Genomic DNA, 72,089 nt, shown 5'->3' with positions numbered 1-72,089 from the left:
ATTTCCTTAGGGGATAGAAAGTATCAATGCGCTGCACCCCTGATTGGTCAGTATGTGGCCAAATAGTACAGGGGAGAGGCATTGATTCGTGAAAAAAAGTTCCATTTGTTTCTGCTACATAACTGCCTGCTTAGGCTGAAAGCCGACAGAGAAAAAAGTAGCATCACAAATAGTGAAAAATAAACATGTAATTTTTTTGTATTTATTTTTACGAGAAAGAAAAAAAATGTTCTTAGTTTTCTGTGAACAGTTGGCGAATATTTGCACCTTATATTTGTAATAGAACATTCCTTCTTTTTTTTTCTTTTTTTTGGGGGGGGAAGAAGAGAAAACAAGGAAAAAATATTTTCTTAACAGAAATACAAAGTTTTACACAGTCTCTTCAGCCAATGTACCCGTCGACCACTACGTGATGTGGTGACATGATTGTCTTCATTTGGAGCATTTACTCTAGGTGTATGCATATTTTGATGCTGTGTGAAAGTAGGGGGGATGTGTGGCTCGTGTGTTTTTGTGTCAAGAAAGGCGTTTTTTTTTACTCTATGAATAGAGACAGTTTCTCTTTTACCACTGATATCTAAGGTAAAAAGTTTATCAGTACGTGAAAGTACGCAATAAGGGCCAGTATAAGGTGAAGTTAGAGGGGCTTTCATGGCGTCCTTTCTAAGAAAAATAAGAGTCCAAGACGAAATGTTCTTTGGGACCGAAGATCTAATGGTCTGTTCCCTAGTGTGCATTGGTGGGGCCTTACTAAAATACGCTCGCAGTCTGTTAACATACAGAGCTGAATCAGTTGTTGTTAACTCTATCGGGCTCAGCATTTGGCCTGGCAATAATAGAGGTACTCCATAGAACATTTTGGCTGAAGATTATCTCCGGTCCTCTTTGATAGCAGCACGACAGCTAAGAAGGACAATCAGTACATATTTGCTCCATCGCTGTTGGTCAGGGTAAGCACATAATGCTGCTTTCAATTGGCGATGGAAGCGTTCAATCATCCCGTTAGAAGCAGGGTGATAGCTTGTAGTGCGAATACGTTGGATCCCTAGAATCCTGGAGAGTTCATGGAAGAAGTGGGATTCAAACTGTACACCACAATCAGTGGTGATGGTGGTGGGAACTCTGTAATATATATATGATATAAGGGCTCGCACTACGGACTCAGCCGAAATGTTTGTGAGAGGAATGGTTTCAAGCCACCGTGTGAAACGGTCTATACAGGTCAGGAGATAAGTAAATCCCTGACTGACTGGCCAAGGTCCAACCAGGTCGATGTCCACATGGCTAAACCGAGCGTCTGGGGTGCTGAATGTTCCAAGGGGTGCACAGATATGCTTGTGCACCTTTGACTTTTGCAGGCAGTGATATCACGCCTCATATTTGGCCAGAAAAATCTAGCTGTAATCAGCTTCACTGTGGCTTTGCATCGGGGGTGTGTCAGATTGGGTAGGGTGTCAAAAACAACTCTACGATTAGTCAATGGAATGAATGGTCGAAGTGAATCCGTTGAAGTGTCACAATGATCTGCGTGTCCGAGATAGACATGGACAGGTATGCAAATTTGCAAGTTGCAAATTCAGGTGCCGACGGATCCAACATGTCCAGACTTGGCTGGTCTAAGCAATCTGCTGCAAGTCGATATCCAATGATGAGGACAGAGAATCAATGGGGAGGCGGGACAAAGCGTCTGCCGCAGCATTATGCTCATCTGAGATATGTCGGATATCACTGGTAAATTGCGAAACAATATCCAAGTGGGACGTTTTGCAGGGAGAATATTTGTCCGGCTTAGAACGCAGTGCGTATTTTTTTTTTACACAGTGGTCACCACTTATCAAGGCCCGGAAGCCACTCAGGGATAAGGGTTATTGCAAGTACATTACGTTAGTGTGGAGATTTGATGAAGTGTTTACTTAAGGGGGCGGTTCATTTGGAATTTGTTAACGTTGGACTTGAAGACATCCAAGTGGTAGTCAGGTGGGAAGCAGTCAGACGGAACAGAGTTTGTAAGTAAGCGGATGGTGATCAGTGTAGATCACAAATTGACGGCCCTCGAGCGAATGTTGGAACTGTTTCACTGCGAGGTATATTGCCAGGAGTTCACGGCCAAACATGCTGTAACGTTGTTCTACCAGTTTCAGCTGTCTCGAAAAGTATGTGAGGTTGTAACTGTTGTTGGTGCTGCTGTTGTAACTGGGCATCAGGTACAGGATGTGAAAATAGAGATGTTGTCGCCAGTTTTGTTTTCACTTCATTAAAAGCTGTAAGCTGGATCTCATTAAGTGAGATTTGCTCATTTTTCTTCTTATTATTACGTAACAGGGCAGGAAGAGGAGCTAGGAGATCTGCACAGTGTGGGATAAAGCGTCTGTAATAGTTTAACAAACCAAGGAAGTGCCTTAGTTGGCGAAGTGAAGTGGGTGATTGAAGGTTTTGTAGAGCCTTCACCTTTTCCGGTAATGGAGATATACCATCTGGGCTGATTATGTGGCCCAGGAAAACTAGTGACGACACACCGAAAACACATTTACCAGGGTTAATCCTCACCTGGTATCTCTGAAACCATTCGAATAGTAGGCGGAGGTGAGTGAGATGTTCCACTTGCCATGAGAATGTCGTCTATATAATTATAGACAAAATTCAAGTCACGCACTAATTCGTCCATGAAGCGCTGAAATGTGCTAGCCACGTTTCGTAAACCAAAGAGCATAATTAAGAATTCAAACACTCCGAATGGAGTCATTACCGCAGTCTTGGGTATGTCGGCCGGATTCACTGGAATCTGATGGTAAGCCTTAACTAGGTCTAGTTTGGAGAAGGTCTTACAACCATGTAGAGAGGAAGCAAAGTCTTGTATATGTGGGATTGGGTAATGATCAGGTACCGTCATGGCATTAAGTTATCGGTAGTCCCCAGTTGCACGCCAATCTCCGTCTCGTTTCAAAACCATAAGCAATGTTGGCTAGCAAGGAGAAAAAGAGGAGGAAGAGTTGGCGATGTTTGTGTTTTGTTTTTTGTTTTTCTTTTGTTGTGCAGCTTTCTCTGTTGAAGTGAGGTGCGAGTTATTCTAATGATATGTGTATGTAAAGAAATGGGATTTGAAGTTGTCGTGTGTATTTATTGTGTTCATTTGTGTTGCATCGATGAACGGATTTTTCTTATTGTCGCCATTCTTGTTGCCGTCGCAGCTGCTGCTTTTCTGGTTTATTCATGTGAATATAGAGGGATATGCAAATATAACATTATCTTGCATCGGCAAGATGGAGGACGTTTGGAGTTTATCAAGAGCTATACAAAAGAAATCCGATACAGCATGCCTAAAAGAAGGTCTACTGCCTTTGTCAGTGACAGTTTTATGTCTGACGAGAAGTTCGAAGCGCTTGTGTAGCGTTTGGGAGAGACCAGTGTAATGCTGCCACTTGAGCAGACCCCTATGCCTCATCGATGTGGCTGACCCTGAGAGATTCATCTCCAAGGCCAAGCTAATTGCTATAGTACCTACGGGCCCTGCTTTTCATTAGCAATACCAGGGCTAGTATTGTTGTAGTAATGCACTAACCCAATTACCCCCCCCTTTGTATAGGCCCGGGTGTAACCTTACCGGCCTAGCTTTCATGCTAAATAAACGTCAATTTAATCGCTCCTCTGTTCGGCTCTATTTCCTATAAATAGCACTCCAATAAGTAACACTTCAAGTATATGACCGTATTTGGCTGAATAATAGATAACGTGAAATGACAAATAAATAATTCTTTAAGTTACTGATTATTTCTGTGCAAAAAGGGAAAATATTAATTCGTTTTGAAATTTCGATTGATGGGTATGTGTGTGGTTACATAATAGACTGGACGCGCTGACTGGCGAGAGTGAGCTCATTCATTGTTTTCAATTTATTTATTAAAGTTTATTTCTGCACAAAACAGGGAAATAAATTCGTTTGGAGATTTCGATTGACCAGATTTGCATAAAATATTCGGAGTTCTATGAAATAGCAATTCAGTAACTCAGAACGAGAGCTGTGTATCATCTCAAAAAAGCAAACATAAAAAGTTAATAAAAAAGAAAGTAGAAGTGTACATTGTACAAGTGTATGAGTCGGACCTACCTGCGGTGAAAAGCGAACCCAGAACTTGTTGATTACAAATCAAGTCTAACAATGAACTACACCCATCTTACTCCAAAGTGATGAGTTAGTTTCAGCCAACAGCTATGAAAAAAAAAAGCCCGCGTCAAAATACACTGCTCTGATAACGTGTCTAGTGTTATTGCATATCGTAGCGTAGTGTGTCGATTCGGCGAGATTGTTCGGTGTTGCTTGAGAACGTGTGTGTTGATTCGACGATATTGTTCATGGTGTGGCGTGTCGATTCGGCGGTAGTGTTCGGAATTGCATGAACTAATTTGTTAAGGACTTGTCAAAACTGTAGAGGACTAGAACATATGAATCCTAATCCCGTTACAAAAGAAAATAATGAAACGAATGGAATTGAAGGAAACAAAAACTCAATTGATGGATAAGATAAACGTGTCGTGTATTTACTGTTGAAACAATGAATGTTTTATATATAACACGTGTTTATGTCCACGCGGGTGTAACCATCGTTTGTTGCTGGACTGGTGGTGTAGAAAGAAAAAGGAAATGTGTGTTCATCTCACGTTCGGGTCACTATCATTTGTTCGCGCGTGGGAAGAGAAGTGAGTAATGTAATGGAACGAGAAATGGCAGTCCGTCATGTAGACAAAGAAAAGGATTGATGATTGACGTCAGTTAGCAGTCAGCTACGCGAAGGTGTTCTCAGGGACAAGTTCTATATGTAGAGAGAGAAAGAGTGTAAAGGCGTACATACGGTCTGTTAGCTTTTTGTCCCACATAGTAGCAAGTGGTGTGAGGTACATGCGTGCACACGCCTGCCAAAACGGCGGCGGCTAATGCGCCGACCATTCACCTTGGGAGGCTGGTCTGAAAAGGGTTGGAAACAGCTCGTCTGTTCCTTTTATAGGTGTTTCCGGTGTGTTTTTTGCGCACGTATGGATTTCTTTTGAAAGGGGAAGTGACGTTGTCCTTGTGTGCGTATGTATGCGCGTGTGTGAGTACATGTGTGTGCGTTAGCGTGTGTGTGTATACACGTGAATGTGAGTGCATGTACGCGAACGTGAATATATGTACATCTGTGGACGTGGGTGCATATGTTTGTGTGCGCGTATGTATATGACAAGTAATATAGCTTGAGATGTGAACATGTGTTTTTGTGTGTGCTAGAAAGGCTCGCGCAATACTCCCCTTCCTAGGAAAAAAAAATATATGCAGTATATATATATTTATATATATATATATATATATATATATATATATATTTATATATATATATATATATATATATATATATTTTTGTAAGTAATGTTTTCGGCAATTGATTTTTCGTCCTGGTTTTTTTTTTTGCTGTTGGTGTGGTTGTTTGAAAAAAAAAAAAAACGTCAAAAACGGAATGTCAAAAATGGAGTGTGTTCATAAAAAAAGTATTTACTTATGCTTGGAAAAGGCGTTTACTCTTTTTTTTAGGCTGACATTTGTTTGTTTGGCTTTTTTGTTGTGTGCTGACATGTGCAACGAGTTGCTTGGACTGTGAAGTGAACTGTTTGTTTGGAAGGAAAATTTTTGTTTCGTGTTGACGGTGTCTTCGCAAGTGATTCTGCGGGAGAGTGTGTATACATTGTTTGGACGAGCGCTAGTTGCACATTCGTTCATGGTTGAACGGTAGTGTCCGGTTGCCGGCTGTCAACGAAACTTCCAAGTTGTGAGTTTATCAGCATGCGTGGTGCATCTCAACTCGTATTGTTGATTCAACTTCTTCCTATGTGTTGATAGGGATATCCTGTAATTGTTTCTTTGTTGTTGCGTCTGCTGTGCGGGATAGGCCTGTGTGATTTTGCTCCTGGTGTTTGTTGCAGGGTAATGTCAGGAGACTGTGAAAAATGTTTGTCGAGCTTGAATTTTTCTTTAAATTCGGTATGAATGTTATTTTTTTTTTTTAATATCTTAAAGAAATACCTGAATTTTTTTTTATTATACTATAAATCTGCATTATCCGATTTCGTCTTTTTTTTTATATCGAAAAAAAGGAAACCAGGAATTAAATATAAAAATATAAACTGATCGACCATTAATTACTGGAACATTCTAAACAAAAATTAAGCTTCCACGTAAAAAAAAAAAAAAAAAAAAAAAAAAAAAAAACACGTGGTTATCGAAAAAAGAAGGATTTAAATTTTGGACTTTACCGGTAAATTTACAGATAAGTAATATTTTTTGTTGTTTTAAATTTGAGTATTTTATTTATTCATGTTTTATCTTCAATTTGTGATATATAAAAACGTGCCGAACAAAATTAATTATTAAAATTCTCATAGACATTCCAAAATGGGGGGGTGAATTTATAAAACAACGTTTATCTAAAATATTATATTTAGTTTATCGGAAAGAGCATAAAATTTTACATTCACCCTGAAAAAAACGTAACAATTGAACGAATAGGAAAATTTTGATAGATTTTTAAAGTTTAAAAATTGAAAAATATTCATCTCATAAAAATCAATTGATTTCACTACGTAACAAAATGGCTTCCCAGAGCGCACGCACGCACTTTGTAAACAATGTTTTTTAAACAATGAAAAATAATATTTCTATTATTTTTTAAACAACTTAAATAGTTTATTTTGGAAGCATATTCTATAAAGAAAATAAATAACCCACTTTAGAAAGAGAAATTACGAGTTTTCTATATTTTAATCGCAGTTTTCTGTTAGGGGTGTCAAAAATTCCCCCAAAATTCTGATACTGCTAGTTGTAGTGTAAGGTAATATTTAACCGTATATGAAAATATAAACGAATCAAAATTTAAAAATGAAAACACGATTTAAACGTGAAATTATTTAAAAAAAAAAAAAAACTACTGAACAAACAACAATGAACTTAGGTCATCATAAGATGGTGTAATCATTATTTCGTTCCTTTTATAAAAATGTGTTGTAAGTAAAACACCCTTTAAATAAGGTTTTTTATTAGCACAAAAGAATGATACGTCTGTTGAGTGATGCTGGTGCATTTTAAGTGAAACATAGACAAAAATGGACAGGAATTCAAAGGAGGAAAATAGATACACGTGTTGACTGATGAGGAGAACTCTTTATTGTAAAAAGGGGAAGAACAAAAAGGGATTATGGGATATGTACAGGGAAAAGGGAGGTAATAGGGATACAAGAGTTATCGGACTTTCAACAACGTCGGCTCCGACGTCACCACTATAAAGTAACATGGCCGACACTATTGTAGTAGTATACAGAGCTAGCGCTTCGTCAGGGAGAGTGCTATTGGGAAGTTTCGTATCCATATGAAACACAAACAAAATGTCCGTTAATTAAGCCTACCGAATTGTTTCGTATCAAGTTTAGGTTAAAATTAAGGCAAATGTGTATTTCAGCGGCATAAATTATTTGACAGACGAACATTTATAAAAATTATTTATTTTTATATAAAACACATTATTGGACCCCAATGCTGAAATAAAACCCGAAAAAAATAAATTTTTATTATTTTTTAAACATTTTTGCCAGATTTGCCCTTGAGTTGTACAAATAGCTTTGAAGCCTATTATCACACAAAGGGACACGTTGGGTCAACACCGGTAGCGCTTAATGAAACCACGTTCTTTAACAAATAATTAAAAAAAAAATAGTGAAAGATAAAGTTTTACAATGATTAAATGTATTTTATTTTATAATTTAAAAATTTATTTTATCATTTTAAACATTGAAAAATACAAATAATGCGTTGGTTAACAAAAAAAAAAAAAAAATAAAAAAAAAAAAAATAAAAAAAAAAAAATAATAATAATAATAATAATAATAATAATAATAATAATAATAATAATAATGTAGCAGAAGCAGCAATAACTAAAATGAGGGGAAAAAGAGCTTACCTCGGGTATGTCTGTTGTGTCACCAGTTGGGGGGAAAAAGAGAATTCCAAGATGGCGTCCGGGGTTTTTTATTAGCATTTACCCCATGCAACTCTCGGAAAATCACGTTTCTGTCTCATGTGATTATGCAAATGGATAATTCCCGGCCACTATAAAAGCAGGAGGCTCGAGACGAGTCGGCAGTGTCCTGCAAACTGTGTGTGTGGGTGTTTCTGGCGATTGGAGTGTGTCTTCTTTTACCACGGTTATCACGGACAGGAATTCCCTCTCTTCTGGAGGTGGGCGATATTGACTATTTTGAAGTTGTACTGTTGCTGACAGAACATTTATTTATTTTTTTTTTTTTGCCTACTACATTTTTGTTTCAAGCTATTTCGGCCCGAATATGGCGAAGGTGCGGATAAGCAGTGATATTATCAAGCCGTTCTCTGGCGAGGGAGACGTTGTAGCGTGGCTGAAAAAAGTGAGACTTGTCGCACAACTTCAGCAGGTGGATGACGTAGCGAGTCTGCTACCTTTATACCTGGAAGGCGATGCGCTGGCCCTCTACATGGAAATGGAGGAGGATGATCAAAAGAAAATAGACCAGATTGAGGCTCGATTAAAGGAGGCATTTACTGATGACACGTTTGCAGCATATAGAAAAATAACTATGGTTAGATGGGCTGGTGAACGTGTGGATGTGTACGCCAACAAAATCAGGCAGTTGGTTGGATTGGCCGGATTCACAGGAGAAAGCTCAGAGAGACTCACGAAATTAATTTTTGTCACTGGATTCCCTGACACCATCTCAATTGCTCTTCAACAGGTGCCGAACATCAAAGCCCTGACCATGGGGGAGCTAATGTCGAGAGCGAGAATTTTGACGACGACTGGCGAACAAAATCAGGATGTGGTTGCGGCCACACGCTCACCCAACAACAGGGCCCAGAATAATCCTGTTAACGTGACCTGTTTCAAATGCAATGTTAAAGGCCACCTTGCAAGGGACTGTTGAAAACGTGGAACACGGTGTTACCGTTGCGGTGAGAGTGGACACTGGGCTCGGAACTGCTCGGGAAACGAGCAAGGGGAGGACGCATAAGCGCCAGTCTCCTTCCCAACCAAGATGTGAACACGACGCTCCCGGTGATAAGCATCCATGTTGACGGGACGCGATGTTTGGCGCTTATTGATACAGGATGCTCCAGGACAATTTTACATGCAGACCGGTGCCGGTCTTGGAGAAAAGCAAACGTAAATGTCAACACAATTGGTGGAATGTCCCATGCGTGCTGCGGTGTTGGAACGGTCTCTGTATCCACTGATGAAGGTGTGTCTGCCAGAGTCGATGTGTTGGTGGTGCATGGCAAGCCACTGGGATTTGACTTGCTTCTAGGGATCGACGCCATAAAAGCTCTAGGAGGTGTCGTTGTCAAGCCTACAGGATCAGTGCGGCTGGGCGCCAGGAAAAGTATTAAATGCGCAGCCATTTCTATCGATGAACCAGATTTCACTGCTACCTTTGACCATCAAAACCGAACGTGGACCGCATCGTGGAAATGGTCTGTGGACCACCCCCCTGAAAGGCTGCATAATCGAGTGTCAGAGTACCCAGTGCCAGCAGAAATTTGTGAAGAATACACGCAGGAGCTCCACACCTGGATAGATAATGGTTGGCTCGTGCCATACCCAGAGGATAAATTGGGACCCCCCAAAGGTCTAATTCCCCTGATGGCTGTGATACAGCAGAACAAAGCCAAAGTGCGCCCGGTAATGGACTACCGGGAGCTAAATCATTACGTAGACGCATTTACGGCCAACGCAGATGTTTGTGCGGCTAAGCTGCGTGAGTGGAGACAAAAAGGTGCTAACGTGTATCTACTGGACCTCAGAAGAGCATACCTACAAGTCCGGGTCCATGAGACACTGTGGCCATACCAGACTGTGGAAATCGATGGGAAAAAATACTGTCTGACCCGTCTGGGGTTTGGTTTGAATGTGGCTCCCTTGATAATGAGAGCAATTGTCAGCGAAGTACTATCTCAGGAAGAAGTTATAAGCCGCGCAGCATCTGCTTACATTGATGACATTTTTGTCAATGAAGACGTGATGCCCGCGACCCGTGTGAGAGAACACCTCGCGCAGTTCGGGTTGGAGTGCAAGAACCCGGAGCAGTTGAAGGACGGTGCACGGGTGCTGGGATTGGCAGTCAGGATGGAATGCAATGAACTGCGGTGGAAGCGAGGAAATGCAATTCCGGAGGCTCCCAGTATTGTTACGCGACGAACAATCTTTTCCCTGTGTGGTCGACTTGTCGGGCACTTTCCGGTGTGCGGTTGGCTTCGTGTGGCTTGCGGAATACTCAGAAGGAGAGTAAGTTCGGTAACGAAGGGCTGGGATGATGAAGCAAGGGACGCTGTACTACATCGTATGATGTTCGAAACCTTAAAATCTGCACAGCAGAACGATCCGGCACAGGGAAATTGGTGTGTGGACGGCGAAGAGCTGAATGTATGGGTCGATGCTAGCTCCCTAGCAATTGGGGCAGCCTTGGAGATGTGTGAAACTGTGCTGGAAGATACATGTTGGCTGCGACCTGAAGATGACTCTCAACATATCAACTTGGCTGAACTGGATGCCGTATTGAAAGGCATCAATTTGGCTCTCCAGTGGCAGAGTAAGGTGCTACACATAAAGACAGATTCTGTTTGCGTATACCATTGGGTCTCGGACACGCTAACTGGAAAGGCGCGAGTACGCACCAAAGCAGCAAGCGAGATGCTTATTAGGAGGCGATTAAGCACTCTTAAGGAGCTCGTGAAAGAGTACGGGCTGACAGTGGATGTGACGCTGGTTCCATCAGCACGAAACATTGCTGACCGACTGACACGAGTGCCACAGCGGTGGTTTGAGGCAATGAAAAAGAAAAACGGTCTTGACCCAGTGATAGGCGCGGTCCACACAGACGAGCTGGATGAGAGTCAAATCATGGCTCTTCACAAAGATAGTGGACATCCGGGGGTGCGACGCACTACCTACTTTGTCAGGAGAAGATGTCCAACCACGACAAAAGCAACTGTCAGAACGGTCATACAGAAATGCGAGGAATGTCAGTCCATTGACCCAGCGCCAGTCAGGTGGGAAAAGGGAAAGCTGGAAGTTAACGAGAATTGGCAGAGAATTGGAATGGATATCACGCATTATGGCACCTTCCATTTTTTAACTTTAACAGACTGTGGTCCATCGCGTTTCTGCATTTGGAGGAAATTGGCAAGGCAGGACTCGGCAAGCATGATTCATCAGTTGGAGGCAGTGTTCCTCGAGCGTGGCGCGCCGCATGAACTCCTTTTAGACAATGACACAGCTTTCTGCAGCAATATGTTCCAAGCATTTGCATGTAAATGGGGAGTTCACTTGCGATTCCATTGTGCATACGCTCCAACCGGGAATGGCATAGCGGAGCGATGTCATCGTACAGTGAAACGAATAGCGGCTAGAATGTGTTGTCCCATACAGGAGGCTGTCTACTGGTATAACATCACACCAAGAGACGACACATCTCCCTCCACTGCGCCTGCCAACAGGATTTATCAATACGAAGGTCCCACTCACCCCCAACCGCTTCGGCGGCACGGGGGTGCAAAGATCAAAGTGTAGTATCTGTTCCGGCAGATAATTTGTACCAGTCAATGGAGGGGAAACCCTCTATACTGGGACAATTATTATTTTTGGTAACCAGAGTGACCCCTTTTAGGGGAGCTGGTTTTTACCTCACATTAAAAACGGCCTTGTGCCTAATTTGCTCAGTGGGGGAGCAAATAAATACCATCTGTTCCGGCAGATACTGCAAGCTATGACTAGCTATGACTAGCAAAGACCAGATGTGGGGGCAACCCCACATGCCTGACCTTTAACCAGCTCCCATTTCCCACCTCTCGGGAGCTGGTCCCCCTTTTCCCTTCCCCCTCCCTTCACTCCTCACATTAAAAATTGGCCTTGTGCCTAATTTGCTCGGTGGGGGAGCAAATAAATACCATCTGTTCCGGCAGATACTGCACTTAAGATAATTTGTACCAGTCAATGGAGGGGAAACCCTCTATACTGGGACAATTATTATTTTTGGTAACCAGAGTGACCCCTTTTAGGGGAGCTGGTTTTTACCTCACATTAAAAACGGCCTTGTGCCTAATTTGCTCAGTGGGGGAGCAAATAAATACCATCTGTTCCGGCAGATGCTGCACTTAAGATAATTTGTACCAGTCAATGGAGGGGAAACCCTCTATACTGGGACAATTATTATTTTTGGTAACCAGAGTGACCCCTTTTAGGGGAGCTGGTTTTTACCTCACATTAAAAACGGCCTTGTGCCTAATTTGCTCAGTGGGGGAGCAAATAAATACCATCTGTTCCGGCAGATGCTGCACTTAAGATAATTTGTACCAGTCAATGGAGGGGAAACCCTCTATACTGGGACAATTATTATTTTTGGTAACCAGAGTGACCCCTTTTAGGGGAGCTGGTTTTTACCTCACATTAAAAACGGCCTTGTGCCTAATTTGCTCAGTGGGGGAGCAAATAAACACCATCTGTTCCGGCAGATGCTGCACTTAAGATAATTTGTACCAGTCAATGGAGGGGAAACCCTCTATACTGGGACAATTATTATTTTTGGTAACCAGAGTGCCCCCTTTTGCCTACTTTTAGGGGAGCTGGTTTTTACCTCACATTAAAAACGGCCTTGTGCCTAATTTGCTCAGTGGGGGAGCAAATAAATACCATCTGTTCCGACAGATGCTGCAAAGCTAAGACTAGCAAAGACCAACTATGACTAGCAAAGACCATATGTGGGGGTAACCCCACATATCTGAACTTGGTCAAGGTAGGGATCACCCTACGACCACAGTTACCATCCAGCTCCCATTTCCCACCTCTCGGGAGCAGGATCCCCCTTTCCCTCCCCCCTCCCTCTATCTCCACATTAAAAAACGGCCTTGTGCCTAATTTGCTCAGTGGGGAAGCAAATAGATAAACCCAGGTCCCACTCACCCCTTTTGCCGCTTCGGCGGCACGGGGGTGAAAAGATCAAAGTGAGCTTGACAAGAACTGGTTGGAGGTACGGTCAAAGGTGGAGGCTGCAGTCAATTCGTGGCTTCCTAGGAAACTTTCCTTAAAGGGTAGAGCTGAGGCGTGCGCCACTTACGTCTTTCCTCTCATCCTTTACCGACTGGCCGTACTTCCCCTGCCTGCACAACACCTAAAAGCTCTTGTCGAACTCTTGTCCTCGCTCCTTTGGGACAGAGGAAGACACTGGGTGAGCAGACAGGTCTGTATTCAACGTCCGTGTGAGGGAGGCTTGGGAATGCCGGACTTGAAGTGTTATCGAGATGCTGAGAGGCTGGCCTTCCTGAGCCACTATATGCAGGATGACCAACCGTGGCACCCCGTGGTTACTGCCGCCTTCCCCGACCTCGTTCTCGACCCTTCCATCGAGAGCCGTCGCAGGCCGCGGGGAGAATCTGACTACATGAAAGAGTGCCGAGCCACGCTAAAACGACTACCAAGGTCCAGTGACCTTGTGACTGCTACCCGTAGGGAACTCCACAGGGATCTAGTGAAGGGGGCCGCTGACGACCCGCTATGCGCGCGTTTGGGGTGGCAGCAGAGTGAGATCCGCTCCGCGTGGAGCTGGGCGCCAGGTTCGAGTCATCTGAACAATTCAGAGTTCTCTCTGACCTGGCGATTGGCCCGAAATGCACTTCCACTCAACAACATACAATGCAGTTCTGGGTTTCTGGAGTCGCCTGATTGTCCCCGTTGTGGGACAACGGCCGTGGAAACTACGGATCACGCTTTCTTCGATTGCCGCGAACTCCGCCAGTACTGGTCGTATGTCAGTGGGGTGACGGCTCGCATCGATCCTGAGCATCCTCGCCCAATTACTGTATCCAATGTTGTGGACAACATGAGGCCGCCGTGGGACCGGGAAAGACAAATGGTCTACGTTACGATCCTGGCCGTGGCGAGAATGGTGATTTGGACGTCTCGTCTGCAAGGTTGCCGGGGGGTGTTGTCTTTTTCTGATCAAGATCTGATCGCGTTCTTTAAACACCAACTACGGGTGAAGATCAGATGTGATAGAAGAAGGCTGCATCGCGCGGCATTTGACAGAAGATGGATACATGTGGCAAGTCTGTGCGTACGAAAAGGAGCCAAATTTGAATACGTGTTCCCCGCCTAGGTGTGGAACGCGCAGTTCTGTAAAGTTAAATTAAACAAGTAGTCTCTCAGCTAGCTGAGTGTGTGTTCCATCCCTCCCCGATTAGGAAGCCTCCAAGATCCCCATCCCCTCTTACCTGCAATTTTTGTTTTCACCCCTTCCTCTAAATTTTACCCATCTTGGAGAAAAAGAAATACAAACTAACCTCCATCCCTTACCTACAAAAATTTTCTTTTCTCCATTCACCCCCATCTAGAGGGCATCCCCACCTAGAGACTGACCCGCAGAAGCGAGGTTCCTTTTACAAACCTAGTGGAACGGGCAGTCTATCAACTAGACGGGGTTGGGAGGGTCCTACTAATCACCTTTTTATTTTTTCTTCCCCCGCCCTCGACACAAATGAATTATTGTACCATTTTATTGTTATCTTTTTTGTTTTTACTCGTCAATAAAAAATGTTTTAAAAATTGGGAGTTACTAGGACGTCCCACAATATGAAAGGGTGAATGCGGTATTATGGTGAAAGAAGATACTAGCTGGGAGAAACTTTTGACTTTGTTTAGTTCTGGAGTGACAAGGATGACCAACGACCCCCAAAATCCCCCCCCCCCTTTTGAGTTGGCCATGTGCCTAAGTTTTTTGTTCACCGTTAATTTTACTGTATTTTTTTAACATGAATAAAAGATTTAATATCTCAAAGTGTAGTATCTGTTCTCTGATACATACACAGCGATAGGCAGTGTTGTTCTGGCGACACATTCTCGTGCCCGGCGAGCTTGTTGGGTAGCGTTCTGTCCGCACCCCCACTTGGTCTGTCTTTCTCTGCTCTCCCCCCTCACGGGGGGATCCGAGCTGATAATTTACGACCTTCCCGCGAGGGAGGGTCGGAAACACTTTCTCTCTTCCCTCCACTAACTTCCCACTCCCTCTCTCAGTTCTATCTCCCCTCTTGCCGCCTTTGGCGCCACTTCTTTTTGGCGCCAAAGTCGGCTCCCACTTTGGACGCCGACTCCACGTCACTCATTTTGGTGAATTATACAGGGAAGAGAGAGCTTTTTTCAAAAATGGACAACCCCAGCCCGGGGACCACCAATATCGATACCCCCAGCCAGGGGGCTACCACAAGAAAAACTGCTCCCCAAGAGGACGACTCCCCAACAGGGGAAGCAAAAAGCAACGGGGCATACCGCCCGGACACTAAACCAAAGGACGCCCCTCAGAAAGGAGAAAACTCACCAGCAGCTCCCCAAGAGGGCGACTCCCCACAAAGGGGAGAAAAAACAATGTTGGACGGGGCATCCCGTTCCGACAACAAAAATCAAGAGGCAGTAGCCCCAAAGGACGATAAGGGAGACAGTGCTCCCCAAGAGGGCGACTCCCCACAAAGGGGAGAAAAAACAATGTTGGACAGGGCATCCCGCTCTGACAACAAAAATCAAGAGGCAGTAGCCCCAAAGGACGATAAGAGAGACAGTGCTCCCCAGGAGGGCTACTGCCCCAAAAGGGGAGCAAATCAAGAAAACGAAGGGGCATACAGCCTAGACCTCCCCAAAACAAAAGGGGCAAAAGCTCCCAAGGACAATAAAGAGGACAATGCTCCCCAGGAGGCCGACTCCCCAAAAAGGGAAGTATTTCCTGGAAGAAGTATAGAGCAGGGAGAGTCGGTCCCAAAGGAAAGCGGAAAGGGAAATGCCCCTCAAAATAGCAACCCTTCCGCCAAGGAACAGCAAAAACAGTCCAACCTCACCAAAGATCCAACACCAACAAGAGGGTCGGCATGGGGGAAGACTGTAGAGAAGCAACTGTCCCCTCAAGAGTATAGAGACTTGTACTTGACCAAGTACAGACAATACATAGAGGGGGCAGAAATTAAACCAGTGCCAGGCGCTTGGGAGGCAATCGAAGACAGAGTGCTCTCCCTCATCATCTCGGATATGCCGGAAAACCGCCTCCTAGGGATGAAAAAGGAAGACATGGCAGGGCTCCTACACAAGCTAAACATCCCGGTATTATACCTGTACCAGAGGAGCTACGCCATGTGGGACATCCTCCTACCCACCAAGGAAGATGCGGAGAGACTCTCCCTACAGGAAATTAAGTATGGGAGAATAAAACTAAAGCCCGAATACCAGGGCAGGACAAGGACCCGGGTGCAGGTATTCAATGTACCTATGCAAATATCAGCAGAAATCCTGGGATCCTTCTTCACACAGTTCGGCGAGGTGGAAAAAATAACCCCAGTGCGGTCGAAAACCGGCATGCACTTGGGCAGCTACACTGTGGCCATGAGGCTAAAGAAAGAAGGCTTCCAGGCGATACCAGCACAGCTGACATTTAAGGAGGCAACTATGACAGTAGTAGTGGAGGGGCGTCGTCCGCACTGCTGGTTCTGCCAAAAACAGGGTTACATGGCCAAGAGCTGCCCTCAAAGGTCAACTCCTACTCAAGTGACACTAAAGGCGGTCCCAACCTCTGAGACAGCACCAGTGTCCAAACAGGCTGTCACAACTCCTGCAACCGGAGCACCAACCCCAGCACCGAGGAAACCCAAAACTGTGCAGGAAGCCAAAGGGGAGGAATGGATCACGGTAATGAGGCGGAAATGGAAGCCCACAATCTCATCTGCCACCGTCCCACAACCAACCCAACAACTGAGGCAGCAACAACAACAGCAGCCTCCACAACAGCCGCAGCAACAGCCATGGCAGCAGACACAGCAGCAGCAGCCAAACCAGCCATTGAACCAGCCGCAGCAACAACATCAGCTGCCGCGGCCAATGCCACAACCAATGCCACGAAAACAGCGGCAACAACAAAAACAGCAGCAGCAGCAACAGCCAGAACAGCAGCAGCAGCAACAAAAACGGCTGCAGCAACAACCAACGGTCCCCACACCAATTGAGACGGGGATCAAGCGAAGAAAACACTGCTCCTCTGAGGATGAATCTGCTAGTGAGAGGGAGAGGAACTCAACCTCACCACTCCCCGGTTCATTCAAAAGAATAAAAAAGAAAAGGAAAGGGGAAGAAAAGGCAGTCCCCACTCCCTGTCAGCATACACCACCTCTAACAACAACACAACCCACTTCCACCCCCATACCACATACTGCACCAACACTAGACACCGCACTAACACCAACACCAACATCAGACACCGCACCAACACCAGACACTGCACCAACACCAGAAACTGCACCAACACCAACACCAGACACCACACCAACACCAGACACCGCACCAACACCAACACCAACACCAGACACCACACCAACACCAGACACCGCACCAACACCAACACCAGACACCACACAGACACTCGTCCCCACACCAATGCAAATTGAGCCGCCATCCCAGAAAGAAAAGAATGAACCCGGGAGGGGGAGAGACCCTTCAGATTCTCCCACTTACGGACTCACTCCAACAGGGACTCTCGCCCTCGAAACGAGAGAGGAACTTTGTTCTGTAGACCCCCTGTCTGTGGCAATGGGCTTACCACACCGGCAGAGAAAAAATTTAAAACCTCTGCTGGATTTCCAACAGATAGGGGGAAAAGACGTTAATGTCCCCTCTAATTTCCCGGACGCCCCACGGCTAACAACTTTCGTCAGGCTTCCTGAGGCCTGCAAAACCAACGTGTGGACAATGCTGGAAGCCGCTGAAGGGGCTGTTCCGGGAATTGAACTGATTAGGAAAAATGACCCTTCCCTTGAGGAACTCGCAAAACAATGCAAGGGAAGGGTCCCAGTGTTGGGCCCTTAAATTGACTTACCCTTTGGATGTCGGCGGCATTGTGAGAGAAGGTCAGGACATGAAAAACCTGACCACCTTGAGCATTGCACACAACGTCGGTGTCCTTTCCCCGGCTGACTTCGGAGCTGAGTGTAACACACCTTAAGGTAGGTACCATGGCTTTGAATTTGGCTAGTCTGAATGCGAGGGGCTTGAGATCATCGGGCCGGGCGGCTCGCCTCCGGCACGACCTCTTGTCCCTGGGAGTGGATGTTGCTGCGATTCAGGAGACGCATTTCGTTTCCTCTGTGGACTGTCAGGTGCTGGCCCGAGACTTTGAGGTTTTCTCAGCATATGGCAGCCCGCGGGGGAAGGGAGTTTCCGTGTTGGTTAAACGTACCCTGTCGGCGACGGTCGACGTTGTCCATAGAGATGCGGTGGGTAGGCTGGTTGTGGCCGATGTTGCCGTAAAAGATTCTGTGTTTCGGGTGATTGCGGTTCATGCGCCCAGCACCGCTCGTGAGAGGGTCTCATTCTTCAGTCAGCTTGACGCGTTTGTAGATTGTCGGAAGCGGGTAGTGCTAATGGGGGATTGGAATTCCATCTTAGACCCCGACATAGATAAGGTAGGAGGCGGAGCTAGAGGATCGGAGAGGTGCGAGTCCAGCCTGGCTGATCTGATGGCTAGATGCGGTCTGGTCGACAGGTTTCGGTTCGAGCATCCAGGGCGGGAGATGTGGACGTGGACCAATAGTGTTTCCTCCTATCCAAATACTTATTTGGACAGGATGTTAGTTAGGAGAGGCGAAGTAGACTTCTTATCTTGTCGCACGTTCACGTGGCTAGGCCAGACGGACCATAAATTAGTTATGGCCCGGCTGAAGCTAGGAAATAGGCCTAAGTTAGCGGGGTACTGGAAGTTAAACACCTCCCTTCTGGAGATACAAGACTTCCAAGATCAGTTAAGAGAATTGATTAAAAAGGCACTAGTGGGGGCGGTTACCGGGAGTAAGTGGTGGTTAGGTCTCAAAGCCAAGATCAGAAGCTTCTCCGTCAAGTATGCCCAGCGCCTCGCACTAGATAAGGCCAAGACGAAGAAGAAGCTAGAGCAGAAACTAGCCCAGGCTACGGGGGAGGGTGATAGGGTTAGTCAGGAACTAGCTAAGCAGGACCTTCTACGTGAGACTAGCGAGCGTTACGAAGGCCAAGTAGTTAGAGCTAGGCTTAGAAAGATAGGCAACGAAGCAGTCAATTCTGATGCAGACGTGCGCCGTGAGGTTTCTAGGCGTGGCTCGGACAAATACATTGCAAAAATCAAACATCCGAATGGACGCACCCTGGAATCGACTCGGGAGATCTGCGAGGGGTTTCGAGAACATTTCGAGGAGCGTTTTACGCAGCAGCCCGATCTTCCGGTCCTTGAGTTTAGCGACTATTTGGCCGACTCTCCCCGCCTCGAGGCGGCTAGAGCGGCTGGTTGCGAGGGCCGGGTGACGGAGCAGGAGGTCTTTACTGCGCTGAAGCAGGTCAGCTGTGACAGATCGCCAGGACTTGATGGTCTGCCATACGAACTGTACTTGAGGCTGTCGCCCATGTTTCTGCCTCTTCTGACGGATATGTTCAACCATTGGTTTGCTCAGGGATCCATCCCAGGGCAGGTGACCAAGGGAGTGATCACATTGCTGAAGAAAGGTGACGGGCATGGAGGGGAAGAGTTAGACGACTACAGGCCCATAACTCTGCTAAACACAGAGTTGAAGATTTTGGCCAAGGTCCTGTCGAATCGGCTGCAGGTTGTTATCGACGAGTTGGTTGAACCGGAACAGAACTACGCTGTGAAGGGGAGATCGATTCAGAACAACTTGCACCTGATCCGCATGATCCTAGAGGGGGGAATAGATGACGACACGGAAGCCGCGCTGATAAACTTAGATCAGTCCAAAGCTTTCGATAGGGTCGACCATCGTTTCCTGGCATCTGTCTTAGAGGCCGCCGGTTTTAAACCGGACTTTTGCAAGTGGATCTCCATAATGTATCGACAGCCCATGGCTGTCGTGCAAGTCAACGGAAAGCGCTCGAAACCCTTTGTTATCTCTCGGTCGGTTCGTCAGGGTTGTCCGCTGTCGCCCCTGCTTTATGTCCTGGCTTTGGAGCCTCTTCTCCGCAAGCTGAGACATGGGGAGGCAAATTCGGCCCTGCGCGGAATGGCTCTGCCTGGCGGCTCAGCTGCCAAGGTATCCGCGTTCGCCGATGATGTCACGATCTTCGTGTCGGGCTTCAGAGACATTGAGGTCGTGTCGGAGGCACTCACACAGTACGAAAGAATCACAGGGGCCAAGATAAACCGCAACAAGTCGGTAGGACTGCGGTTGGGCGCGTGGAGTGGCAACGCAAACCTCCCTGCGCCCTTCAGCTGGACAGATGGCCCGGTCCGGATCCTCGGCGTGTGGTTCGGACCGGGTCTCCAGCTTGACAAGAATTGGTTGGAGGTACGGTCAAAGGTGGAGGCTGCAGTCAATTCGTGGCTTCCTAGGAAACTTTCCTTAAAGGGTAGAGCTGAGGCGTGCGCCACTTACGTCTTTCCTCTCATCCTTTACCGACTGGCCGTACTTCCCCTGCCTGCACAACACCTAAAAGCTCTTGTCGAACTCTTGTCCTCGCTCCTTTGGGACAGAGGAAGACACTGGGTGAGCAGACAGGTCTGTATTCAACGTCCGTGTGAGGGAAGCTTGGGAATGCCGGACTTGAAGTGTCATCGAGATGCTGAGAGGCTGGCCTTCCTGAGCCACTATATGCAGGAGGACCAACCGTGGCACCCCGTGGTTACTGCCGCCTTCCCCGACCTCGTTCTCGACCCTTCCATCGAGAGCCGTCGCAGACCGCGGGGAGAATCTGCCTACATGAAAGAGTGCCGAGCCGCGCTAAAACGACTACCAAGGTCCAGTGACCTTGTGACTGCTACCCGTAGGGAACTCCACAGGGATCTAGTGAAGGGGGCCGCTGACGACCCGCTATGCGCGCGTTTGGGGTGGCAGCAGAGTGAGATCCGCTCCGCGTGGAGCTGGGCGCCAGGTTCGAGTCATCTGAACAATTCGGAGTTCTCTCTGACCTGGCGATTGGCACGAAATGCACTTCCACTCAACAACATACAATGCAGTTCTGGGTTTCTGGAGTCGCCTGATTGTCCCCGTTGTGGGACAACGGCTGTGGAAACTACGGATCACGCTTTCTTCGATTGCCGCGAACTCCGCCAGTACTGGTCGTATGTCAGTGGGGTGACGGCTCGCATCGATCCTGAGCATCCTCGCCCAATTACTGTATCCAATGTTGTGGACAACGTGAGGCCGCCGTGGGACCGGGAAAGACAAATGGTCTACGTTACGATTCTGGTCGTGGCGAGAATGGTGATTTGGACGTCGCGTCTGCAAGGTTGCCGGGGGGTGTTGTCTTTTTCTGATCAAGATCTGATCGCGTTCTTTAAACACCAACTACGGGTGAAGATCAGATGTGATAGAAGAAGGCTGCATCGCGCGGCATTTGACAGAAGATGGATACATGTGGCAAGTCTGTGTGTACGAAGAGGAGCCAAATTTGAATACGTGTTCCCCGCCTAGGTGTGGAACGCGCAGTTCTGTAAAGTTAAATTAAACAAGTAGTCTCTCAGCTAGCTGAGTGTGTGTTCCATCCCTCCCCGATTAGGAAGCCTCCAAGATCCCCATCCCCTCTTACCTGCAATTTTTGTTTTCACCCCTTCCTCTAAATTTTACCCATCTTGGAGAAAAAGAAATACAAACTAACCTCCATCCCTTACCCACAAAATTTTCTTTTCTCCATTCACCCCCATCTAGAGGGCATCCCCACCTAGAGACTGACCCGCAGAAGCGAGGTTCCTTTTACAAACCTAGTGGAACGGGCAGTCTATCAACTAGACGGGGTTGGGAGGGTCCTACTAATCACCTTTTGTTTTTTCTTCCCCCTCCCTCGACACAAATGAATTATTGTTACCATTTTATTGTTATCTTTTTTGTTTTTACACGTCAATAAAAAATGTTTTAAAAAATTGGGAGTTACTAGGACGTCCCCCAATATGAAAGGGTGAATGCGGTATTATGGTGAAAGAAGAGACTAGCTGGGAGAAACTTTTGACTTTGTTTAGTTCTGGTGTGACAAGGATGACCAACGACCCCCAAAATCCCCCCTTTTGAGTTGGTCATGTGCCTAAGTTTTTTGTTCATCGTTGATTTTTTTTCTGTATTTTTTAACATGAATAAAAGATTTAATATCTCAAAGTGTAGTATCTGTTCCGGCAGATGCTGCACTTAAGATAATTTGTACCAGTCAATGGAGGGGAAACCCTCTATACTGGGACAATTATTATTTTTGGTAACCAGAGTGCCCCCTTTTTGCCTACTTTTAGGGGAGCTGGTTTTTACCTCACATTAAAAACGGCCTTGTGCCTAATTTGCTCAGTGGGGGAGCAAATAAATATGAGCTATGACTAGAAAAGACCAGATGTGGGGGCAACCCCACATGCCTGACCTTTAACCAGCTCCCATTTCCCACCTCTCGGGAGCTGGTCCCCTTTTTCCCTTCCCCCTCCTTTCACTCCTCACATTAAAAATCGGCCTTGTGCCTAATTTGCTCGGTGGGGGAGCAAATAAATACCATCTGTTCCGACAGATACTGCAAAGCTAAGACCAGCTATGACTAGCAAAGACCATATATGGGGGTAACCCCACATATCTGAACTTGGTCAAGGTAGGGATCACCCTACGACCACAGTTACTATCCAGCTCCCATTTCCCACCTCTCGGGAGCAGGATCCCCCTTTCCCTCCCCCTCCCTCTATCTCCACATTAAAAAACGGCCTTGTGCCTAATTTGCTCAGTGGGGAAGCAAATAAATAAACCCAAGTCCCAAGAACAGCTTTTACCAGGTTGGAGATCGCGTATGGGTCAGAAGACCGCAAAATCGATGTACCACGAGGTTCGGCAAGGGTGAGGTGACCAAGGTGATCAGCCCTCAGTCGATTTTGGTGGACGGTGTGCCTCGTCACGTGAAGGATTTGCGCCCTCGCCATTATGTTGTTACATCGGAGGAAGAGGGAGACTCAGACAGTATGATGTCTTCTGAAAAGACAGAGAGTATGATGCAGGACGACGAAGAGGATTTTGAGCCATATAATGTACATACTGAAGAAGCGAAGGAAGGACCACCCGTCTTGCCTCTACGAAGGAGTACCCGACAGAAACAAATACTGCCTCCCTGCCCTGATTGTGAAACACCGCCTATGGAGCAGACTGGTGGCAATAATGGCGATGAGGAGGATGGCAGGGAGGAAGTGCTGCCTCCGGTTCTTCGGAGAAGTACCAGACAGAGACGACTGCCCCCCTGCCCCATTTGTGATCATGAGATCAGGGGGGAGTGTAGCAGAAGCAGCAATAACTAAAATGAGGGGAAAAAGAGCTTACCTCGGGTACGTCTGTTGTGTCACCAGTTGGGGGGAAAAAGAGAATTCCAAGATGGTGTCCGGGGGTTTTTATTAGCATTTACCCCATGCAACTCTCGGAAAATCACGTTTCTGTCTCATGTGATTATGTAAATGGATAATTCCCGGCCACTATAAAAGCAGGAGGCTAGAGACGAGTCGGCAGTGTCCTGCAAACTGTGTGTGTGGGTGTTTCTGGCGATTGGAGTGTGTCTTCTTTTACCACGGTTATCACGGACAGGAATTCCCTCTCTTCTGGAGGTGGGCGATATTGACTATTTTGAAGTTGTACTGTTGCTGACAGAACATTTATTTATATATTTTTTTCGCCTACTACATTTAATAATAATAATAAAAAGAAATACTGTAAGAAATTTAAATGTTGAAAACGAAAATAACGTTTAACATTCCAGCAAACGAGTAGTTTCCAAGATATGAGGAAATGTTAGTTTAAAGAAAGTGGGGTATCACTTTTTTATAATAAGTTAACGTATAATAATCACCCATTTTATGGTCACCACTAGTGTAAAACTTGAATTTACGCTGCTGAAATACATATTTGCCGAATTTTTGTTGGAGGAGCCTCAACGTGTGGGTACTCAATTTACGTAAAATTCTTCATATCTTGGAAACTACTCGTTTGCTGGAATTTTAAACGTTATTTTCGTTTTCAACATCCTCAAAAACTTATAAATGTCTTAATTTTCCAAGTTTTTTTGTTTTTTTTCTATAGTGTGGAAAGTCGATTGTCTGCCCCTTTCTGGACTTATATTCCCAACATTGCCAATAGGTGTCGCTAGCAGTGTATCATTCAAAAACAAGATAGAGTTTTCTTCGCTAAAATATCTCATAATATTTGATTTTCTTAATTAAAAAAGCTACTTGATCGATTTACGTGATTTTTGGAATATGATATTTTCATGCAGTGACAAGTACGTACATTATAAAGATTTTTTTCAGATTTTTATAGTAAAAAAGATTACTTGTGGACCACTGGACCATTTATAGACTTACACCGGATAACATCTGCTCGGTGGGGGAGCAAATAATTAACCTCATCCCTATTCCTAATTAAAAGCGAAAGAAAGTCTAGTTGTTGTAATTTAACTATGATAAAACCTGTAATCTATTTTTGTCTTATGTAAACATTAAAATGATGAGATAAATAATACTCATTTTATAAATAATATTTACAAAAGAAATCTGTCCTCTTTCAAAATGATTTCTTTTTTAATTTATTTCTTGTTTTCTGCGACCCTGCGTTTCCGTTCGCCATCTTTAAATTTTAATTTAGCTTCACGAGTCAGTCATATTTGGTAATTGTTTCCCTTATAAAAGTATACAAAGTCAATCGAAAGCAGATTAAAACCAAAAGTAAGTATTACTACATAAATTTAATACCAGGTTTTAGCGAATTTGCAGAATACGTTAAAAATGTAAGGGAGATAACTATATTTACTAAGCCCATAATCATAATGAACATTGCTTTTTTTTTCTTGTTTTTTTCTTGTTTTGTTTTGTTTTTGATAGTGATTTAAAAATTAGGAAAACGACAACTCTTTAATTTGGTAATCTCCAAAGTAAGCGCGATGATTATTTAGCGTAAAAATAAGTCCGTGTCTGCAGTAAAAATATTATGACATGAGTCATTTTGACTTTAAAAATATTCTATTTTAAGTGGAGAAAATCACATTGTAAATTGTCGGAATTAGCATACCGACGAGTGGGGGGGGGAGAGAAAAGACGTTTGAAGTCTTGCAACGAAATGTCGACGTTGCTTACAAGCAGTCTTTCCTTGTAAAAGTAACAAATGGGTAACGATGGTCGAAATGTAATTTGTCTAAAAGACAGCAACAACTACAACAACAACAGTAGAGCGGCCACCCCCTTTTATCTACCCCAACTCTCAGTCAACGAGATTCACGCGTGACTGGAATGTCTATTTAACTTGTAAGGAATAGGCACTCAGGTTCTTTGATTAACGGACCACCGGCCGTGTTGGTCACAACTACCAGCACTCCTTTCTTCCCCACCGACCTACCCTCGGCAAGTCAACCAATTCAAAATTCTTACAAAATGTGTTCAATGTCCGTAAAACAACAAGATGGCTGTCTGTTATAAAACCAGCCGATTTATTGCCATCTTGTCGTTGTTTTACGGACTTTTGACTTATTTAAGATGTGATTTTCTCCACAAAATACTTAAAATAAAATAATTTTGAAGTCGAAATGATTCCTCATCTCATAATATTAAACAAAAAACATGTTTATTGCCGATACAGAATTATTTTTTTACACTAGATATCATCACGCTTACATGGAGATTACCTTTCATTTTTACCTAAAAATATATATATATATATATTTAGAATTTTAAAAAAGGTGAACTAATTCTGGTGCTTATGTATTTTTGTTACCACGCTATTTTTTAATCGTTTTTTCAGGTCAAATTCAAGTTTCATGATATCTTTTTATTATTATTGTTATTATTATTATTATTATTATTATTATCATCATCATTATTATTATTAAATTGTTAGATGAAAGCACAGAATACTTACAAAGCAACCTCCCCTCCCCATGTTAAGAATAGCTTTCGAAATGATAACGTTATTAGAGTTTAAAGTAACAAAAAAAAATTCTCACAAAATGTGTCCAATGTCCGTAAAACAACAAGATGGCTGTCTGTTATAAAACCAGCCGATTTATTGCCATCTTGTCGTTGTTTTACGGACTTTTGACTTATTTAAAATGTGATTTTCTCCACAAAATACTTAAAATAATTATTAATAATTATTTTATTTTAATAATTTTCAGGTCAAATTCAAGTTTCATGGTATCTTTTTATTATTATTATTATTATTATTATTATTATTATTATTATTATTATTATTAAATTGTTAGGTGAAAGCACAGAATACTTACAAAGCACCCTCCCCTCCCCATGTTAATAATAGCTTTTGAAATGATAACGTTGTTATTTCAGCACGGTACCAAAAATACACAAGTGCCCTAATTTTTAACCTTTTAGAGTTTAAAGTAACAAAAAAAAAAATGGCCAAATAAAAAAAATAATCAATGTTCGCAAATCTCAACAGAAAAAAAACGGTACTAGTGCACTTATTGATCCGTGCTGAAATAATAACGTTATTATTTTTTTTTAAAAAAACCCATTCTTAACATGGGGAGGGAACGGTGTTTTGTACCCATTCTGTACTTTAACCTTACAATTGAATAAAAAATATATCATAAAACTTTAATTAAACTTGGAAATACGATTTAAAAAATAGTGCAGATCAGTAAATGCATTAGCACCAAAAAAAGAAAAACATTTTAAACGTCCAAAATCCTTAAAATAAATTTGTTTTACTTAATAGATTTAAAATAAGAATCTATTAATTAATGTGCGTTTTTAACATTCTGACTTCTCTTCATTATTATGAGTATTCGCTTGTTAAGTGTACTTATCTAGGTGTATCAGAATTTTTAGGGAATTTTTGCCACCCCTAGCACGAAACTGCGAATAAAATATAAAAAAAAACTCGTAATTTCTCTTTTAAAAGTGGGTTGTTTATTTTCTTTATGGGTTATACTTCCAAAATAAACTATTAAAGTTGTTTAAAAAGTAATAGAAATATTATTTTTTTAAAAAACAGTAATGAAATTAATTGAATTTTACGAGCTCAGTATTTTTCAATTTTTAAACTTAAAAAATCTACCAAAATTTTTCTATTGCTTCAATTTTTACGATATTTTCAGAGTCAATGTGAAATTTTATGATCTTTCCAATAAACCGAATATAATATTTTAGACAAACGTTTTTTTTTTAATTCACGCCCCCACATTTTGAAATGTTTATTAAAAAATAAATAATTTATTTACTCACCAAGGTTTTATATATCACAAGTTGAAGATAAAAGATCAATAAATAAAATATTCAAATTTTAGAAATGTACCTGTAAAGTCCAAAGTTTAAAAAAAAATTTTTTAAACACAAGTTGTTTTTTAATTTATTTTTTTAAATGAAACCTTGGCCATTGCTCCTTTAATTGAATTACATTTTTCGAGTAGTTATAAGCTTCGAAAGACAGGGGGGTCGAATTATTCAATATATTTCACATATTCGTAAGATCAGTTTCTGACACACCTAGTACTTATCTTCTTTGCATTGTTAAGTATTCATGTAAACGTACCTTTTGTTTTTAGAATTTTGGGGGCTTGTGCATTTTTCACTACCGTGCTACTTTAAAATAGATTTTTCTGGTTAAATTCTAGCTTTACGATATCTTTTTTTTATTTATTAATTTGTTAGATGGAAGCACAGAATAGTTTTAAAAAATACCTCCCCATGTTAAGAATGGCTTTTAAAATAATAACGTCATTATTTCAGCACGGTTGCAAAAGCGCACAAATACAGAATTTTTAATAATTTTCTTTGCGTAGTACGTATCCCCTTTGTATTTTTAACTATCATCCCTGTATATTTTTTGAGTCAACTTTAGTGCAAAGTGAAACATCTACACGTTTGCGGTAATTTCAATTCTTTAAAAGAAACAAACATTACTTACACTTGCAAATCCCAAGAGAAAAAAACAGCATTTTCAACGTCCAAAATTCATAAAAGAAATTTATTTAACTAGAGTTTTAAAAAAGAATCGATTAATTTGTGTACATTTTCTTTTTAAAATTTTTTAATACTATGTTCTTTGCATAGTAATTATCTTCTTTGCATTTTTAACTATCGTCCTCTTATCTTTTTTTTTTCAGTCAACTTTAGTTTTAAATAAAACATGCACGTGTTTGCTGTAATTTCAATTCTTTAAAAGAAACAAACCTTCCTTACAGTTGCTATAGATGAAAAAGACATCAGAAACCTAGTGGTAGGTTTTAGTTTTCTAAGCTAGATAGCGAGCATTCTATGTTGGGTTTGTTTTTCTGACAGGTTCAACAAAAGCAATTATGTGTAGGAAAGTTTTTCTTTTGTGTTTATGTTTTAAGCAGCTTTAATCGTCATCAGCAGTTATTTTGTTTTGTATTTTTTTTCAGTATACTTTTTCAGGTATTTAATTTTTTAGTCTTTAGTTATGGCGAGAAAAATATATAGTGAATAGTTACATCCGCCAAATTCGCTTTGTGTCTAGGTCAGACACAAGCACACATACACACACACACACACAGAATAAGGCATGCGATATCATGATATGACAAATTGACACGTGTGCATTTCCTGTGACCTCTGACATCTGTCCTAGCCTTCCGTTTTCCTTCTTTTTTTTTTCTTTCTTCTCACTGGCCCTGTTCATGAATGTATGGGTCGGTACATGGCTTTGCAAACGAATCACAAAACAAACTTTCTCTGAATTACGAACTTTATTTACTTCCTGGGAGTAGCATATTCTCGTTCCATCAGTCATTACTGGATAGAGGTTTTAAGTAATTCGCAATTGTATTTTTTTGGTCACCCACACTGAGAAATGAACATTAAACCTTTAACTTGTACAATTGATTTTCCTGAGTACTCTAACCTCTGCACTATGTTGCAAACAGTTCTAGAACGAATTTTGAGATATAGTCTTTTCAAGCCAGAAGTTTGCTACATAGAGCTTATAAACCAAATATTCAAAGTCTTAAATCACAATGTGTCTTTCTCTAACCTTAACCACAAGAAAATATCGTTGAAATTTTAACATTTATTTTTAAATGCCTTAACGTCTTTCAGAGGGATCTAATGATTATAACATCATGATCTGTGCATATATATATATATATATATATATATATATATATATATATGAAAAAATATATATGTATCAGGTTGGTGCAAAGATAATATCGTTTTTGACGTTAAACTTCAAAAGATCATAACTACTTTCATAATTAGCTTTATTAATCAAAATAAGAACCATTAGAATCGACATATTTTTGCCAACGAGAAATAAGTTTATTCATCCCATTAGCATAGAAATCCGGAGTTCTGGAAGCGATGAAGACATTGAAGGCCAATTCGGCATCATCTCAGCATTCGAAGTATTTTTAGCACAGGAAGTTGTTGAGATGCTTGAAAAAGTGATAATTGGTGGGTGAGAGGGCAAGTGAATATGGCGGATGAGGCAAAGTTTTGTAGCCCGATTCGTTCAGCTTTTGCAGGGTCAGTTGAGCGACATGTAGGCGAGCGTTTTCATGGAGGAAAATTGGCCCCTTCATATTAACTAATCTCAAGCACATATGTTGGAGCTTCTGGTGTATGGCATGAAGTTGTCGGCAGTATTTCTCTGCCATACTTGTTTCACCCAGATTCATGAGGCTGTGATGGATGAGACCAGCCGCAGACTACCAAGCAGTCACCATAACCATTTTTGGTGCAATTTAATAATATCCTGTGTAAACGTCAATGCTGCTAAATTGCAATAAAAAAATGTAGCTTGAAAAATTTGATAGTACAGTTTAGAATATTTTTGTGCAAGGTATCTTGACACTGATCACATAAAAACAAAGGAACGCGTTTCTGCAACCAGACACATTTTTCACTGAAAAGCAAAAATATTTTTAACTTTTTACACTTTTCAATCCCACCCAAAATAGAGGCTGCAATATATTTTCAACTGATCTCATTTCACTGGAAATGCTGAAAAATGTTTCAATGAGATATATTTTACCGAAACAAAACAAAGAAAAAATAAGCAATATTTTTACATAGGACGCTTTTATCTATAATTAATTAGCTTCAATTATTGATAAAAACGAGAGAATGCCTTAAGCTTAAAAAAGTGGTTAGGGTTAGTTTCAAGATAAAATGTGTTGCTTGTTTTTGTACTTTTTTTGATTAAAGGAAAAATTTTATGAAGATCAAAAGTTTCAACGATACTAGAAGGTTAGTATTTTTTAAATGAGCTTAGAAAAACGAAAATAACCAACATAGATGTCAAAGGATACATGCCATGGAGGTAACTAAAATGTAGCTTGAGACAACGAACGTCAGTTGAAGGTTGAATATTCATATTAGCTCAGATCTGACAAAATGTAGAATAGTAAGACACAGTCTCATTCTAACATTTATAACAACTTTCTAGTGAAATGTGTTCAATTGAAAATGAGTTGCAGCCTTTATTTTGGGAGGGTGTGAAAGGTGTCTGGTTAAAATCTTTTAGCTTTTCAGTGAAAAGTAAGTCCAATAATGATAACATGTGTTTTTATTTTTAGTGACAAATACCAGGGTAAAATTTGTTTTTTATTTGTTATTGTACTTTTTTGATTCAAGGAAAATATGATGACATGAAGTTTAACAATACTGAAAGATTGTGGTGGGAAGCAGGGTAAGATAAAAGGAACATAACCAAGTGGCTGAAAGCTGCGTGTTCTGAGGCCACTAAAATGTAGCATGTGATGATGAACGTCCATTGAAGATTGTATATTCGTATCAGTGTCAGATCTGACAAAATCTAGAATAGTAAGGCAAAGTCTCATTCTAACATTTATAACAACTTTAATAATTATTTTTTCTAGTAAGAGTGGAGAAAAGGTGAAGAGGGTTATTTGTAGAATAGATCCGTGTGTAGCGATGAAGAGTTAAACAGTTCTGTGAGAGGAAAAAAGAGATCACGTGCGTGTGTCTGAATTAGTCTAGCGGTAGTCCTGATTGATTTTTTATCTCCTCATTTTCGTCAACACCCTTGTCAAAGGCCCTCAGAGATAAGTTTTGGGAATGGGTCTAAGTCCCATGAAGAGCTGGAAATAAAGAGAGTTGCTGCTTAACCATTTTATCCAATGTGTGACGTGCTCAGCTTGCCTAAGAAATGGCCTCTGATTTAGCAAGCTAGAAGGAAAGATTACTTCTAGCAGCAAACAGCACAAAGCTAACATTCAAATATTCAAAATCTCAAACCATGAAGTATCACTGCTACTGCTGCTACAGGGCTAATGATTTCCACCTAATTTGGAGGTACTGCTTTTATATAAAAAATAAATACTATTAATAATTACAAATAAAATATAAATAAGACCAGAACATCAGAAGTGGAGTTTGTGGTTTAGTAGCAGAGCATATGGATCAGTTACTGTGATGCCCATTTTGAATGTCTCTGATAAGTTATGGGGATTAGAAAAAATGTATGTGTAGATAACTATTATATATATAGCATATAATAAAGTTTGAGTATTATATTTGTTTCTTTCATAATTTATTTCAGCTGATAAAACTCTGGAAAGTTGTTTACTCTGCGCATTTTTTAAATTGTTTTAAAAGCATTGAGATTATTTTTTCAATAACAGTGACTTATTACTAATTTTGCTTGATGTTTGATTCTATGTTTAATTGTTATTTCTTCTTATCAAGGCCCAGAGGCCACTCAAGGATAAGGGGTAATGGGTATACATTAGTCAGTGCGAGTGTAGCTTAAACATAAGTAGTAGGAATTTTATGAATTGGATTACTTAGGGGGACGCTTCATCAAGAACTTGTTTACGTTGGACTTGAAACAATCAGATTGTAGTCAGCTGGAAAGCAGGCAAATGAAAGAGTTCCACAGGCGTGCAGTTCTAAGAACGAACCTTTATTCATGCAATCTACATTTAGGTTTAGTCACAGATAAAGAGTGTGGGAAATTATTGATAGTGGTTTGGGCCAGACGAGTGTTTTTCATGAAAGTTTTGGTGAGGGGAGATCATAGATTGAGCTCAATCTTTCCCTTTGTAATTGTAATAAACTTTTATTTTTCTTTCGCTCTGCTCCACTGCATTTATGAACATTTGTATGCATGTACATAACAGCGAATCAGTGGGCAATTGCCTGTTTTCTTTTTGTCATTAATAAACAACCCTTGCAAGAAAATGGTAAATAAGGACGTGTATTCAATCCTATTTGGCAAGATAGAATGCTCGCTTATGGCACGGGAGACCAAGGTTCAATCCTTGATCAGCTGATAGGGTTTGTTCTTCTTAGAATGCAACAGAGAGTTAAGGGTGGAATAAATTCAAGAATTTACATAATTACATGAATGATTCTGTTCTACGAAACAGGTGCTGTCACAAATTGTGCATGTCAACGTACTTAAAAGAATAAACGGTAAGATGCTCAACATCCTGAAATTTGGAATTCAGATATTTGTCATATATATATATATATATATATATATATGACATTTGTCATATATATATATTTGTCATTATTTGTCATATATATATATATATATATATATATATATATGACAGAAAATCTTCTGTAGTTCTTTTTTAGCTCTCTAGCCATGTGTCTGTAATGAAGTTTGAATGCCTTTCAAATGTTTCCTATAATAATCATAAGGGAGGATGGAAACTTAGATACATTTAAGCTAGTAAATTTCACTCCCTTTCATCTTATCTTTAGGTTAGAGGAGATAAACCCCTAGCGATTGGTATAGGGATTAAACGTGTTTGTTCGTTTCACTTAGATATGGGGCACCATACTTTCATCAGTAATTATCTTCCTTGCATTTTTAGCTATCGTCCTCTTATCTTTTTTTTCAGTCAACTTTAGTGTCAGCATACGGCATAATCACGTTGACACACCGGATCCTGCCAGATCATGGAAGTTAAGCAACATTGAGCCTGGTCATTACTAAAATGAGTGACCAATTTGGGAATTCCAGGTGCTGTATGTAGGAGGACGTCGACACCTTGCAAAAAGTTGCAAAAACCTAATGTCGTCATCTCCCCTAACGGCGATATACATGCGACTCTGGACCGCTTGTGAATTTAATACTCCCATGAAACTTCCTCCTTTGGAGGAAGCTAGTTAAACCCTGAATAGGGTTGGTGCTGACTGCACGCACACACATACTTTCATCAGCCCTCAAAATGACATCATTTCTCTCAACCTCAAGAATAATATGGGGTAATACTTCGCGAGATAAACCCTATCATTTTGTTTCCCTAAGTATGTTAAAATTTTCCAAAGCAACTCTATGCTACTTAGATTAGTTAGTGTGAATGAGCAAGGCTTGAGTGTCGACTCTTGCAGATTTTGAGTGTTATTATATACAGAAAACTATTTTGCTGCAGTTGTTATTGAAGATATCAAGTTGATGATGTTGATTAATGTTCAGCATTAGTGCACCTTTTTATAGGTTCTTCTGTGATCTTCCAAACAGATGTCTTCCACGTTATTTACATTTTCAAAACGAATTATGTCAAGCAAGACTGATAAAAGATGGAAAAGATGTATTCAATTTGATCTTTAAGAAATGGCTGACCAGTGATGCAACATGGGGTTGCAATCATAAAAAGACTCCAACAACAAAAAATCTTTAAAAGAAAGTCTCACAAAAATCAAGATGATTTTTTATATTTTCGTTTTGAATCCAAATAAATTAGATATGTTTGTTTATTCTGTGGTCTAAAACTACCTAATTCAATATGTTTGTCCAGCAATATTGTTCCAATATTAATTGTTTTATAGCCAATAAGTTAAAATAATGTAAGCGAGCAATACAAATGATTTACACGGTTAATTATATAGTTTGAGAAACAGTACACTTGACAAACATTCCAACAGCCATGACTGGGTGGAAGTCCTAGGTAATTAGCAATTGTATTTTTGATCACACACACTATTGATTAAACCTGCATCATTTTAAAGAATGTGATTTACAACTGAATAAGTAAGTTGTAAATTACATCCCTTTGAAGTTCAGTCCTCAACAAGATTGAAAATGGAATTTCGAGGTATTTAAAACTTTACCAAATTCAGAGGTAAAAGACAGAAACGTTGCTAAAATAACTTTCAAGATGAGAACAATAGTCCCCAGAATCCAAATATGAATAATCAATTCTCATCTCAAAACTTAAGAAATATAAAGATTTTGAACTTTAATATCTGCAAAGAAAAAAGCCATTCATTTCAACAAACCAGTATTGCATGAAAATATTCTGATTCTATTTTCAACAGCAAAGAATTTGTAAACTTTTCAATATGAATCAACATAAAAATTCAATTTTACTACATGAAATATATAAATATAAAATTATTTTATATTTGCAGAATTTGCAACAACGAAAAGAAAATTATTGGATTGGAACTGATCACATCTGGTAAAATATATATCAAACATATTTAACATACATGTGTTTCTTATGTGATATGACACAAACCAATTTTAACTTTAATAAGTAAAAGAATCTAACATCTAAAATTATTAAAGAAATGAAAATACTATGGACTATTTAAAATATACTATCCATAATTCTAAAATAATAAAATGAATTCTGCTACTTGGTGAAACTGAAATGAGGGGAAAATTAGCACTGATAAAAAAGTCAGTTTCATGAAAACGTTTTTGGAAATATTGCCTACTATCTACAATAATATGCAAAAAAATATAAAAAACAAAACATATGTTTGTGAAGTATGTAGTTCTTCTTTTGGACGGAAGGAAAGCTTGGTGTGTCATATACGAACACATACAGGAGACAAACCATATTCTTGTGAAGTATGTGGTTCTTCTTTTGCACAAAAGTCAGGCTTGTTGCGTCATATCACAACACATACGGGAGACAAACCATATTCTTGTGAAGTATGCGGTTCTTCTTTTACACAGAAGTCAAGTTTGTTGCGTCATACTGCAACACATACAGGAGACAAATCACATTCTTGTGAAGTATGTGGCTCTTCTTTTGCACAGAAGTCAACTTTGTTGCGACATATCAAAACACATACAGGAGACAAACCATATTCTTGTGAAGTATGTGATTCTTCATTTGCACGAAAGTCAACTTTGTTGCGGCATATGCCAACACATACAGGAAACAAACCACATTCTTGTGAAGTATGTGGTTCTTCATTTTCACATAGGTCAACTTGGTTACGTCATTTGCTGTGTCATATGGAAACACATGTTGGAGAGAAACCACATTTTTGTGAAGTATGTGGTTCTTCATTTGCACGGAAGACACAATTGGAGTGTCATTTACGAACACATACGGGAGACAAACCACATTCTTGTGAAGTGTGTGGATCTTCTTTTGCCCATAGTTCAAATTTGTCACGCCATATGCTAACACATACAGGAGACAAACCACATTCTTGTGACGTATGTGGTTTTTCTTTTGCACGCCGATCAAATTTGTCACGTCACATGCGAACGCATACGGGAGACAGACCACATTCTTGTGAAATATGTGGTTCATCTTTTACTCAGAAGGAACATTTGTCGCGTCATCTGTTAACACATACTGGTGACAAAACTAAATCTTTGTGAGTACCAATAACATCCATACAAACCATAATACTTATACGTAAAAAAGTCAAATTAACATAATTAAAAAGTTAAAATATTTTTGCAATACAGTTACTAATCTTTTTTTATTTAATCTATCTTAGACAAACATTCTAGCATACTTTGAGATATTGTGAATGTCTAGCATCTGGTAAGATACCTCCTCACCACCTAAAATTATGCAAAAATATTTTAAAGTGTAAAGTGTATGGGTTAAAAAAGCTGTGTTAGTCCCTTGTATGCAAATGATAGCAGCCAAACAAAGGATAATACTTATACTAAAAAAATCATCATAAAATTAATGTACTGATTGAGATATTGTGAATGTCTAGCATCTGGTAAGATACCCCATCACCACCTCAACTTATGAGAAAAATTATAAGTGTAGGAAGACATTTACCTCCGGCACTCTTATTAGTGAAATGACACCAAGAAGTAAATGGAAAGAGAATTTAATACCTAGCTACTGCTCGAACAAAACAATACACAAAGGATACAGCATTTTCTTTCAAATATTGCTCATCCATTTGAGATGAAGATTGAAGGACAAAATAAGGTAAGCGATAGTTTCTGAGCTGCCAATAATACATCAACAACACGTTATTTTACTTGACTTTGAAAATAAAAATTTTTAAAAACTTCATGTTACATTTATTATACGTTTTTAATAATTATTTTGGAAGAGAAGTTTGGAGATAGGTCCCCCTGTCATTGTGTCAGGTGGCCATAAAAGTAAAGTTGAGAGAAGTAATTTGCATAATAAAAGGCTCAAAAAGAATTTTGTTTAACGAAAAAAATAACATTTGTGAAAGAAGACCTGACAAACAATTTTAATGACAAACAATTTTAATGACAAACAATTTTAATGACAACGAATATAATTACATTAGAACGATTTTAACCGTAATGATGGCACGGAATGAAGATTGGAGAAAAGCTATAGGGCTATACTTTGGATGCAATTCTATTTCCATGTGCCTAGCCATTCATAGCTATCTTGTCTGTATACTTTTTGGCATACCATCCCTATATCCTTTTGCATTTCCAATGCTTTTTTATTCTTGTATAAAAATAATTAAACGTTTTATCAATTGATTTTTTTTTATTTTTAATCGCATATTATTTAAAATAACGTTTATTTAAGTAAGTATGGTTTATCTGTTGCCAAACTTTTAAGATATTTAAAATAATATTAGACTACCCGTGGCCCGTTGTTTCAGTATATTAGATTAGCTATGGAATTAATGTATGAGTGTGACACTTGTGACGCAAAGAAAATAGTTTTGTGACATAACAGAAACATTTCTATGAAAGTATATTAAATGAAAAAGATAGGCCTTCACTTCAGTTTTAAACTGAAGTGAAGGCCTATCACTTTTCCCCAAGTTTTTATACTCTTTTATGATCACATGGATTGTTGTGATTTGTTTCTATGGAATATCGAGATGAAATAATTGTTTTGTCTTTAGTTAAACACCTATGCAGGTGCAGTAGATTATTTTCTATAAAGATATGGAATATCGAGATGAAATAATATAAAGATTGTAGCGTTTATATCATATTCACTTTGGCTATAAGACGGTTAATGTGTTGTTGATCTTTACATCAGCATTAACTGTAAACAGGTTGTACTTATATTAGAGACGAGTTATACATCCTTGGCTGTAGATAAGGGGGTTGTTTAGCTAGCTTTGATTGGTTACAGGAGAGAATTGGGATTACCACACCAACCCTAATCTTTGATTTAAAAAATGCTACAAAAACTGCTTTAAGTAGTGGGAGAGAGTTTCGGGGCAGTTGAAGGGAGTCTCAAGAGAGTTTGAGTATAGTTTCAGCCAGTCCTTTGCTGACTTCTGATAGAGTGTCTGGCCAAACAAAGATTCAGCCCTATAGAAAAAAAAGCCATAATCAATATTCTGCAATCATGACAAATAAATTCCCCTAATGAAAACTGGAAAAAAGTTCAAAATGAATACGAAAAGAAATGGAGAAAATTTACGAAAAAAAAAACTAATCAGAGAAATATTATTTCTGAAAAAAATATTCTAAAAACTTGCACTTCATGTGAATGTTGCTCAGTAAAAGAAGGAGACAAGGTATCATGGTGAAAAAATTCTTCCTCCATCTCGTAGAAAGACTTAAATTACTACTGTCCGATTGTTGTGTAAGACAGTGTAATGGAAAAGGAAGGAAAAGAAATCTAAAAATAGCAAAGTGGTTGAGAAAAAGGAACCCATTTTTCATCGTTTGTAGACAGTCAAACTATTTAAATTGTAATCTTTGTTCTTTATATAATGTATATATATCATAATCAATGCTCATTTTTGTATCTTCCTTGATTTGTAATGTTCATTTGGCAAAGATCTTTTGTTGGATAATTAATATTGTAAAAAATTAATTAGTTATTATCAATCTATCTATCTATTTAGCTATCTATTCAATGATATTCTTAAAATAGTTTATATTGAGAGTTATTTATTGTTTATAGAATAAAGTGTAGCAATGGGTTTTAGCTGAAGATGTTTACATAAATTAGCTAGGTTAAATAAACAAAATAACCTTGGGAAGGCAAACATGGAAAGGTAACACATTAGGGATACATGTGCTTTTTGAATGATGACATAACGGAACTGAGATCAGGAGGCCGGGAAGTTTAGTCAAGAGTTGGAATTTAGTCACGAGAGTGAATAGATGTACTTGAAGCCAAGAAGCGAGGCTGTGAAGAATCAGCATGTAGACGAAATGCAGACTCTGTGAAGACCATTTGAGACAACTGAAATAAATTCATATTTTAAAAATATAAAGTGTTGTTCAGTGGTTTCACAAAAGAAGAAAGAAGAGAGGTCTCAATTGGTTATGGTTGGTCGTTTCATGTTTCATCACGGAGCTCAGCATTGAAGATAAAAGAACTCGTGAAGAAAGAAAGTATGAAGCATATATTATTATTTTTATAAGAAAATGATACCTTAACTAAATATGAACTGTAATATATACCCGTGTGATAACTCTGATACACCATGCCTCAGTTTCTAGATCGATATCATATCCTCTGACTAAACAGCATACATACAATTTATACATATATAACAGGCGTTATAAGAAAAATATCTCCCACTATATTAAATATAACTGTTTTGGGGCCGACCCACCTCTCTAAATATAACACTTTTATAGCATTTCTGTATAGAGCAAAGGGGTGATATCAAAGACGAGATATTAACCTTGTGGTAGTGCAATTCTTTTTTACATCTGTGTGCTGTAAAACTATAGCACAGCATGGATGAATAATCAATTGTGGCTAGTTAAGAGTACTTTGGGTGTTCTTAGATTAAGCAACCAGTGACCTGAGAGGTCATTACATTTGCAAGTGTAGCCATTTGAAGTTAGGCATACAAAGGATTTTGTCACTGGTACAGTCCTGTGAGTAATACATGTCATATTCGGTATCATGGATTAGGGATCAGAACCCTACAAAGACCAACCTTGTCATATTTTGTGTTGTGATTAAGCGACACAACTTGCGTGATGTATATGGTGGTTTATAAGGTGCACCCATCGAAAGTATGAAGTCATTTAATTAGAAGTAAAGCAGAAGGGAGAGATCAGTGCTTTAGAGGTGTTTTCATATTGCAGCGACTCTGTCATTATTTATTCAACATTTTTACAAGAAACTCTACTCGGCCATTAAATTGTGGTTATGCGACTTAAAATTGCATGTGTTTTATATACAATGTATTAAGAAAGTGTATTAAGGAAGTGCTGAAATAGGGTGGTATTAAAATTGTGAGTTGAAAGGATTTTTTTAAGAGTTTTTTTTATAGTCGAAACTGTTTTGCAAGCTTAGGTTTAAAATTGATATATTGTTTGAGGGAATAAATGGAATTTTACATATATTTTATCTATGTTATGTTCTTCCATATCTGCTCCTGTGCACAATTTATTTACTTTTGTGATGTAACTTGTACGTTGAATTTTTGAACTGTGAATTAAAACGTATCAATTTTACAATTTTCTAAAACTTGCAAACAAATTACTCAAACTCCTTCAAAAAGATTATTTTCAATTTCTTTCAATTTTTCTTAATACTGCTTAAAAACTTTTTTATATTTTCCAGAAAATATTTCAAGCAACCATCAATTAATTCAAATGTAAGCTTGCCCCTGATGAGAAAATGAGTCTATTTTGAAACGCATTTTTTGTAGGGTTTGTAGGATTGCACTTCTTAGTTGAACATACAAAAATTTTTGTTTTTAAAGTCTTGCGCTAAGAATGGAACATATGGTATTGATAATTCTTTTGTATATAAGTAAATATTTTTACAAGGGAAAGAGAATGATAGACGACATTGTGAAAGATGAGTCACCTGACGAGTTAATTGCAAAAAGTATTTATCAGAAGAAATAAAATGAATTTTTTCAAATATAACTAAATCTCTGTGCTGTTAGATTTTGTTAAATGTATATTTTCTTAGATTAAAATACCATCATTAATAATAAACTTATTAGCTTGAAAGCCATTCTTAAAGTAAGGAAATGGGTCATTGCTTATTAATTTGTATTTTTACCTAACAATTTAATATAGAAAAGGAGAATTTCTTTTAGTTTAGACAACAAACAAATTAATATTACCAAAGAGATAAGGTTTTTTTTATATTAAATTATAAGATGAAAGTGCAGAATAGTAAAATGCGTGGGTTCTAATCCCTTTAACAAAAATGCAAGATAGCAAAAATACGATATAAATCTTTCCTGCCACAAAAATTGGAAATAGACGGATTACATCTCTCGTTAACAGCTTACTGGCTTATTCTATGTTGAATTTATATAGTAAAATCTTAAAATATTATCATTTTTTTAATTCCTTATATATATGTGAATATTTGAAACGTAATATAGATTTGGAATATTTTAGGAGTAAACTACGCTGGGTTAGAAAGTAAAAATTTACCAATATTATTTCTACATTAAGATTCTGCTAATTGGTTAAAATTCTCTAGCGACATAATAGGTAAGTGTGGACAGAAAAAAGATTTTTTAAATGTTAAAACAAATACCATAAACTGGGGTGACACTGGCCATCCTGGGTGACTTTGATCTTTTAAAATAAATATAAATTAAAATGATAATGAGTAAGTAAGATATATGATCTCTGAATTTTAAATATAATTTCCAGGTTCTATACGATTTCATAATTTTACAGACTCGTTGTGGCGCAGCAGCAAATATTTGCTGCGGAGTTATTTACCCATTTTTTTTTTTATCTTTTTTATTTTAATCGCTTCAAAGTCACCCCGGGTGGTCAGAGTTACCCCATTTTACGGTGCCAAAAAAGCAGTTTTTGTGCTCACTTATCTAACATTTCGATCAAAGTTATTGTGTATATGGTAAGCATTAATATTTTCTTAAAATACACATCTTTTGACAAGAATCCAAAAACCAGAAAAAAATAATATAATTTTAGAATATTTTTTAATCGGACATTCATACTTTTTTATTCATTGGTTTGTATCATGATGAAGACGACACAGAACTAAGTGAAATCACAGCTTTATCCGGTGGCCATCTTACAAGGAGAAGTCCTCTCTTGTTTATACGAGAGTTATGTAGAAAGGGAAGAAACCTATAGACGACAGTGGTGAGGGTTTGGTTATACATAACATCTCCCCTCATGAGGGAGGCTGTTATTTCATTTTGTTTTCTTCTTAGGTGGAAGGGGTAGGGATAGAGTTTCGAATGACAACATTGGGGAGGGTGGATTGTTCATTCGTTGTAGCATGCAGGTTTCTGAATAATACATCCTGAACGCATAGTCAGCTGTTAGCTGTTATTCTTTTCATAAATGCTTTCTTCAGCTGACTCGTTTTCTTGTGCAATCCTTTTTCTTTGTAGTATGGTTTTTCAGGCTGTATTTGGGACTGAGGGTTAGCATCAGCTATGTGTGTAGTCTGATGGTGTCCTGAGAAGTAGGGTTTTGACTCAGGCGTTTTATGCAGGAATCAGTATAGTTGTCCGCTTCTGCTTTATATGGCCTACCAATCATTCGTTTTCGGACTCTTGCTTCCTTCCACTTTTAAGGGATTGGATGACTGGACTCGAATATTGTCACTGACACTGAGGTCTTTTAACTCTTTCCCTGTCTCATGGTGTCTAATCCTTCTCTCCTGTTTTCTGCATGCTCCATCAGTTGAGTGTTGGTAGAGGGGCTTAATTTTTAATTTGACAGTTGGCAATATTGACCTTGCCCTTCTACCAAAGGGGTTTTGTGCTCGGCTGGTGCATAGTACTTCCGTTGGCACGTTGCATGGGTTCAATAGTTCTAAGAATGGATCTTTTTCTGACGCTTTGCATTTGTGGAAGAGGCGTTTGGTTATTTTTACTGTTGTTTCGGCAGCATCATTTGCTTGGCTGTGCCTGGTGATATTTTTTCCATGTTTGAACAGCTATTTCCCTGCAAATTTTCTGAATGTATATGACGAAAACTAAGGACCATTGTCAGATGTCAGTACCTCTGGAATTTCATAGCATTTGAAATGCGCTTTCAAGTATTCAATCATAGCTTCTGATGTGGGTGTATCCAGTTTGTCAATTTCGAAGAAACTACTATGTCTGTCCACTATGGTAAACTGGCTGTTTCCTTCCGCTGCTATTTCCGTCCTTGTTACTATGATTTCTGCTCATGCTGACTGGCTGTCTGCAAAGGTTGCACAGGTGCCACAGGCTTCAATGTATTGTCTAATCTCTTAAGACATTCCTGGCCAAAATATGAGGTCCCTCGCTCTTCGCAGGCATGTATTTATACTTTGGTAGCCAGAATGTGCTTTTTGTTTCATCTTGATCTGCATAGCACATGGTATGATTATTCTTAGTCCTCGCAGTATTTGTCCATCTTGTACAGGGAGTTCATCTCTGTAATCGAAATACAGTTTGATCGAGTTAGGCAGGTTTTCCTTCTCATCCGGCAACCTTTTAGTGTAGAAATTTTATTTTTATTTTTTTTTATTTACCTCCTCTTCCTTTCCCCCCTCTAATTGGTGTATTTTCTTCTCTCTTTATCCCCTTCTTTTCTCCCCCTCTCTCGGTGAATCTGGTGCTGTGTCTCGCGATATTCGATAAAAGGAAGAAGAAAAACAAACACAACAGACTGAGAGAAGAAGAGGAAAACGCCAGAGCTGTATTAGGTTTTTTGAAAACGCCAGAGTGGTGTTAGAAACGCCAGAGCGGTGTTGCGACTTTGGAATTACGACAGAGTAGTTTTGCGGCCTCTGCTTTACACCAGAACGGTGTTGCGACCTTCGAACGAAAACGCCAGAACGGTTTTGCGAACTTTGATATGTCAAAAAGAAAAAAAAGCAAGTAAAAAGTATATTTGTTATAAGTGTTCTTTATGAACCGCCAGAGGGACTGATTTGGCAGCCCAGCCGAACTATACATTTCCTTCGTTTCCTATTTTTCTTTCTGATAAAATTCATACCGGTTTACCTTGGCCTTTTTTTGTGATTAAATTTCTTTTAAAACACTTAGTCTCGTGCAACGGGATAAAATTCGTTGAACGTGACGATAAAATTCCCGTTATTAGCGATTATTTCTGCCAGTGCTCTCATGTTGGAGTCCTCAACTGTCTTTTGGTGAATCTCTCTGAGTTTGTGATCTTGTATCGATTGTATTGTCAGGTTATTCACTGACGTTCATTTTTCTGACTCTGGCTTGCTTAGCCGTATACAACTGCGTGTATCTCCTTCTCAATTTGTGCATATTTTTGTTTGGCATCTGATAGGAATCTACTTGCAAATGCAACTGGTTTGTAAATTTGTGTTAGCGCTGCTGCTCCCAACCCATACTCACATGCATCATTCTCGAGTCAGTTCCTTGTAGGGGTCGTAGTACATAAAGATGGGTGAGTTTGTGATTGCTTCTTTTAAAATGCAGAAAGCTGCTTGTTGTAAATCTGACCATGTCCACAGAACAAGTTCTGGAAGGGTTTCGTCATTGTTGCAAGATTTGGAATAAATTTCCCTAGGTAGTTTGTCATGCCAATGAATCTGCGGAAAGCTCCAACGTTTCCTAGTGCTGGCATATCAATGATAGCCTTCACTTTTTCTAGGTCGACTCTAATGCCATCTTTGGTGATGTGATGCCCCATAAAAGTGATCGCGTTTAGTCCCATCTCTAATTTTTCTGGGTTAAATTTTACTCTTATTTTTTTGCATTTTTGGAGTAGTTTGTGGAGCCGCCGGTCACATTCTTCTTGGTCTTTCCGATAAATGACCAGATCATTTACAATGATGACAATTCCCTGTATGTCTTGAAATTGTTCATTCAGCTTTCTTTGGAATATCTCTGCTGAGGGGTCTAGGCCAAATGGTAACAAACGCCAACAGTATCAGCAAAAGCATGTCTGAAAAGTGGTCAAGTTACTGGATGCGTCATTGAGCTAAACATGCAAATATCCTGATGATAGGTTTATTTTTGTGAATATTTTTACATCTTTCATGTCATAAAGGACATCGTCAAGAATTGGTATGGTGAAGTTCCCTCGTATGAATGCTTTGTTGAACTCGTTAAGATCCAGGCATATTCTCGTTGTCCCATTTTTCTTTCTAGTGATGACAACGAGGCGTCAGTTTTCCTACTGGTTTAATTACTCCTAGTTTGATTAGTCGACTTAACTTCTTTTCAGTTCAGAACGTATGGCTATAGGTATTCTCCAATTGGGCATTACAACTGGTATTGCATTTGGCTTGAGGTGGAGAGTAGCAATACCCGGCAGTTTTCCGAATTGATCAAGCGCATCCTTATAGTTCTTCTCCATGTTGACTGCTGCAAAACGGTAGCAGTTCTGTTTTATCTCCACAAGGCCCATTTGTATGCTCGCTCGCAGACCAAGAAGTGGTTGGCAGTTATCTTCATATCTTTGAATATTGCAAATTCCACTGAGTAGGTTTGTTGTGTTCTGTTTTTGTTTTGTTTGTTTGTTTGTTTTTATTTTTAATTTGTCTTCGGCATACACCGAGTAGTTTCATCAAAAATTTGTTCCACATTGATAAGATCCCTTTATAGCTTTTGAGAAAGAATATTAATAGATGCCCCTGTGTCAATCTGAAAAACAACTTCTTTTTATTCAGAAGCATAAGGCATTTGGCCGTATAAAGAAAAAAGACGGAAAAGATTATTCATTACAAATATTAATGCAACGTCGAAATGGCGACATACCTCGTACCATTGCGTCTGTTTGGGACGGACATTTAGGCATCGACCAATGCATATCTCAAGCAAAAGAGGTAATCTCTTGACCAAATATAAATAGACAAATTAAGCACATGAGCTAGAGAGTAACAATACCCGACAGTTTGCCGAATTGATCATTAAACACCTCCTTATAGTTTTCCTCTATGTTAACTGCTGCATTTACTTTAGACGTGAAAACTCAAAGAAGGGGATATAACTCTTACATGACTCTCGGGGACAGAAAAACAAACAACACCGTTATTTTAACAACATTACTGTAATATGTTTGATTCAATAGTTTCGTTTTCTTTTTCTTGTTAATTTAAGGCTAACGAAGAATTAATTGTGTTAATAAGTATTTTCGGCGCTTCTACAGAATTGTGACGAGATTTTGTGATCGATAAATGGAGTTTTCAGATTTAAAAAAATAACAATGGTTTTCACTGATTTACTTCTTTTTTTTTTTTTGTCAATTCTAATAAGTTACAATGGCAGCTCCCAAATTAAGCTCTCGAAATTACCTGAATATTACTGAATTATTTAAAAAAAAAAAAAAACTTTAATCGTGTTAGCAGGTGAAAAAATGCCACCATCTTGTTTAATACGAAACAGAAAATTATCTTCCTTTTGAACTCTTCTGTGTCTTAAGATCGTTCTCATCAAATTCTATTTTTATTTTCTTTAATAAATAATTTTCCATTTATCGATTTTTGTAATTTTTCGATATAATCATCTTAAAAATATAGGGAATAATGTTTTCATGTGAAATTCAGTATTACGATTTCCGAAATTTTGTCTAAATAGTGTAGAAGCGCCGTATGTTCTTTTTAATAATACAGAACTTTATGAAATAAATTGTTTGGTAAATGTTTCGTTTAGGTCCACCTCCACAATTTTCTTTAAAATGACGACATTTATAGGTTTTCGACTATGCTGAATACGAAAATCGCATTGAAATGTTGCAGAGATAAGTAGTTATCAAGATAGAAAAAAATGCATTATGCACGGTAATTTTGGCGGCCATTTTTTACGCGCATGCGCGCGCCCTAAGCAATCAGAATTTTACACGAAGGAAAAAAAACCAAGTACTCCCCCCCATCCTCCAGAATGACGGACATTTTTCTACGCGCATGGCGGCCATTTTTTTTTGTACGCGCGCGCCCTGATACCCCCCCCCCCCCGAAGACTGGCGGCCTTTTTTTTTTCGCGCATGCACGCGCGCCCTGAAAAGAAAAAAAACAAGTATCCCCCCAGTTCAAATATTTAGAATACAAAAAAAACCTGTAGAATTCTGCAATTTGCTTGCCACCACAAGAAATACGCACTTATAAAAGTTTTTTTTTGTTTAAAATTATGACTTTGCGGGTATGATGGAACATGTTCAGTTTCATTGTTAGTCGTCAGCATTGGATTCTTATAAAGTAGAAGTGTTTTTTTTTTGGGGGGGGGTGAAGTTATCGAAAAAATTATCGAACAAATGTAAATGGAATATTGGGTATTATTTTAGAAACTCGAACTTCAATAAAAGTTATTTTGCAACTTGCCTGCATCATTCGTTGGTATTTTGTTTCTACGACATTTTAAACTTTTGCAATGCAAGATGGCGACTTTCAGTAAGGAAAGCATTAATGTTAGTTTTGGGAAAATGGAAGAGACAGTTGCGAATTTTAAAGTACCACAATATTTGAGATTAAATAAAAAGCATTTAAAACTACTTAAAAATAGCAAGTTTTTTTGTTTTTTTTTTAAAGATTTAAAGATAGTTGTATCCGTCGCAAAATGTGCCCCCCCGGACGGTTTTCAGATGTATTTATGTCCTTACTCCTGTTTTTCTGTGCCATGCCTGTACATTTTTCCAGCATGACAAAAAAACTTATGGAGCAGTTTTGATTTGTCCGTCTCACTTGTTATAAAAAGATATCTTGCCAAGTACTGCTCCATAAATTCTCCTCGAATGCCAGGCCTCTTTATCCATTCCTTCACGTCTCGCCACAGCCGCTCAATATTTTGTGTGTGAATAGTTGGGTCATCTTTATCCACGAAATTTTTAGAGTGGTTGACTATCTGGTGAACATAACCGTTCTTGTTGAGGTTGCTATAAGCTCGCCAAGAATCGCTATAGACTATAGAACCTGGCAGAACAAATTTCTTGGTTAAACGAAGTAGTGTTTCTTCGTTCCTCCGCTCATTGGGGCCTGTCAATGCTACCACAAAATTCCGTTTCGATATCCTCTCAATGCCGCCAAAAATCCAAATTTGCTTTAGAAGCCTTCCTCGGTTATACTTGCGGCGAACGATTAAGGTTTCGTCAATTTCCACCTCAATGCCTTGGCCCCCTATTGGCTCTTGGTTATCCTACCAGTTCTGACAAACTTCAGAACAGTAAGACCTCCAGTCAACAGCAGAACGGCTGGAAATGTCAAGATTTTCTTTTACTGTTCCGTGGTCCCACCGGTTGCTAAGGAAATGGTTTACGAATAGAACAACTTTCCAACACAGCATGTGCGTCTTCCCTACAAATGTTCCATTGCAGTCGCTGATGCTGAAGCCACAATACTTCCTTTTTTTCCTATATGGTTCTACACAATAATTTGTGCATCGCCATAGGGACTTATCTTCCCGATAGGAACATGGGTTTTCACACTTGGGGCATGTCACACTGGTCGGTAATACCCCATGGCGCCGGAGGAAACTTTTACATTTCTCTTCTTGTAACATGTAGTTATAAATAGTCATGAAATATTTATTACAACACATGTCACAAGAATCTGTGGTAGCAATCATTTTTAGGTGGGGGGGGGTAACGTAGAAAAGTGTCAGCGAGTGAAAATAAAATGTTGGCACGAAATGTAATTGAAAAAAAATGAAATACTTATAATAAAGGTGGAGAAGTTTTCAATGTACTGCAGAGATGTCAAAGTTCAGTTCGAATGTGTTTTCGTTTTAGTTTGTAGAATTGTTTGCGCATGTACTAGTGTATCCATGCGCATGCAAAGGGTTAATAAATAGGTCTTGCAAAATTACTTGTTTCTGTAAAAGTTAAATTACATTTTCGTCTTCGCATACTAAGAACAACATCAGTCACCCAGCTGGCCAAGCATTTTGGTCAGGGCTGTCTCTCAGATGAGGACGAAACACCAAACAAATGTGCCACAGAAATAGCAAGAAAGAGCCGGCAGAAATATACCGAGACCTTTCAACAGATGAACCTTAAAGAATGGGAACAACATTAGCGTGCAAAGTATTTTCTGGGGGAACTCTCTCAGGAATACATAGATAAAGAAGTTTCTTTGGACAGGCTCAAAAGGGAATCCCTCCACCACGATCAGGAAAGGGTCATAATGCTGGATACGTACATTTTTTTTGTGGGGGGGGGCATTGTCAATATCATAAAAGTGGATCATTCTCGAGGATGGGGGGGAGTACTTAGTTTTTTTCCTTCGTGTAAAATTCTGATTGCTTAGGGGGCGCGCATGCGCGTAAAAAAAATGGCCGCCAAAATTACCGTGCATAATGCATTTTTTTCTATCTTGATAACTACTTATCTCTGCAACATTTCAATGCGATTTTCGTATTCAGCATAGTCGAAAACCTACAAATGTCATCATTTTAAAGAAAATTGTGGAAGTGGACCTAAACGAAACATTTACCAATTGTTTAAATAAGTCTTAATTTTAAACAAAGAAATAATTTATAATAATAACTTATTTTTAAACAATGCTGGCAAGGCAGCAGAACATTGAACTTTATTAAAAAGCGCGTTTAAATAATTTTAATAAAATAAAGTTTAAATAGAATACTGGATCAACACACCTTGTTCCCGATAATAAGATCTTGAATCTTGCCAGCGACAAAAATCATATCCGTTGGATGGGCGGCATACGAAGGACTCGAGAATTTCGAGGTATTTATGAGCACGACGCAGTGATCCATGATGAAAACTTTGTTGATCCATTGCACCCTTCCATTCATACCCAGCCCATTGGAGGCTTATGGTCACACAATCATGTAAAATAATGATGCTTGGTTGTTATATAATATGATAAAGACATATCCTTATAGAACTAATGGTTTATTTATACATATATACATGACGGTAAGAGGTGTACGTGTTAGTCAGCTCATGTCTGGTATATATATATATATATATATATATATGAAGGACAGTTACTGCGGACTGTCAAGTGCGAGTCAGGTCTTCCAGTAATCGCATTCTTGGAATAAAAATTAATGTAAACATTCTCCGATGTCTATCTTCTTCCTTTTACCTGTTGTAAAGACATCATGATATCTTATTTCTTTCAAGAACCAGTAATCTCATCTTCCAACGGTAAGACTATTTATTTGAAACAGACAGAAGTATATAGAAGCTAGAAGTAATTGTAAGAGAAAAATAGCGACAGCTAAGACAGAATACACTGAAACCACCAGAAAATGAATCGAAGCACAGAAATTAGGATTCCGTGATTTTTGGAAAATCTACAACAGTGTAGTAAATAATTGGCAGTTAACGATTCCCCACTATCCAACAATCATGAGGTTGTTTGCATGGCAACCGAGAAGGCAAACATGTTTGCCAGTCGGTTTGCCTCAAACTCCACATTGGACCCGGCAAACCACCCCCTCCCTGACTTTCCTTTGCAGACAGACGCCACACTAGATGATCTGAAAATCACCCCTTCTCAGGTACATGGTATCATAAAAATCCTAGACCCCTCAAAGCATGTGGACCCGATCTCATCCCGGCTGTGCTATTAAAAATGCTATGCTTGGGCTCTCCAGTTCTCCCCAAATTTTACAACAAATGCCTTAACGAATCTTGCTTTCCTGACTGTTGGAAAACTGCTTCTGTGGTACCAGTTTTCAAGAATTCTGGCAAAAGAACTGACCCATTAAATTATCGCCCCATTAGCCTACTCCTGCTTTTGCCCAAAATATTTGAATCCATAATTAATCAAGCTCTAATCCATCACCTTACAGCTGTTAAACTCCTGATCGACAATCAATATGGATTTAGGCAAGCCCGTTCCACAGCAGATATCATAACTGTAATCTCTGAACGTGTATACTGTTCACTGGATAAAGCAGGTGAGGGTAGAGCGGTAGCCCTAGATATATCTAAGGCTTTTGACAGGATATGGTATGATGGTCTTCTAAGGAAAATCAGATCATATGGCATCATTTGAAGAATACATAATGTAATTAAATTCTTCTAAAGTAAGAGAAACATTCAGATTGTTCTCGACGGTTGTATATCTAAACAATATGATATAAATGCAGGAGTACCTCATAGGTCTATCCTGGGACCTTTATTATTCCTGATATTCCCAATGGATGTCAGATTCTGCTGCGATGGCCGACTTAGTATGCCTTTACTTTTATAAAAAATTAAACATCATTTTAAACACATCAAAGGGAGGTTTTATGGAGATGATGCCATATTCGCTACTAGAGCTAGATCAAGGGAATATAATAAAACTATTAGGAAATTACCTGAACTTTTTAAAAACGATTTTAGGCTATCTATATCATTTGAACCGGACAAAAAGCTTCTAATTTTCTTGATACCACGCTAAAGCTTAATACAGAATCCTACAGTCCCTACTATAAGCCAAATTTAAATCTTTTCTATGTTCACAAGTTTTCCAATCATCCTAATTCTATTATAAGATCCATAGTACCTTCTGTATCCTGAAGAATTTATTCACTTTCTACAGACAAAAACTTGCAATCAAAACACCACCTTCTTCAATAACGCCTTAAAGTATAATGAAAAAATAGAATATAACCATGATAACCCCGTTATCAACCGTCTAAAATCCGTAATAATGCATGACAGGACTAAAAATAAATAAGTTTTCAGAATAAAATCTATTTAATAACCAACCACTTTACAAACATAACTCCGCCCAGTGCAATAATCATAACAAACCAAACACCCGTAATCTTCTTATGAAAATGAAAAATATTTTGTTTTACTCTCCTTAGCTCAAATGTCAAAACAAATATACCAAAGGTATTTTTAAGATTGTAGAACATGACAACAGAATCATTTGATGAACTTGTCATTAAAATAAAAGCAACCACATAGATATAGTACCATATTTAATTAAAATTCGATTAAATTTTCCTACTCTACAATGCCCAATTTTGCACGGAGAATAATAGCTTCAAACAACAAAAACTCAAATTAGCCCAGACCAATTCCTTTCTCCACAATGTCAAAAGCTAATTGCAATTGTAACAATAAAGATCTGCCCACTCAAAAAAAAAGCGATTGCATCCATAGAGATGTTAAATATTCGTGTACTGTTACTGAGTTACAACGAAACATCCCTACAATATTTCGAAATAATCCTCCCATAGCAGAAATTCCCCATCCGTCAACTACTCTAAATACAGATCTACTGAGTGAACCGACCGTTCTACTGAACGTTTCACATACAAATAATCACGTCCCACCTAATAATACAAATAATAACATAAATATGTATGAATATAGTGACGACTGTAATAATAATAATAATAATAATAATAATAATAATAATAATAATAACAACAATTTTCTCCAAACACTCCCCTCGACATACAGCTTCCAATATCCCCGTACAGATTGAATCTACTATTGCTAATTATAACTACCTTGAATTAAATAAAAATCCTACCACAAATCCTAACAGAAATCCACAAACTATTAAAACTACACGAACGCCAGGCATTGGCACCACTTCAACTTAAAGGTTAGAATATGTAACCACGTTTCTTCTTTTGATAATGAAATCACTGATCATAGCCAAGGAACTTTAATTAAAAAACTTAAATCTAAAAACACACATTTCTCTATTAATTGGGCTATTCTTAGAAAGTCAAAGCCTTATACTCAGGTTCTAAGTCTTGTCACCTTTGCATATCTAAAGCTATAAGTATAATTACCCCCCCCCAAAAAAAAAGTATTTATATAATCAATTACAACAGCGAACTTATTCCCAATGTAAACATAAGAAAAAAATTCAAATTTAAGCAATTCGAAATTACTAAGCTTACTGCTTAAACCTTCGGCTATAAATTTATTGAATATAAGAGATGTTTTATTCTTCTTTATTAATTTTTTGGGAGACTAGAAGAACTGTTATATACAGGCCCTGACGGTATGTCCCTGTTTCTATACGTACATGTGTGTATGTATGTATATATATGTGTGTGTGTATATATACGCATATATATGTGTGCATTTATGTGTATATATGTATGTATGTATGTCAATGCATAATTCTATGTGTGTGTTTTTGTATGCGTTATTTGTCCATTTATTCTCACTTCTTATCCGATATTATTTATTTTGTATATATGTGTATATGCATATATAGGGATATATGTGTATACAGACAGTTATACATTAAATTAGTCAACCATTACTCATGATCTGTTAACTTTTCTACTGATTCGCATTTGCCTCCTAATTTTAAATAAATAAATTTGAATTATAATTCCCACACAATTATCTTTCTGTCTGGGTCATAATGACCTCACGTTATCTATATATACCTATTGTAAAAATAGACTTCTTTTCTCTCTATTATGTCTATCTTTATTTTCCCCTGTTTTTTCGGATTCTTACCATTCCTTCTTCATGTTCTCTTTTCCTCTTTTTCTTTTTGATTTTCCCTTCTTTTTCTTACTCCCTCCTTTTCATTTTCAATTTCAATCTTTATTCCTATCCCCTGAATCTTTACTTTCCGTTTTCCATTTGCTAAAATGGCTTTGCTATTGCCTATTTCCATATTGCCTTCTCCGTTATTTTTTTAGCCGGAAAGTTTTGTTTTTTTTTTCTCTTTCTATTTGATGCTTGTTCGTTCTACTGTTTCAGTTCCAAAGAATTTTGTATTCGTTATTTTTTTAGGATCTCATTTTGACTTGTTGTCATTGTGTTTTTTTTTAATTATTAACAAAGGTTTATTATATTTTTCTTCTTTTTCTTTTTTTCTTTTTTTTTTTTTTTGCTAATGTTTCGTTATTGTATTTTTAATGTCGGGTCACATTTTAGTAGTTGAGTTGTTTGTAGCCCTATAAATTGATTAACAGCTGAGCCCATAACATGGAAGAAACAACAGAACCTCTTTCAATACAAAACAACGAAAGGTTTATTTTGTCAGTTGAAAGTTGAACTGTGTCCGTTTGAGAAATAGTAGGAGTATAAGTTTGGTGCTCATATATTATACAGACGAAAATGATATTGAATTTCAAGTGAAACAACTAGCACCTAGTAACATATCCAAAAATTACGAAAAACAATAAGGTATAAAAATAATTTAATGAAAAAAGAAATTTTGAAGGGAAGCGAATATAATTTAAAAAAAAAAAGAGATAAGTTGACAGGGGAGATAGTTAAGTTATGTTGCTTATGTCACGTGATGTACATAATTCAAAATGTTGAAGAAAATGTATTCCCCACATAAACTTTATCGAAAACAATTTCTCATTAATAATTATTTTTCTATATTATCATTTTCGATAATTTTTTGGATATGTTACTATTTGCGACATGACAATTAAGTAGCCACTATTTACTTTTACTAAAAATTTAGTATTTTTACGTTTGTATAATATAGAAGCACCGAAAGTTCTTTGGTAGTCACAGTTCGGTTAGCAATTATCTTCAGCGAAAATCGACTATGCTGGAATGTCCTATGGATAGGGACAGGAAAGAGAGAGAGAGAGAGAGACAGACAAACAGACAGACAGACAGACAGACATACAGACAGAGGGGGTTCAGTCTTCGATGATTGCCGAGTTCTCTCTGCTCATTAGGGACTGCCAAACGATTGTAAAGAATTGTCAAGAACGGAACGCATATCCTCGTGACGTCAGACTTGTGTTAACTATAGGAAGTATGGAAAAGCAGAAGCGACTTAATGATTTTTTAAAACCTTTGTTTAACTTCTTCAAACTGCAATTAATGATTGATCCTTGTTATAATTTTGTAAGGTTTTAAGATATAATATTATAAACATTTGTATAATAAGTATGAAATACGGTTTTACTAAATTAAACATTATGTAAAAGAATACCAAAACATAAGATTCATTTTTTATTGAACTCTAGTTCCGTGTAAAACGGAAGTGAAGGTATATCCGAGACTTCTTTACTGAAGAGTTCTTTAAGGGGAGGTAATGGTCCATACTATCACATCTCTCTTCTTTCAATAATTGAAATGGAAAGAGAAAAATAAGGAATTTATTTACAATGATGAGATAAAAAAGAAAATAAAAAGTCAGTTGGTAACTGTCTCATCTCTGAATCTTTTGGGGGGTTCTGACGACACGTTCAGATCTGGTGGTTTGAACTGTCGTATGGTTGCTATAGGTGCCCGTGTCTGGCACTCCATCGGGTGTACGTTTGAAAGGTGCCTGTTGACATTGTGTACTGTCCGTCTCTATACTCGATGAACCGTCCCTGGTAGGTTCCTGAAGAATTTCAGTGGAATGCATCTCTGGATGTGCTATGCTTCTGGAGGGGATTACTCTAAGATGCTGTCGATTTCGACGAAGAGTTTTTCCAGAGGGGGTCTGTACTATGTACGACCTTGGTTCTCGGTCCATTTGTGTGACAACTGCAGGAGACCACTCACCTGCTTCTTTATTTAACACACGTACAGGTTGTCCGATGAGCAGAGCTCTGTTGTATGTTGATCATGGTACATCTTCTGTTTTTCTTGCTTCTGATACAGTCGTTCCATTATTTTCTCCTTGTTAGCGTTTTGGTTGGTGAATTTGACTGGGATGTTCCCTGCTAACTTCCTTTGGTATATAAGCCCACCTGGTGAGGGAAGGGTATGATCTAAAGGAGTCGAACGCAAGCATAATAGTACCATATCCAAGTCATGACCGCTTGAGGCAGCTTTTTTGAATGCAGATTTCACTCCCTGGATACAGCGTTCAGCAAAGCCATTTAACTGCGGAAACTTAGGTGAGGATGTGTGGTGTTCAAAACCTCATTCTTTTGCGAATTGCTTGAAATGTATCGAGCTGAAGTGTGGGCCATTGTCACTTATCACTCTCTCTGGAATTCCTTGTTCTCCAAATATTTGCTTTGTCAGTTTAATAACTTCCTGACTGGAGAACTCCTTCAACACTCGCACAAATGGGAACTTGGAATAATAGTCCGCAATGAGCATAAAGTTGAGACCTTAAATGTGAAATAAGTCGGTAGCCACTATCTGCCATGGCTTCACCGGAATCTCATGGGGCATCAGGGGTTCAGCACTCTGCATTTTTTGGTGCTGCTGGCAAATGGTACATTGTTGTACTATGTTGTTGATGTCTTTGTTAATGTTGTGCCAAAAAATGCAACTTTTGGCTCGGAGTTTACATTTTTCCATCCCTTGGTGCCCATAATATATTTTCTGTAGTACCTCTTGTTGCATCAATTTAGGTAGTATTATTCTGTTTGCTTTCAATAATATGCCATTTTCAATGGACAGTTCGTCTCGATAGGGCCAATAAGGTTTCATATTCTTGCCCATTTCTCTGAGAGTGTCGGGCCAACCTCTCAGAATAATCTCCCTCAATTCACATAGTGTGGCATCTTCACTTGTTGCTTGGTTTAGCTGAGCTAGCTTTTGGGTTGAAAATTGAACAAAATCCACCCTCAGATCCAAGTCAATAGTTTCTTTAGCTTTTTTATTTGGTAACCTTGAGAATCCAGTGCCATATCTTTTCCAGGGCGATATACAATTGTCATATCATACCCCTGCAAACGTAGTAGCATGCATTGGAGGCGGGGTGGAGCTGCAACCAAATTTTTTAAGTTGATCATTTTCAAGGGTTTATGATCACTTTCCGCCTGGAACGCACTTCCATAGATATAAGTCCGAAATGGTTCACAGCCGAAAACAACTGCAAGGAGCTCCCGCTCTATGTTGGCATAGCGTTGTTCAGTTTCTGTTAAGGACTTGGATGCAAAAGCTATGTGTTTACCTCCTTGCAGGAGTGTGACGCCGAGTCCTTTACTTGATGCATCGACTTGGATAACAGTTTGCTTGGAATGGTCGAAGTATGATAGCAACATGTCTGTAAATTAGATCCTTGATTTGCTGGAAGGATCTCTGGTGACTTTCTGTCCACTGGTATTCCACTTCTTTCTTTAGTAGATCTCTCAAAGGTGCTGTGAGATCGGACGTGTGGAATGAAAGGTGCCATATATGTGATGATTCCCAACACCCTCTGCAGGTCGGTAGTGTTTGCTGGACTAGGTAACATTTTTATTTCTGTTACCTTGCTGGGATCAGGGTGCATTCCATTCTGATCATAGATTGCGCAAAAAAAACAAATTTGTTTCTTATTGATGGCACACTTTTCGCGGTTGAAGCACAGTCCTTCCTTTTGAGCAATTCTCATTAGATTGCGGAGGTTCCTATCATGCTCCTCTTCGGTTTTTCCATAGACAATAATATCGTCAACTAGCCCTAAGGTACCACAGCACTTCTCCAGAATCATGTCCATCCTCTGGGCAAACACATCCTGATACATCACCAGACCAAAAGGCATCCGCTGGAAACAGAATCCTCCAAAAGAGGAGTTGAAGGTAGTCAACAGTTGTGAGGCTGCGTCTAGTTTGATAGACCAATATCCATTCTTGGCATCCAACTTGGAGAAATATTTGACACCAGAGAGTTTATATGCAAGTTCTTCCATTGTTGGGGTCTTGTAATGGCATCTCATGATTGCCTTGTTTAAATCTTTTGGATCTAAACACAGACGGAGCTTTCCGCACATAAACCAAACTGCTGACCCATGGTGTAGACTCGGTTACTTTCCGTATGATGCCTTGTTTTGTCATATTTTCCAATTCGGTCTGGATTTCCTCCCTCATATGTATAGGACATTTTCTTTCTGCATGTATAACAGGGGTGTTGTCTGGTTTCAGGACAATGTGATATTCACCCTCAAAATTGCCGATATTGTCAAAACGGTTTGGGTGCATATTTACCAGATCCTGTGTTGAACGTACTGAGACTGGTGTTTCCTGGATTGCACAGTGTAACGTTACCAGTCTCAGGTCTCTGATTGAAAGTAGTCCTATGATGGTAGGCCCTTCTGTTGTCACTACAAAGAATTTGATGGTCTTCCATATTCCTTTGTGTGAACAAGCTATTTTAACGGATCCATGTTGGGTAATATGAGAACCATTATAGGCTGTTAGAACAGTTGGTTCATCCTTTGTTGCACCGGGAAGTAGCTGTCCTGCTGCACTTATTAGGTGTGGAAACATCTTCTGGAAGGTACGTAATGGAAGTATGTTGCCTTCGGCTCCTGTGTCAACCTTAGCTTTCAGAAAATTGGTGCCTGGGAGGTTGGGAAGCTTGATTACAAGGTCTGTGAAAACCTCTGTCCGACTGTCGCCTTGTTCTTGAATAGAGTCGAAAGACATTTGTTCAAACTTGTTATAAATCCCTTCATTGTCCCTCTGAGAGGTATTTACCGAGTGCATACAGTTGCCGTGTTTCCAGTGTTTGTACTGGTCCCTTTGTGCTTCTCCATGTCCTGGTTTATTACCTCCATCTTTCCATGTTGTGCGTGTCGGAAAACGTCCTGCTGCGTTTTTATTTTTGCTTGCGCAGACCTTAGCCCAATGATTTTGTTGTCCACATGCGGAACATGTGGTACCCCATACTGGACATTTTTGCCTCCGATGGGAGCCTCCGCCTCTGTTACACTGTTTGTACTTGATTGCATCTATTTCATGCTTATTCTGCTCTAGTTCAGTCAACTGTCTCATGTGGGTTATGGAAACTTCATGTGTCCTACCACAGTTTATAGCTTCCGGCAGTGTCAATTGTTTGCCTTTCGCTAGAAGCTGCTTTTGGAGTTCTGGGTGCTTTGTTCCTGATATAACCTGCTCGATGAGGCGTCCCTCCATTTCCTGGATATCCCGGAACTTGCATTTCAATGTCTGCGATTTACACCGGGCCAGAAAGTCATCGAAATTCTCTGATTCCTTTTGATTATACTGGCGCAGGTAAAAACGAGCGATTCGGAAGTTTAATTGCGGCTGCAATCTTTCCTCGAATTTTTCCCAAATTATTTCTGGATTATTCCTGTCGGCCTCGTTTTCGAATGACCAAGTGTTGTATCTTTAAAGGCCTTCTTCTCCGGACAGAAGCAGGATGTGGTCGACCTGTTTTTCCAATGAAATATTTTTAACTGAGAAGTAAAGATTACAACGTTGCTTAAATAATCGAAATGCTTCGGTTAGGTCTGTGGACGACCAATTCATCGACGGTTCATTTGTAGCCATTGTATTTATTTATTTCGTTTAGTTCCAGACGATATACATTCAGTCTTCCGTTTATTTATTTTATTTTTTTATTTTTTATTTTTTTGATAAACTGACAGAACAAATGTACATGTATATATGTTTTCCGTGGAAAACTTAAACGTCTGAGAACTTATACATATACTTCCTAATATATGTATATTTTTTATGGCAGTAATGTATATATATGTGTGTGTGTGTGTGTGTGTGTGTGTGTGTATTTATTTTCGTTGCATTTGAAACACGAAACACGAAAAACAATGCTTACTCACAGTTTGAAGCTTGGCACCAAGTATTAATTTTTCCCATGCGGTCTGAATGTGGCTAATTTTATTCATTTTTTTTTTTTTTTTTTAATATTTCTTTTACTGTCGTGTGTATATAATAGGGACGACCTGTTCGTAAGGTTTCCCAAATGGGAAAAACCACCGCTTGCCACCATGAAACATTATGTAAAAGAATACCAAAATATGAGATTCATTTATGAGAAGCGGAATACGGTCTCCATTTTTTATTGAACTCGAGTTCCGTGTCAAACGGAAGTGAAGGTATATCCGAGACTTCTTTACTGAAGAGTTCTTTAAGGGGAGGTAATGGTTCATACTATCACACTAAATATGTACGGAATATAATTCGGAATGCTTACTACATGGGAATTCATTTGATTAATTACCGGTTTCCATACTTTTATTTAGTAAAAAGATACAAACTAGAGATGGTAGTGGTGTACTACAGTACAAAATGTTTATTATTTGTGCCATAATATTTTTCAATCAGTTTTAATCTGGCGATAAAATAACTGCCAAGAGTCATGTTTATATTATAATTTAATATTTAAAAAAAATTAAACAATTAATTCAAATGTTGTAACCGAACATTTTTAAATAATGGAATTTTAATCATTTTAATCTTTTAAAAATGAATTAACTTTTACGAAGTTTCTTTTTCTTGGAAATTCAACTGATAATAGTATATATTAATTTTTAAAAAAAAACGCTATTTAAAAAAACAAAAAACATAATAATATTAAATTTATATCAATTTTTAATTACAACTTCAAGGTAAGTTTTTGTTCAATACGTATATTTAAACTTAAAAAAAATATTTTTTGCTTATTTTAACTCTTATGTTTCATAATAAATAGAAATTTCGATCAATTTAAATATATTTTGTTCGAATTTCGAAAAAATAAATATGGTGGGGGGGGGGCACGCACTAAAAAAATTATTTCCCCTCATATATTTTACGGAAATTGCATTTTATATGTATTTCAGTCTAAAATGGATAAGTATCGAAAATTTCATGAAAATCTGACCATTAGTTGATTTTTGCCAGATTTATTAAAACACGGGTGTGTTTTCACGTTCAGAATGCTTACTACATGAGAACGTTATTTTAAAGCGTCAATTAAGTTGTAATATTTGCTGTTATCTCGTTTGAATAAGACACAACACAAATACTAATTTGAAGGATTATTTTATTTTCTGTTAACACTGCGAACATGGTAAGATGACAGGAGCACTATAGCAGTCGTCAAAGCACGTGTATACTGGACGCCGACTCAGTGAACTCTGCCTCGTTCTCGTTGAAAAGGCACCAGCGTGCTCTACTTGGATGGTAGCAGCAGGCTGGTAGGGGAGAAGTCAGTAAGCAGGGTGACTAGGTGTAAAGAAGGGTTAAGGAGGGAGAATTGTCTTTTACACTGTAGGGAAGAGGAAGGTTTAATATAGTGCTGAAGAGGATGGTAGTAGTGGTTTTGATTTTGTGACCTAAATCTTTGGTCAGTACAATGTAAACATGATTTTCGTCTCGTAATGTCATTATTTTCGTACGATGAAAAAAAATTTTTTTTTTTAATTATTGCTAATTTATTTTGCCCTTATAAACTGTACAATTGATAATATTAACTTATGATAACGTTGCATCGTGTTAGATATAGGGGTGGGGTAATTCTGTGGTGAATTAACAACTGCTTGCTTGGCCCTCGGGTCAAGAGATTAAGATCCATAGAGTGAATGAGGTATTTTGGTAAATGTTGCCAGTCAAGAGTAAGACTCCAAAGTCTACATTTATTACTTTTAATCACTTTAGTCACAAAGACCCTGAACCCTTTCCCTCCCCAATCTCTTGTAGGGCCTTGTGCCTAATTTTGTTGTTTAAGAATCTTTTGTTTTTTACTTAATTGTATTTTCAAAATTTTTTAAAAGCAATAAAATATATAAACAAGATCAAAGTGTAGTATCTGTTCTTCAGATGCTGCACTTCAATTTCTTGTTCTCTGTCAGTAGAGGAGAAATCCTTCATGACTGAGACAATTTTAATTTTTGTTCCTTTTCTCCTCATTAAAAAACGACCTTGGTGTCTAACTCTGTCCCGTGGGGAGACATTGTAAATAAGAACTACTCATTGACCATGATTCCCAAAGTGGCTAAAGAAGTTCCTATGGAAACAAATGGAATCAGTGTGATCTGCCAACTGATTGGTCAGTGTGTGGCTGAATCGTATTGATTTGCGATAGAAAATGAATCTGTATTTTATTTGTGACCGCTAATGACTATTTCAGATAAACAAATACCACAAATACCATATCTTTGCCTGAAAGTGGAATAATATCTAATTGTCGTCTGCATCTAGTGAAGATGAAGTCTGTAATCTTTTTATCTAATATAAATATTAAAATGTTAATACAAATAAATTAATATTAATTTTATTCGTGATATTCACCAAGGACAGGCCACATTTCAAAATGATTGCATTTTAAATTTTCTTCTTCAATTTTGTTTACTGCGAACCTGTTTTTCTGTTCGCCATCTTGAATTTTAAGTTCAACTTGCGAAGTCACTCAGTTCACACAGCATTTCCTTTATAAAAGCAGATAAAATCAGTCGAAAGCAGATTATAAAACAAAACGTAAGTTTTACTACATGAATTTAGTATCTTTTTTAATCGCATTTGCACAATATGTTAAGAATGTGAGATGACTATATTTACTAAGCGAATAATCGTAATACAAATATTGAAAACGTACACAACACAACTGAGTTTTAAAGATTTATTAGCTGTTGATTGCTTTTTGTTTTGTTTTATTTTTAATTCTGATTCTAAAATAAGGAAATAAACAATTCCTTTATCAATTACCTAAACTTTTTTTAATTGTTTAAATTTTAAACGAAGTAAACCGATTTTTTCATAGTTTAAGATTTAAAGTAAAATAACAAAATAGAAATAAAATTTAAAAAATTAAAAAAGACGGCTGCAAATCAATCCCAATCAACATTTCAGCGTCCCAAGTTCTTTCTTTAGTATAAAAGAAGAAAAAAAATTGAAATTTAGCAACTATCAGCACAATGGAAGCAAAAAGAATTCAAATAGTAATAATAAAAAAATGTCTAACTGAACAAATGTAAAAGAAAAAATTGGCTATATTTTACTGTTCACAGTCCTTCGAAAAAGTGGTCAAAAAATCAAATATATAATAAATAAATGTTACCAAATGCAAGATTATTCTTCTACTGAACTGGGTAGGTTTTTAGTGTTTTTACTTAATGTAAAATGTTTATTTGGCTTGAAGAACAAGCGTTTTAAAGGGTACGCGACTAGGTGTGTCAGAAACTGCGTGGAAAATATTGAATAATTCGACCCCTGTCTTTCCAAGCGTATAACTACTCGAAAAATGTAATTCAACCCCTAATTTTTTTTTTTTCGGTTAAAGGAGCAAGGACCAAGGTTTCATTTAAAAATAAAAAAAAAAAACAACAACATGATTTTAAAAAAAGAAAAAGGTTTTAAACTTCGGACTTTACAGGTCAATTTCTAAAAAACACTTCTTTTTTTTGTTTTAAATTTGAATATATTATTTATTGATCTTTTATTTTCAATTTGTGATATATAAAACTTTGGTGAGTAAATTAATTATTTACTTTTTAATAGACATTTCAAAATGTGAGGCGTGAATTAATTCGACCCCCTGTCTTTCCAAGCTTATAACTACTCGAATAATGTAATTCAAACCCTAATTTTTTTTTTCACTTAAAGGAGTAAGGACCAAGGTTTCATTTATAAAAACAAAACAAAAAAAAACGTGGTTTAAAAAAAAAAAAAGGTTTTAAACTTCGGACTTTACAGGTAAATTTCTAAAAAGCACTATTTCTTTTTTTTGTTTTAAATTTGAATATGTTATTTATTGCTCTTTTACCTTCAATTTGTGATATATAAAACTTTGGTGAGTAAATTAATTATTTACTTTTTAATAGGCATTTCAAAATATGGGGGCGTGAATTTAAAAAAATGTTTGTCTAAAATATTATATTCCATTTATTGGAAAGAGCATAACATTTCACATTGACCCTGAAAATATCATAAAAATAGAATCAATAGAAAAATTTTAATAGATTTTTAAAGTTTAAAAATTGCAAAATACTGAACTCGTAAAATTCAATTAATTTCATTACTGTTTTTTAAAAAAAAAAAATAATAATATTTCTATTACTTTTTATACAACTTTAATAGTTTATTTTGGAAGTATAACCCATAAAGAAAATAAACAACCCACTTTTAAAAGAGAAATTACGAATTTTTATATTTTATTTGCAGTTTCGTGTTAGGGGTGTCAAAAATTCTGATACACCTGTCCCCGCAATTGCAGTAAGAATATTGTATAGGTAGTTTTATGCCTAAGTGCACAAAACCCCTAATAAATAATAATTAATAAATACAAAAGGCACAGAATAATTAAACAACACTTTTTTTTATAACAAAACAACAAAAGGTTTATTTCGCATTAAGAAGGACTGTGTCCGAGGCGAAATAAAAGAAAAAGGAACAGAAAGTTCCCGGGTGTTCTACCGTCTGGAAGCAAAAAACTTGAAGTGTACCCAAGAGGAAGTCTTCAGTGAGGTAGTCGCAGCCTGGGTGTGAGGGGATTCATTGGACAGAGAGTGAGAGAAGAGAGATCTGTGTTCTTTGGTGGTCGGGGCTCCTCTGCTTACTGCTGGATCGTTCCAGACAGGAGTAAATAGTCCATTAAGGGATACATAGGATTATTGCACTCTGGTAGCTGACTGGTCAGTGTGTGGGCAAATCAGTCAGCAAGGCGGCATCAATCCATGAGAAAATAGTCTGTTGTGGAACTGCTACAATTGTCTTCGGATACCCATACCAAACATTAAGCAAAAATATTCCCTGCGAGTGCAACAACCAGATGCGGGGTGGCCAAGATGCAGCAACAAGAAACGCCACCCAAGATAGGCAACAGCTATTTGTTACTGCTGTAGAGTCATGGTTCACTCAAATCAATGCTCAAAAGCAAGGAAGGTACACGACGTAAAATATGACTCATACGATACTGACAGCGAATAGAACTCCTTCCTAGGCATCATGTCAATGGGCTAGATGACTAACAACGGACCATGGAGAGTCTTTCTAAACGTCAAGTGAAATCCTTTAAACTTCAATTTGGACTCCAGTGCTGACATTATAGCAATCCCCGAACACATCTACAGGGAAACGAAAGGCATACCATGCCTTGAAATTTTCAATGAATCCTTTCAGTGCTCGCAATGCACATGACTGTATGTTACAAGGAAAACAACCGTAACAATTGTCGACCACAACAAACAAGCAGGTAATATTCATCATTTTTAACGTAAAAAAATTATTACTGGGCAGACCAGCGATTGAAGCCCTGAACCTAGTCATTGTACATGCGAGTTTACTTAACATCAAACATAACGTGCAACAGGCCTACGACCGAATACGCAAATGCCTGAATTATTTTCTGGTCTAGATAAATTTGGAGAAGACAATATCCTAAAACAAGATGCAGAACCTCATTCCATCTCAATGCCGCTCTATATACCATTACATATAATGACAGAAACCTAGGCAGAACTACTGAGCATGGAGGAAATGGTGCTTACTCACGGTTGTAGTCGCGACACTAAATGGTAGGTCAGAATATATGTCGACCTCACCAAACTGGACAAAAGTCTAAAACGTAAGCTACAACCGGGCAAAGCAAAAACAATGAGTAAACTGGATGCTAACAGTGAGTACAGGCAAATCGTACTTACAAAAAAATCTCGCACACTGACAAATTTTATTAGTCCATTTAGGAGATATGAATTTAATCGCCTCCTGTTCAGGATCTCATGAGTCAAATGGTCTACCAAAAACACATGCAACAGATACTAGCCCACATAGATGGTGTCATAAGCATGTAGGATAACGTAATTGTGTATGACAGGAACCATTGTAAGCACGATATCCGACTGAGGGCAACCCTCAAGAGATTTAAAATAGAGGGTATTACACTTGACACTTAAAAATGTGAGATATCAAAAACCTCCCTTAAAATTCCTGGGACGCATTCTCAGCGTTGATGGCCTACGACCAGATCCAGAAAAAGTTGTGATGTTGCAAATTTCCCAAAACCAACAGTCACATCGGAAACCTGCCGATTTCTGGGAATGGTTAACAAGATGGGCAGATTCATCCCTATGCGATCTAGTGAGCGAAAAAAAACACCTTCATTTAGGAAATGATACAAAGCGTTCAGCACAATCAAGTCGGCATTAACTCCTGTGCTCTCATTATACAGCTCAGTGATACGAACCATAGTATCAGCAGATGCATCCTCGTATGGTTTTTGCTGTTATAAACGCCAACAAAATGCACCTCAACACATATCCATTACGAGCCATGTCAGAGGCTGAAAGACACCACGCACAGATTGAAAAAGCAGTCTGGGCAAAACTTAGGATTGTGATAGATTCGCAGACCTATACATATTGCCTACAAAAATTCTGATACACCTAGTATGCAACCACAAGAAAAAAATGCCTGCATAACCAATACATTGTGGTCACTTTTTCTGGTTGCATACCCTTTGAAAATGCTTGTTTTTCGAGCCAAATAAACATTTTACATTTTAGTAAAAACATTAAAAAACCTACCAAGTTGGGTAGAAGAGTAGCTTATCTAGCCTTTGATAACATTTATTTGATTTTAAGAAATTTTTTTTACTACTTTTTCAAAGGACTGTGGACAGTAAAACATGCCAGAAAAATCTAATAAGATGTGTACGTTTTCAGCATCCCAAATTCTCTTTATTATTAGTAAATGTATTTATTTTCCTGACATTTTTAAGTATTTGTGCAAATATGTTCTTCGTTTTTAGTTTTGTTTTTATTACATGTGTTTGTCGTAATTTCAATCCTTTAAAAGAAATGAACGTTTCTTTTAACTGCTATAGGATGAAATAAATACTAGCAACTATGTTATTTGACCCATGACAGGTTGGAGGTCACCAAAACAGTTTTTTCCTTATTGTTTTTTTTTGTCAATTTTTGTATTGAATTTGCCACCTGGCCTTTGTGTCCCTGGTTTTAATTTGTCAATCAAATGAGGATCTATGAATTATTTGGGTGTCCCTGGTTTCATTGGTCGAATAACGATCTAAGATTTTCCCCTACTTCAAGCACAGCGATCCAAGGTTGCTTCCATTATGAGTGCGAGCCATTTGCAATTCAAGAGGTGAACGCGGTAATGATGAGAGCCTAGAATAAGGTCAGTATCTTGCTTCACTGTCCTAAACCAGGTTTTGAGCTGGTTACTTCCATGTTTCTTCCAGACTGGTGGTGATGCTGGGTTAATAACTTTACAGATGAAATCACCTGGATGTCATTGAAAGGCATTGCTGAACAAATGGTCTTTGCATCGAATTGTATTTTTTGGTATAAACTGTTGTCAGCAGATATGGAGGATGTGGCATAGGCAGTGATGGGGGAATACATCGAGTTTACAAAAGTCAATTCTCACAGCCGAAAAGGAGAAGGGTGTGACGAGGGTCTGGTAGATTCTCATTTTGTTATTCAGCCTTATTTCTTTTCGAGACCAGAGCCGCAATCACAGCTGACAGAAAGTGTTGTGAGCATTTTCTGCCTTTCACCAATAACAAGGCTTTGTCTGACATTACTCAAATAAGCCAGCCAAACTGAAAAAGAGGATCGCTTGCTCTAAATATTGTAAAAAAGAAACCAGTGTATTTTTATTGTTTAAAATTGGAATAATATTAATTAGAGGTTACTTCTTACAGTTATCTGCCCTTTATTTTTTTTTGTTGACATCTTGCCACAATAATTTTTCACCCTTATTATCTATATATTAAGAAATGATACGAATTACTTGATTCGAGTTATCTGCCCTTATTTATTGTTGACATCCAAGCGCAGTTATTGTTCACCTTTATTATATCTGGCAAAGGCAACAATTACAGTCAATCAATGATTAAATTTTAAACCTAATCCAACAATTCAGATGTGTTTATACGGTTCACACAAGTGTTACCAACAAGACATATTTGTAACCAATGAGTTAGAATAATGTAAGAAAGTAAAGAACAGATTTACCTGGTAAATTATATACTTAAGGAAGCATTAGATTGCCAAATGAAATGTGCTGATTACAATTGTTTTTAAAGATAATCAGTAAATATGTGTATTTTAATTAGATATATTTTAAAAAGTCTTATTTTATAACACATAATAATCATTATCACATTTTTGTCATTAAATAATGATTTATCGGTAAAATATCTGAAAATTGAAAATATATTCATTGGGTAATCAGACCAGTAATTGCATAAAAATGTTTTTTTTTGTTGTTGTTTTTTTTTTCAATTTCATCAAGAACAAATTTGTGGACTTTCTAATAGGAATTAATACAAAAGAAATTCAATTTTACCACATAAAATATATCTTTTGAAATTTATTTTATATTTACAGATTTTGAAGCACTCCTTCGGGCCAGGATCAATATGTAGTATCTGTTCTGATGCTGAACTGCACTTTTTTCACTTCACTATTTTGGTCTCGGTTAATGGAGAAGAAATCCTTCATGACTGATACATTTTTTATTTTTGTTACTATCCAGAATGACACTTTTTGGGAACTGCTTTCCCACACATTAAAAACCAACCTTATGTTTAACTCTGCCCTCGTGAGGAGGCGAGTAAATAAAAACAATCCATTGCTGGATTTGATTAGAACTTCATTCTCTTCATGATTTAACAAAGTCTTAAAATATTTGGAAAGTTCTTCATATAAATTTCAGGGGGGCAGAGAAAGCATAATCTTGTGAACCATGTGACTCTTTTATCATCAAAACAAATTTAATAAAAAACAATACAACACTTGCTGGAATGTCAGTCGTGACTGGACACTTTAATGAATGAAAGAAAATCTTAATATTTAAAAGAAATGAAAACGTTAAAACTGAAACCATAGCCAAATTAGGGTCGATAAAATGTAGAAGCTTCCATAGAAATATTTTGAAATTATTTCCATTGGATCACTTTATAAGAGTTTTAAAATATCATTGTATACCACTTTTTTCATTTAAATTACATTAAGATGTAAAAACAATTTCTCACTGAAACATTAAACAAATATAATCTTATGTTGATGTGCATAGATTAATATTATTCAAATCAATTTTTTAATTTCAGAACAAAAGTAGTAAACTGCTACATGGTCCTCATTTTTCATATTAATATATGTTTAATACAGTTTGAAAGAAAATTCTTGGGCAAAATTTTAAAAGAAAAATATATTTTGCAAACAAAAACAGAAAAAACAATGTTTCATAATTTATTTTAGTTTTAGAAAAAAAAGCAAAATAAAAGTAGTAAACTATTATGCAGTCACGCATTTTTTATATTAATATTATATTAATTCTTTATTACAGTTTCAACCTGCACATAGACAGACCAAATTATTATCCAAAAGAGTTTAAAACAAAAATATAAATATATATTGCAAACAAAAAACAAAAGTGAATTTTTCATAATTTATTTTGGCTTCTGCAAAAAATTGAAATATGGAAAATATGTGAAAAAAATAAATATGCAAGAAAATATAGAAAACATTTCAAATTAAAAAGAGAACTTAAAATTCTAATGCTGGAGAAAAGACATTCCTGTAAAGAATCTTATTCTTCCGTTTCATATATTAACAGTGAATAACAAACGAAGCCAAAGGAAAACTACATTCTTTCAAAACAACAATTGTCTCATCTTTTTCTGACAAGTCATTTTTAATGCATCATTTCATATCAAGTATACAATTTTTCTTTTGTGTGTAAATCAAATATGTTGAATCATATGCAAACACAGGGAGAAGACAAGCCACATTCTTGTGAAGTATGCGGTTTGTCTTTCACACAACAGGCAAATCTGTTGCATCATATGCAAAAACATACACAAGAAAAAGCACATTCTTGTGAAATATGTGGTTCTTCTTTCATATATAAATCGTATTTATCGCGTCATATGCAAATACATTCGGGTGACAAGCCACATTCTTGTGAAATATGTGGTTCTTCTTTTACATTCAAGTCATATTTATTGCGTCATATGCAAACACATACAGGTGACAAGCCACATTCTTGTGAAGTATGTGGTTCTTCTTTTACACGGAGATCGACTTTATTGCAGCATATGCGAAAGCATAGTGGCGATGGAACATATTCTTGTAAAGTTTGCGGCTCTTCCTTCACACAGAAGTCAAATTTGTCAGCTCATATACGAACACATACGGGAGAAAAACCACATTCTTGTGAAGTGTGTGACTCTTCTTTTACACACAAGACATCTTTATTGCAGCACATACGAACACATACAGGAGAAAAACCATATTCTTGTGAAGTATGTAGCCTTTCGTTCATACAAAAGGCAAATTTGATGCAACACATGCGAAAACATACAGGAGATAAACCATACTCGTGTGAAATATGTGGCTCCAATTTCAAATCGAAGTCAAATTTGGTGTATCATGTGCGAAACCATATGGGAGAAAAACCACATTCTTGTGAAATATGTGGTTCTTCATTTATACTAAAGTCAACTTTGTTGCGTCATATTCAAACACATACGGGAGAAAAAACATATTCTTGTGAAGTATGTGGTTCTTCTTTTGCACAGAAGTCACACTTGTTGGATCATACACGGACACATACCCGTTGAACCAAGTGCAAGATTGACACAAGCAATTACACTTATGGGTATGGTTATAATTTTAAAGATCATAAGTTTAGAGATGTCTAAGATTGTGGAATCCGATAGGATCCTCCATCATTGGTTAAAACAAAATAATAAAAAATTAGATAACTTCGTGTTCAACTCGTTTGTATAAAAAAATATAGGCTTTATTTCTGGTCATTGTTACCATGTCATAAAAATTTGTGTGCTTAGCACTGACACTCTTGCCATTATTCACCCTTCGATTGATTGGCGCATCTATCTCATTACCCAGCAGTATGCTTGGGTTATCTCTGACCTCTAGGGTGCACCTCCTGACCAATGCATGTGTCAAGTAGCTGATTTTTCCCCCATGCTGTATAATCTGACAGTTTTACACTATCGTTTGATGCATTTCCACTGGATGTGTGTGTGCACCTCAGTGTTTGATGCATTTGTCACTGGCTGCATATGTGCACATCAACGCTACAACTGTATCTGAACTGTCGGATATCTATGTAAAAAGTGTAAACCCCAGAAAGGAACCCTCTGATTTCTGAAAACTTACTGAAGAAAAATGAAATGTGAAGATCGGGGTTCATGATTTATTTAGAAATCAAGTGTTTGCCTTAGGAATTTGTGGCTTCTCGCGCAAAAATACATTTGATATATATTATTGAAGGTAAGTCCAATTTTGTGTGGTTGCTTTCCGACTGTTGAATTTACTGGAATTTACTATGCCAATATTTTCAGCAAAAATAGTTGTTAAAAAACTGTACAATAGACTTTTATTTAAAAAATCACATTTCATTATTGTGTACTGTATAAACCCGTTTTTGTTTTGTAAGCTATAGAGAAAAATTGGTATGATTTTAAAAACATTTTTGTTATTTTATAGCATTGATATATTAAAAAAATGGGACTAGAATTGAGTTTTGAAGGCTAAAGAAATGAAAGGTTCTAGCATAGATACAGTATAATACATGGAAGACAGCTCATAAGGTACTTTCAATACGTTTCCAGACATTTTTATACAGATATTCAAAGTTGTTGTTGACTCTTAAAAATTCAATGTTATTGCTATGCATATGATGACTGAACAATTTTTATGATTTCAAGTCCAAATAAACAGCTTCAATAAGGATTGAAATACACTCTACTAAAGCCTAATTGTCACAACTGGAAAATTTCAAAAATGCAATCTGAACGTGAAAACACTTTAGAAAAACGATATACAATACAATTTTGTTTAAAGTTGGAAAAAATCTACAGAAATTTATGGAATGCTTGGGACTAGTTTTGACTATCTTGCATGAATCGGGCATCAGTTTCTGAGTAGCATAAAAGATTCAAAGACAGGGAGTCTGTGAGGGATAATGAGAGATGTGGGAGGAGTAAGGAAGTCAGAACACTAGAGTTGATTGACCAAATAAAGAATTTCATGGATAAGGACCGTTGTGTGTCTATAGAGACAATAAGTGCACAGTTTGATGTCAGTGTGGGAACTCTGCACAACTATTTGCGAGTAATTGAATATGCAAAAGATTTGTATAAATTTGTCCCAAGGGTGCTCAGCGAACTTCAAAAAGGCGTCATGACAGCAGGGAGATGGTTAAGCTAATTAATTAAGATTCCACAGTTCTTGATAGTCTGGTGACCTGCAATGAAAGGTGTATCTACTGCTATGACCCAGTGACCAAGAGACAGAGTTCTCAGTGGAAGCATGCTGACCTTTCCAGACCATAGAATGCTAGACAGATCAAATACACTCAGAAACATGATGATCCCATAATGTGCATGCACTGAGTTCCCACTGGACAGACAGTCAACAAAGAATACTATGTTGAGGTTTTACGGAAGTTCAGGAAGAGATTCTGTTGGAAGAGGCCAATGCTCTTCAAATCAGGTCAGTGGCATTTCCACCAGGACAATGCACCAGCCCACAACTCTATCCTTGTCACAGACTTTGACAAAGATGGGTATTAAGACATTTCCTCACCCTCCTCCCTATTGTCCAGACGTTCCTTCCTGTGACTTTGGTTATTCTCTAAGCTAAAGAGAAAACCTTAGAGGATGTTGTTATGAGACAATTGAGGTGATGAAAGAGGCTGTGACGAGGATCATTGACACGCTCACACAAGAGGACTTTCATGGGGCATTCCAGGATTTGTTGGAACGGTACAACAAGTCCATTTGAAGGGGGCTAGATTTTCATGCGTGTTCTATCAATAAACTGCCCATACAAAAAAGACTGGAAATTTATTTAGGGCTCTTTTATTCTCTAATGTAAAGGAATATAAAAATACAATTGACCTTTTTTTAGGACATCCGGCAGATATTTTGCTATTCATTATGTATAAATCAAATCACCTGAAAACGCAAGTAAATAAATTGTTTTTTTATTACATGTTCAACATAAGCGTTTCTGATTTATTTCGTCTGCAATTCACATTCTGCATTATAAAACATGGAAATTCACACATCGATCATGTTTTATGTAATAAATATCTAAGATATGTGATAATTGTTATGAATCTGATTAGAAAAATTTCACATCCAAACGACTGCCATTATAAAAGTTTGTACCTTGCTAAATATAATCACATTTACTTTCACAAATGAAATGCTATGAACGCCTGAATAACTATTTTGACCGGAAAATATTAAAAAAGAAAAATTATTCTAAAAAATATCTCTGAATAACGAATATTATTTACTGTTAAGACAATAGTAGTTTCTGGTCAATATAAACAAACAAGAAAAATTGTATTTATAATTTTACTAGCCTGGGTGGCCGGCATTGCCCGGATGTTGGGAGGCGTGTGTTGAGCAAAACAAAATGTGGTTGTAGGCAGGCAGGTTTGAATTCGTACCATGAAGGAGATAAAGAAGATGAAAA

General features: G+C 38.0%; 1 protein-coding gene and 1 long non-coding RNA gene across 2 annotated transcripts; one reads left to right on the top strand and one right to left on the bottom strand.

Annotated features, from left to right (window-relative positions):
* The first annotated feature begins 24,476 nt into the window (after positions 1-24,476).
* On the top strand, positions 24,477-39,531 carry LOC145246081 (uncharacterized). The gene is made up of 2 exons (XR_013863073.1): positions 24,477-24,765; positions 34,405-39,531. It is a non-coding gene; the product is annotated as an uncharacterized LOC145246081 (long non-coding RNA).
* Positions 39,532-55,603: 16,072 nt separating this feature from the next.
* Positions 55,604-57,780, bottom strand: LOC145245657 (uncharacterized). Its single transcript, XM_080107217.1, has 3 exons — positions 56,653-57,780; positions 56,215-56,507; positions 55,604-55,649 (listed from the first exon to the last, which is right to left on the bottom strand). The coding sequence occupies exons 1-3, from the start codon at positions 57,778-57,780 to the stop codon at positions 55,604-55,606; spliced, it is 1,467 nt and encodes a 488-aa protein (XP_079963343.1).
* Positions 57,781-72,089: the final 14,309 nt, after the last annotated feature.

Source organism: Euprymna scolopes, chromosome 23 (genome assembly GCF_053919585.1).
Source record: "Euprymna scolopes isolate OS-2025 chromosome 23, ASM5391958v1, whole genome shotgun sequence".
In the NCBI taxonomy this organism is placed as follows: domain Eukaryota; kingdom Metazoa; phylum Mollusca; class Cephalopoda; order Sepiida; family Sepiolidae; genus Euprymna; species Euprymna scolopes.
Note: the sequence above shows the minus strand (reverse complement) of the source record. Positions and strands in the feature narration are given on the sequence as shown.

Coding starts and splice junctions, on each gene's coding strand:
- LOC145245657 (XM_080107217.1), bottom strand. CDS start 57,780: ATGGAGGGACGCCTCATCGAGCAGGTTATATCAGGAACAAAGCACCCA. Junction 56,508..56,652: donor TAACCGAGTCTACACCATGG/GTCAGCAGTTTG, acceptor TATTTCTCCAAG/TTGGATGCCAAGAATGGATA. Junction 55,650..56,214: donor CTGTGCTTCAACCGCGAAAA/GTGTGCCATCAA, acceptor ATTTGGTTGCAG/CTCCACCCCGCCTCCAATGC.